The sequence below is a fragment of the Neltuma alba genome, unplaced genomic scaffold, assembly GCF_004799145.2.
Source record: "Neltuma alba isolate B1F8T4 unplaced genomic scaffold, ASM479914v2 tig00012280_pilon, whole genome shotgun sequence".
NCBI lineage: Eukaryota > Viridiplantae > Streptophyta > Magnoliopsida > Fabales > Fabaceae > Neltuma > Neltuma alba.
The window spans coordinates 3548-64495 of NW_021636801.1; the positions used below are offsets into that span (position 1 = coordinate 3548).

General features: G+C 32.8%; 2 protein-coding genes and 1 pseudogene across 4 annotated transcripts; 1 reads left to right on the forward strand and 2 right to left on the reverse strand.

Moving 5' to 3' along the window:
* Positions 1–14828: 14828 nt before the first annotated feature.
* On the reverse strand, positions 14829–19457 carry LOC114725817 (uncharacterized). Of its 2 annotated transcripts, none has more exons than XM_028912389.1 (8): positions 19118–19457; positions 18203–18296; positions 17987–18112; positions 17721–17879; positions 16829–16947; positions 16524–16715; positions 15915–16005; positions 14829–15093 (listed from the first exon to the last, which is right to left on the reverse strand). In XM_028912389.1, exons 1-8 carry the CDS (start codon positions 19270–19272, stop codon positions 15001–15003), a joined length of 1029 nt encoding a protein of 342 aa, XP_028768222.1. In that variant the 5' UTR covers positions 19273–19457; the 3' UTR covers positions 14829–15000. The 2 variants fall into 2 exon arrangements, with proteins under 2 accessions (XP_028768222.1, XP_028768220.1); XM_028912387.1 differs by lacking the exon at positions 14829–15093 and adding an exon at positions 15665–15771.
* Positions 19458–21145: 1688 nt separating this feature from the next.
* On the reverse strand, positions 21146–25078 carry LOC114725816 (programmed cell death 6-interacting protein-like). Of its 2 annotated transcripts, none has more exons than XM_028912385.1 (6): positions 24855–25074; positions 23344–23511; positions 22652–22904; positions 22401–22567; positions 22079–22228; positions 21146–21690 (listed from the first exon to the last, which is right to left on the reverse strand). In XM_028912385.1, exons 1-6 carry the CDS (start codon positions 24897–24899, stop codon positions 21337–21339), a joined length of 1137 nt encoding a protein of 378 aa, XP_028768218.1. In that variant the 5' UTR covers positions 24900–25074; the 3' UTR covers positions 21146–21336. The 2 variants fall into 2 exon arrangements, with proteins under 2 accessions (XP_028768218.1, XP_028768219.1); XM_028912386.1 differs by having other exon boundaries at positions 21449–21706; positions 24855–25078.
* A 14489-nt stretch (positions 25079–39567) lies between these two features.
* Positions 39568–59609, forward strand: LOC114725795 (uncharacterized; annotated as a pseudogene).
* Positions 59610–60948: the final 1339 nt, after the last annotated feature.

The following is a 60948-nucleotide window of genomic DNA, read 5'->3' on the forward strand; positions in this document are numbered from 1 at the left end:
AGTTTATATTTAAAACCAAAATAAAAGTCAAACAAACTTTTATATTAAGGACCGGAGATAGTATCTTTCACCAGGAATCCAAACTTTAATTTGTCACATTGCGAAAAATTAGTTTCTTCCAATAGACCCAATAACTTAATTATTAATGTATGAAACAGTTAAAATAATTTGTTTTAATCTTAAATATAAAATTTTAATTTTTTTTCCTTTTCATATTGATTTATTTTTCCCAAATTACTCCTGTTATGTATAATATTTTAGCTAGAATGCCACTGTAAATTATAACATCAAGAGTTTTTTCTTAAAAACAAAATCAACATAGATTTTTCACAAATAACTATATCAATTAATTTTTTAAATCTATATAAATTAATTATCTAATTTTATATTTATGATAGAAGAAAGTGCTTTTTCTTCTTTTTGGTCTTAGAAAAATAGTTTGAAATTTTGGCGTGTGTTTGTGGATAAATTGCGGACCTTATTTGCCGTGACTTTTCCCATATGAATCGTTCATACTAAATGCCAAATACATGTTGAGCAAAAAAAATGCGAAACATTGCTTAGAATCTTCTACATGGATTTGTTTTGAGAACGACTCAGACCGCAGGGAATGGCTCGCCTCAATTTCTGTTGTCTTTACCTGAACATCCACCGCTTCTCCACGTTTCTTAATTGTCCTCTATATTTATGCATGATGTGAAATATCCCTCCGGTACTATTTTTATTTTTAAGACAAAGAAAACAATTTTTATTTTATTTTTTATAAATTATTTATAAATTTTTGATATGAATATATTATTTGTCCTTCATTTATTATAATACGGATAGTTTTTTTTTTGAAATGTATATATATTAAATAGGAGTAAAGTTGAAAATTTATTATATTTTAATAAATAGTTAATATAGTTTAAGGTTTTTCTTGATTTGGTAAAATATATTGAAAATACTTTTATAAATAAGACTAAAGGAATATATTTTTATGATTACAAACCATATAACTTGTCTCAAATTTATTATAAATCTCATGCATACACTTTAATTTTTCACTCCTTCCGGTCTTATTATAATTTTAAACGACTAATTTACAAATAATAATTAATTAATTAAATTAGTTAAAAATAATAAATATGTTAGAAATAGTTTTTGTTTCTAAACATGCCTTTATAATAAATGAGAAAAATAATGAAAGAAAGTGTGTGAGAAAGTGTTATAAGAAAAAAATAATTAAGCGCAATATTAAAAAAATACATTAAATGTTAAGTCAAATTCAAATTGAAGCTTATAAAATGAATTACATGTTTTTTTAAATTTAAATCTTATAAATATGACTGAATGAAATATTACTATAGTAAAAGTGCAAATGTACCTGTAAAAATTCCTTCATACGCATCTTGCACTAAAAAAATTTCATGTGCGCAGTAACAATGCATATGAATGTTTTCAAATAAAGGAAAAAGATCATGTTGGTTAACATCCGTTGCTTTGATATGATAGGACCCTCAATAATTATCAGGTGAATTTACTGGTCAATGTTATTAGGCTTAACAACACGGCACTTTTACCACATTTCAGAGTGTTTATATGTAATATCACACCAATAAAAACTTTTGACTTAAGCTCTAATTTTACCTTAAAAATTTATGTCTGAAGCTGCAGATATTCAATGTTTTTATTTAACAAGCAATTTTTTTAACAAATTTGGGACGATACTGATTAATAAAAGCTTCCAGATACTCACAATTTCTAAGCCAAAATTTTTGGCCAAAATTACACAATATTAAAAATTTATAGTAGTGTTATATACGTATAAAGAAATAATTCATGATTGTTTTACATGTTAATTAACCCATTTCATTAATATAAAAGACGCCAAAGATAGAGGGTGGAGAAGTACAAGATGCACTTGCAATTGCAAAGAAGCCGTCCGAACCATATGATGCGTGAATGCGCGTACAACCCCTGCCATTCGTGGATTTGTCTGATCGTACAATGCCACTTGCAATTAAATTCTATATCATCTTAATAATCTGATAATCTCTTATCTGAGTAATGATTATATGAATGCTCAAGAGAGAATTATAATGGGATGCAAGTTAAAAAAAAAAAGTAAATTCTAATGATAAGCGAGTAGTTGTATTTTCTTACAATAAAACTTATTGTTGCAAGCTGCTTTATTATCATGAGACTTTTTAGTAATTATGTTTCTTTTTTTAAAATTTCACAGCAATTTCCCAATGCTTAATCCATATCAAAATATTCTCCAATCTTTTTTATTAGTAGCTTAATTTGCATTTGAAATTCTACTGGATTTACTCAAAAATATCGTTTTGACCAAAATAATACGAGAAAAGTTGTCTCATGAGTCGTGAAATTAGCTTTGCAACATGATTATTACCAAACAGACTCTTAAACTTTTATTTGATATAAACCAGAGATGGCCCGGTACTTTATTTTGTAATTTAATTAATAATTATTCTATTCATGGTTTGTATAATTGTGATCAGTTAACTTGACTAAGAGGTATATGCAATTTTTATTTTTTATTTACTTAAAAAGTAAGAAAAAGGATAAGATCGAATGGAAAATACATATATAAATATCTAGCTCTTTTAAGACTTTAATGATTGTATAAAAATGAAAGTAATGAGTACATGCAACAATTACGGAAACATTTTAAAGAAATTTGTAATTCGATTTGCGCGTATCATTTTATTTATTTATTTATTTTCTTTGCTTACATATGTTTACTTCTCATCACTTATGAATTTTACAGACTTGTTTGGAATGTTTAATAAGTAACTTATAAGCAATTTTCAATCATAATTTACGAACTATAAAATAAGTACATGAAAGGAGTTTTGTAAACGTACTTAGTGTTCCTGAATCCAAACAAGCCTGGCAATTTCTTATCGAGTTAACAAAATAGATTTTTATTTTCAATATTTAAAAAGACTTTTCTTATAGAGTTGCACTTGTATCTTGTCTTCCTTTCCAATTCACGAAGACTGGGTTAATTAGTTTTCAAAGTAAACGATGTGGATAAATTCTCTTGGTTAATCAATAGATTCGCTTTTGAAAATTTCTGCTAATAATTTTCAAAGTGACAATTATTTTTTAAATAGAGAGATCAAAATTTAAATTTATAGGAAAAGTACGATATTAATTACAATGTGGTTCAATACATCTAGACTTGATGCATTGTACAAGATGCCACTTGTTATAATATTCTACTCATAGCTGAAAATGTTTATTGTGGAAGGTTATGCTCATAAGCTATCAGACCTTATGGTCTAAATAACAATAAACACTTTTTTTTTTGGGGCTTTCTTAAATAAATAGTTATGAGTTTAAATCCTTTGTAAAAGGTATAACAAGTATATGAGTTAAAAAAAAAAATTATGAACATGAATTAGGAAAGCCGTCAAGCACACGTTTGGATAGCCCAAAATCTTAATTAATTCTAAAATTCTAAAAATATGGTTTACTAAAAATTTATCTAAACGCCTTGCTTTGATTAAATTAATTATCAAGCCCTTAATTAAACAAACACCCATATTGTGATTAAATCAATAACATAATTAGAGCCCCAATCATGTCACCCTTTAACCTTCATAAATTAATTATTTAACTCTTATATTTACACGTGAAAGGAGTATTTTCATGTCAACTCTACCCAAAATCATGCTTGCAAAGTAATTTTATTCAAATTCTATTTTATCTAATAAATAATTTTGATTTTTTTGGCAGACACAATAAGTAATTTAGTTTTACAAGAAAATTATAATAATATTTAACTAATAATGGAATAATGCTTATGGTAAGCGGTACCCGTGGCAAACTCCAAAGAAAGAAATTTATTCATTAGACTGCGTGTAAAATACTCACAAGTTAGGTACTACAAAAATTTTCAACGACAACCATAAATTCACACTTGAAATTTAGGTGAAATTCCATTAATTGATTATCAACTACTTGAGCCTTTTCTTGTGATTCCTTGCATCTGATTCTTTTTTCTTTTATCATTATTACCCAGAATTAAAAAAAAACTTATATACTCATTATATTCATCACAAATTCATAATCTCGTATTGAAAAAAAAAATTAATGGAGGTATTTAATATTATTAGGTCAGAAAGCTCGGATCCTTAATTTTTTTTTTTCCAACCCTTCAAACGTATTAAAACAAAGTTCTCTAATAACCAAACTGTCCTCCTGCACAAGAAATCTTCATGGACCTGACCATCTATTTTCAACCAATATGGTCAAAACTTTCAATTACCAAATCTCTTAAATTATATATTGCGTGTTAGGTAGAGCTACTTTCTATTTTAATAACAATATATTATTATTCCTTCTCGTCTCCCATCCATGCATTTCATATATAAATTATTACTCCTTATCTTATCTTAATTTACGGAGAAAATTACATTCACCAATGATTTAGATCATGCATGTACATTTTAGGTTAAAATATCTTAGAATCCACGATTCACAGTCATAATTCGTAATTATTTATAATAATCCGATTTTTGCTAAGGTTAAATGTACAAGATACACTGTTATGCATGTCTCAATGAAGTTATCACTTAATTATACAGAAGTTATTATCGAAACATCAAAAAACTATTATTTCCTTGAAGATGATAATGATCCTTTCCCTATTAGATGTAATTAAATATTTAAATATATAGATAAACAAATTAAACCAACAGGAAACCATCGTACAATCATCGATCGTGAAATGATAAATTAATTTTCACTAGATTCTATTCTCATATGATTGTTTTTGATTGACTAATTACATAACGCAATTTTTTAAGTCCATCATAGTATTTTATTTAACTATTCTTCACTTTCAATTGGAAGATAACAAAAAATGTCGACACTCACAGCTGTCTGAGGATAATATTCTCTCTAATCACATGGATAAACCATGCATATCCTCTCTAATTAATTTATTATTTCAATTTTTTATAATTTAACAGATTAATGTCAACTTCAAGCCATAAAAAAAAGTGATATTATCCGAAAACGTGATCTAAAGTCTTCACCATGTATTCTTTAATTTCCTAGTGGATCACTTTAATTGTCCCTAGCTCTATTCCATTTTACAAACAATATTGTATTCTTATTCATAGTGATTGTGTAAACTAGGGGAAAAATATTTGCATATAATATTTTTAGAGAATGAACCCAAGAGAGAATTAAATATATAAGGACAACAATTTTCAAAAATATAGATTAAAGAAACGTTAAAATTAAAATTGTGTTAAGAAATAGACTTTCTATCATGCTTAAGAGAATTTATTATTGAATTTCAATAAACTTATATCATTAAATTTTACGAAAGATGTTGATGTTACATGATGGTAACTAGAGGAATAAAACTTTGTCGATACAAATTGGAAAAAGAGAGAAATAAAAAAAACAAAAAGAACAAACGATTGTGAAGTAAATTGGAATGACTTATATACAAACAGTTTTTCAATCATAATTTATAAAATATGATGTAAGTATATTATGAGAGTTTTGTTTTGATTCACATAAAACGGTTTTAGGCAGGTTTAGGATGCCTAAGTAAGGCCTACTAATGTGCAAGATCCTTGACTTGTAGTACTTGAAGTAATAATTAATTTTTTTTATAGGTGTTTTACCCAAAAAAATAATTTTTTATAGGCGATCATGTGAAGTTTAATTTCTTTGATCCTGTCAGGTGAATTGAACTCCTGGGTTACAAACGGACCCTGTGATCTTCCGCTTACAAGAAAATATTCATACTATTAGGTTATAAGATTTTTTTAAACCATACGTCTTATATATGTAAAAACTTGGGCTGGTTCAATAATTTTTGGATTTGGTTTGATTTTGCTCCCTCTAAATTAATCAAAGTTCATATTAAGACAGAATTCACCGGTGCCACACCTCATGCCATCTACAAATTTCATTATTTTATATATTGACATAAATTAAAATGCAAGTCCTGTACTTTCTACAAAATTAGAAATAAGTAGTAGTATTCATGAGTTACAAGCAGTATGACCCTATATAATCTTTCCTATATTATGTATAAATTTCTGAATTATAATATATATATTAATACGAAATTTATAATAAATTATCCTATTTACAAAAGGTTCATTTCTTATATTGAACAAGGGAATAAGGTTGAAGGTTTAAATTTTTTAGATGAAGAATTAAAGATTCATCATCATCTAGGTTCAACAATATTCAAATATAACTCTTTGGTATTGAATATCAGGTTATAGTGGATAAAAAAAAAAATGGAACATACTTTTTACTTAAAAACCATGCCTGCTTAATTTAATTATAAAATGAAAAAGGGCAAAAATTATAAAATACTCCCTTCACTTATCAGAGATAATTTTTAGATGCGGCTTGTTCCTCTTTATAAAAGCGGCTTAGCGATTGTCTCCATTTTTTTAATTTCCTATTTACCCTCATTAAATTGCTCATATATTAATGTCATTGCAACGGTAAATTCTTTTTTTTTGGTGCTCTCTGTCCTCATAAATAAGAATATTTTCAGGAAAAAATTACATTGTTTTTACATATAAATTATTTTTAATTACTACATCTACTCTTTAATATAAAAACTAAATAACTAATTATAAAAATATTAAAAAAATTGGTTATGTCATTTATTTATAATAAATTTATGTTAATTTTTCTAAACTACCATATTCAATCGCATGCATTGTAACCACCCTTTGGTTAGAATTCTTTACGATTAATAAAAATATTTTTAAAAAATATAAATTTAAGAGATAAAATGAATTGAGACCTCATATTTAAATTAATCTAATTTTTAGATAACTCTTGTATTAAAGTTTCAAAGTAGTAATTTTAATCGAATTTTTTTATTGACGTGATTTAGATAAACTCTCTCTCTCTCTCTGTTTTTTGTGTGGAGATATTATAATTAAATACACGCAATAGAATAAAGGTAAAAGTAATTGTGGGGAAAAGTAAATGGCTAGTTTTGGAAGGAGGGTATTAATCTCATGATGATTGGTGTTCGTCGAGATGAAAGCCAAAGCGGAGAATCCAAGGCTCCCCACCAAACTTATCAACAATGCTGATCTGTCATCAATAAATAGCAAATTTCAAACGCGTCACGACAAAAAACTGCCCACTGTTGTCAATTTCAAATATAAATAAATAAAAAGTTTTTATTTTTTTAAAAAAATTGATCTTCACGAAACAATGTTGTCATATTTTAAGAATCGTACATATGGCATTGTTTGGTCCGCTTGAGAATATTCCAGGCCTAACCAAGCATTATACTCTCTCTTGCTCTCCTCAATTTTCATTTTCATTTATGTGCTGAAGGTTCTGGTATATTCTCTTTTGTTTACATTATCTTCTTTAGGCGATGAACCAACTTTCATGTCATCTTTTCTTTCCCACCTCCATTTAAGATTCCGTATATTAAATTATTAATATCAACTTCCACTAATTAATTTTAGGGGGTGGTTGTTTCAGCATTTGTGACAGTGGGGACCAGTTTAACTACTCTCTTATCCTATTTACACGATATTTTTAACATACTCCTCCGATCCTTAATATATAACTCAATTCTTGAGTTTGTTTTGGTTCTAAATAGAAGACCCATTTATCATATTTATCAATTTTCTCTAAATTACCTTTATGGATACTCCCTCAACCATAATCAAGTAGAAGAGGGAGATGGGGTATTAAGAAAAATGATTATGGTGTTTTAGTAAAAATGTGTCATTTTTCTTATAATTAACTAACTTACCTAACTTCCTTAATCTAATCAAATTAGTTAAATGGGTCTTATATTAAGGACTGGAGGAGTATTTTATTATCAGAATCAAGATAAACATTAAACTTTATTAATTGCGTCCTAAAGTTGAGTAATTTTTTCAAACTCGTACAATTATTCCTAGCTACTTAATATATATTTTAAAGAAAATAAAAAATAATAGCATGTAAAACAATAAATTAAAAATGATTTACGTTGATATAATAAATTCAAGAGGTTATTTATATTAAAATAACAAAAGTACTCTCTTTTTATCCAATTAATGGGACCAAAGTGTGCATCATTGCTAAAATCGCTCCGGGGGGTAAATGTCATGGCAATTAAAACTCAGCTTACCAGCTAACATTGGCTAGGTCGATGAATACAAATATTTAAATAAAGTTTTGAGTTTAGATCTTGCAATCTAAGGGCAAAAATTGTATACTACCTCATATATTTAATATGAGCTGTAGCTAAATAAATTAGTTAAATATATCTATGTTTATCGAAAAATTAGTTAAAATCAGTTTAAAATAATAAATAGTTTGTGCCAGGGAAAAAGCTACATATATAAGCCATAAATATAGTTGGAATTAGCCACAATTCTGGTGAATCACGGCCATATGAAAACAATTATTAAAATTGTACCCAAACAAAATAAATTTTTTTCCCAACCCAAACAAAATAAAATTGCGGCAACAAAAATGGCATTTTTGTAGCGTACAAAGTTGATGCTTTGTGATCAAATGTTGATTAAGAATGTTGTTCATATTTTATAATGATATACATTCGAATCTCATTAATGGATAATTTGTAATTATTTTGATTAGCGTTCTCTGAAAACGTTTTATTTAAAAAAAAAATTGTGTTCCTTTTCACCGGATCAATATAAGTTAATTTCCTCTCACAGTATGGTTCAGATATGAACCAACACAATCGTTTGATCCAAATGATGACAATAATAATAAAAACAATAATAGTAATAATAATATGTATATATGCATGGTTAATGATTCTGTTAAAATTAAAATTTACATAAGATATTTACATAATTACATTATGAGTCCTGAAGAATCTTTTCAAGTGGATGAATGAAGCATATAATAGAAATTAACCAAACCATATTTTATACATGTGTGTGATGATAAATGAGCCATGTGTATCAATAATGCCATAGGAATTAAGCACTGTGTTTTGATAAGCTTCCATATAGTAAATACTACCTCCGGTCTTAATTATAAGAGCCAGTTGACTAATTTGAGAAGATTAAGAAAGTAAGTTGAGTTAGTTATTTGTTCTAAATAGGTGTTGTCTTTCTTAAAACATTCTTGCTAATCAAGTGTATTGATTAGAACTATCTTGAAAAAAATTGAGTAAATATGAGAGACAAAGTAGATTGAGGTCTTATATTTATGATCAAAATAAAAATCAAACAGGATCTTATATTAAAGACCGGAAGTAGTATTATTCCATGTCAGATGGCATGACTCGATCCTTATTAGAAGATCGACTAGGACTAATGATTCTTTTTTGTTTTTGTTTTGGCACGTGTTTGTAGAGACAAAAGAGATATTAATACATATATATGGCTTTTCGGGGAATAGAAGGCCAAGTGACTCTTTAGGGTTTCTTAAAGATATAAATAGAGGAATGCGCAAAATAGAGGAAACAATTGATATTGTAACAAAGTACTAATTAGGGTTTATGAATTATAAATGCATGTGCCACATATATGTATGTGGGTGGGAGGACGATAAGGAATATTCTTTCCCAAAATATTAAAAAAGAACTCAAAACCAAAACGATAATTAATATTTAATATTACCACATATTTTCCAGGTCAGAGACACGTGTGTATACATATGCGTGGATATAGTACATCGGTATACAACGTGAATTTTACGAGAATCTTGCACTGATCTTGTCTCTTCCATATACCTTGCTTAATTGTTATATAAATATATATATATAAACACATTCTTTCTTTTCTAGTCGTATTCATGTAATTATAAATATATAACATAATTTCCTATTATTCTGACTTGGTTTCACTCTCTCATCTGATTCCTTTATAAGAATCTATATATATAATCCTTACTAATGAAGTAATCCCTTCACATTACACTATATAAATTCGATGTGTGTGTGAGATTGTGAATATTCCGTGACTTGTTGTGAAAGAAAGATAAGATCAGAGATAATGACTAATTAACTATGTTTGAATAGAAATTAATAATAATAATAAGAATAATAATAATAATAATAATAATAATAATAATAATAATAATAATAATAATAATAATAATAATAATAATAATAATAATCATTTCGCAGTCATAAAATATCTAGAAACTAAAGATATTCAACTGTGATCTTTTGGCTATCCAAAATATTTTAAGTGTCGGATCCAAAGAGAGAAGAAGTCAATCATTTTCCCAATTATCAACTTCAAGGTTTAACTAAATACAAAATTAACGAGTGATTAAAGTAAGCACATATCAACCAATGAGTTGTCATATTAATACAATACTAATGAGCTGACTGAGGTACGTGTTTGGTTGCCTAAATTTACATCAAGATTCAGTTTACTTTTTTAAGTTTAAAAATTGTATTTTCAGTAGTTTAATTTTATAAAAATGAATATGTTAAAAAATTAAAATTTAAAGAATGTTTAGTCAGCTTGAACTACAGAGTCACAATGTAAATTTGTTAAGTCTAACATTTTTTAAGTGAGACTAATGATACAAAGATTTAAGGAATAAAAACACACCTTATAAACTCAAATTAATAGCTAAATTGAAATAAGAGATAAACTTAGAAGACCAAGCATATTCTTCGGCCAAATTATGACATAAATTATAATAAAATTTATCAATGCTCTATTAATGCTATATATAGTGGATTATAATGTTAACGAAACGAAAAATAATAAAAAATATAATTAATTTTTTTCAAAAAAATTAAAGTGAAAAATATTTTGAAAAATTGTAAAAAACTTCGAAGTGCATGCATGTCCCGCGTGCATTTACACATATAAAATTGAGCTAGTGCTTATAATGATTAAATAATTAATATGATTAAAAAGTGGATTCAATTTAGTGAAATATAGTTTAAAATAATTACTTTTACTTAAATATTTAAAAATACATATAAAATTAAAAACCTAGCGCAGTTAAATATGTAATAAATAAATAGATTGACTAACATTAATATACTTTTTTTTTTTCTCAATGAAATCTTAGCTAAATCGGGCTAAAAATGTAAAGAAAAATTCCTGAACAGAAGGGAAGCCTCCCATTGGTGTTCATTAATATATGAAAGCCTGGGAGGTTGAGGTTTCGTTGTCATTCTTGACGAAGACATAACAATAAATGATATACAGAGAGAGCACTATATAGAAGCATCTAGATTTGCATAACACTAACAAAAATTAAAAAAAAGTAATGGATACAAGATTTCGAGCCTCCAAAGGACTCCAACCTAGATGCATATTTTATTTATAATTATTTAGAGAGCACCATATATTTTATTGCCAAATTAAAGCTGCATGCAAACAAAAAGCAAAGCACCCTGAGGAGTAGTTGAAAGGTGAAACCTACCACCACGATCACCACATTTAATGGAAACAACCTCTTGTAGATACTGTTTCGGTTCTAAATATAAAAATCAATTAGAGACTTAATTTAACTTTAAATATAAAATTATAATTTACTTTGTCTCTTGTATTGATTTATTTATTTTTTAAATAGTCTTCATAATAATTGCACTTGTTAAAATGTTTATACTATGTTGGTCTAGAGTACTTCGGAAGATCTATATTTTATCAGACTGTATAGAGGCTATTAATATTGTGACTAGAGGATGTGATGATAGCTACCCTTTAAAGATTTAGTTGATATGATATTAGGTTAATTATAAGCAGGGATTGGAAGCTTGTGTTTTGTCATGTTGAAACGGAGGTGATGCTAATTTTTACATTTTTGATCAACTTCCTCCTCTTGTTTTTGAGGCGAATGGTGATGAAGGAGAATAGGGTTTGTTAAGTTGGTTTGTACTTTTGTTTTTGAATTTTGTTTTTCAATTATCATTTAAAAAAGGTTTCTATTATAATTCACATACCATATTGATTTTATTCATTATTTATTTGTAAATGATTTAAAATTTAAGGAGTTTATTTGTACAATACTCAAAGTTTGAAAAGGTTATATGGACACAAAAGTAAAGTTTACGGGGTGCAAATTTAACAGTTTAGGGTTATTTGCATAGATTTGAAAGTTCAGGAGAGTTTATTATTGAGTTTTAGAAGTTAAAGAGATTATTTGTACTTAGTTTATTTAAATTCTTGAAAATTTTATTTAATTTAACCTTCTTTTTATTGAAAAAAAAAGTTTCCGTTAATAAAACTTATCTTTCCAAATTATAGAATTCAAATTCCCCTCCCAGACAAAAAATGGAAAGAAAGAAAGAAACACACACCCACACACAGAATTGATGCTTGTCTGCCAATTCTATGGGAATATGCCTGTGAATGGTACCATTTCGCTAACTTGTTCAAGTATTTTTTTTTAAAATTGATTTAAGAATGCCAACCTAATAAGAATTAGCAAAAGGAATTGAAATTTGTAAATTGAACTGGAAAAAAAAATTATATTCTATTTTTGAATCATAGTGCACTTCATGGAATAATAATATTATATATTTTTCCATGCATGCCCTTTTATTTTGGGGAACTCTCACCCTCCCCCCAACTTTTGAATCATAAATAGTTTGGATTTTGAAGGAGTGATCCTATCACATGGGTTGTTATGAATTATGATTTGTCCCCGCAAACAATGAGCACAGTCATTTATATCCTTCGATATATTGATAAATTTAAATTTGAATAATCCATTATTTAATTCTTTAAGATATCCATGCCCCATCAATTTCTTTTTCATAATCCACATGTTCATTATATTTTTGATACTTTCTATTAATAGTTCGGACTCACAACATCACGCTTAAAATTCTTTTTTAAGGAAGGTGATTTGTGTCAATTGATTTAATTTGCAAGTCCTAATAATCATGCCCCATCAATTTAATCAGAAACCATCTTGTGAATTTTGTTAACATGAATATAATTTATCATCATTTCATAGCCAGTGGATGGAATTTTTTTTTTTTTTGACAAAAATGCTTTTTTGGAAGTCAGCATATGGTAGTCTCTTAAAGACTAGACTCATATAATCATATCAAAGTGTGATTTGCTCTTTAAACTTCAGGACCAATTTAGGAAGCCTTGACTGGACCAAAACAAAAGGAAGCCTTGACCATTATTAAGCTGTCCAGTTTTTTTTTTGACAGTACCAACTTTTCTTTTTGGCACAAGTACTAACTTTATTATACCGTATGTAACAGCCACCTTACATCTTGGCATGAGTTGGGCCTATTGGCTTTTTATGTGACCCTTTCGCTCATCCCCGTTTTCACTGGGCTTATCACTCTCCGTGGCCCAATACCATTGAGTAACCCTTTTATTGGGGAAAAAAAATCGAAGTTCTCTTTTTCTGCACATCGAACGCTGCCCAATTGTTACTCGTAAAAGCCACTTATGTAAAACCAAAAAGGGAACCAACAAGGGTTGTTTTTTAGTAGAAAAGTCTAGTTCTTCATAACGTAACGAATTAAGATTCAAGTCCATGCTAATAGAGGTATCCATATTTATTACCTGACAATACCTCAAATAGGATTATCTCTAATAATAGGATACCTATTCTTTAGCCAAAAACAAAAAAAACTCAAAATAGAAGTGTGCAATAAGCATGTAGTGCCTTCATGGTGAGTTGCAAAATGTACCCCCTCTTCCATGTTCAAATGCTAGTATCAGCCAAAAGAAAGAGATTGGTTCTAGCCAAAAAAAAATAATCTCTCACAAAATGAGGAGTTAAAGTTTGAATACTTGGTGAGAGATGTACCTAATGCCCAACAAAAACAAATATTTGGTATATGATGTTCTAGGATCATGTATTGTGGAGCTCCATTTTCTTATCATAATTTTCTTAATTACAAAGTTTCGACTGCTTATCTTATATACAGAAAATCAAGTTCATTCCACCGATCCGATCACATAGTCAATTAGTATAACTCGCCATTCTGGTTAAAAAACTTCTGTCCAAAATAAATTGGGTTAAAAAGCTCAAATTTATTTATGTTTTTTTGAATAATATTGGAAAGCTTCATTCAATTAAACAGAAGAAAGTACACCAAAGGAAACAAAACAAGAGCGTTCTCCACCTCCATTGGGGGATAATGTTCAGAATAACAAAAATTGGACTCAGTATTCTAGGCTAGTCGAGCAAGAGCACAATCATAAAATTTCTAACAAGCTGGCTACTGTCATATGAAAGACTAATTCATTCCAGAAACTTCAAAGGTCACAGCAAGCATTTGATCGAGTTTATCTACATTTCTGATTATTATTTCTCACTGATACCAAGTCATGTCAGATCAATACATCATGAAGGTTTGTTGTTCATGTGAATACTAATTAATTAAACTTTGCCTTGAAACATCTGAAATCTAAACTACCAAGAGTTTAAGCCTAGGCTGAATGCAATCTCTCTCAAGCAGTCAGCATTACTCATAAGGAATAATATTGTGCTCAAGCTGATTAAGGAAATTTAGCTAAAACATGTTAATTAGAGGTGTGAAACAAAATAAAACTACGTAGTTGACTAAATGAGGATACACCTTTAAGTGAAGTTATAAAGGATTTGCCATCATGTTATCTAGGAGAATTGCGTGGATGACTGGCACTACAAAGAATGGAATAGACTGAAATTCGGGAACGAAAAAGGTAATTCTTAAAATGAAAAAGTAATTTTTACCCTTGACAGAAGAATAATAAAAACAACATATGATGAATAACAAGTCTCGATCCTTATAGTGCCAGTCATGTCCATGCCTCGGTCCTTGTGCAATGGAATCCTTTGTCATGTCCACTGAAGTATCCAAATGGTGCCTGAGTTGTCAAGACAATATATGTGTGTGTAGCATTGTTTTCTTTTATGGAGAACCAATGGCTTTTCAGTTATAGATAGAACAGAAACCCAAGAAGTTTTAATACCGAACATTTTATTTTAATTACATAATATATAATGTCTTTGTTACATCATGTTTGACCATCAGCTAGCTATAATCATCCTGAAGTTACAGGTTTGGGCAAGAGGAAAACATTACTGTAGGCTTGAATTTGCTGAAATTTCTAGCGGCACTCCAGGGGTGGGCTCTAAAACCTTTGCTGCTGGCAACTCTTTTGATAAGAGCTCCTGCATAATATTTAACCATTTTCAAAAATAGATGGCTATTTTTGAGAAAGCAATAACTGCATCTAAATGACAAAGCTTAAAGCTGTTTTCCAACTACACTAGTGGACGGTGCAAGAACTACCACTGACCAAACGACGAATTGAAAGTTAATTGCGTCCTTGTTCTTGTGGGAATGAAAATCAATATCATCCAAAATGTGAGAGAACTTAATTATTGTAATTCATAAATGTGCAATGGAAGCATCGAATAAATACCCTAGAATATGCTATAATTTAATTATACAAAACTTGGTACACGCAAGGAGGGTTAGGTTCAAATGGCAAAATATAGCCAAGTTCAAAAAAGATTGAAGGTAGGTACATAGAAATTTGAGTTTAAGCTAAAGTTAATTGGAAACTCTCAGCTCTATGCTAAGAAGACCAGAATTTAGAACGGATTTGAAAGAAACTGTAGACAAGTAATCAAATTTGACATTTTAAGCACACGTAGGGGCAAAAAATCTCCTTGAAAATTTAATAAAATCTGAACAAGCATAGGAAGGTCAATTATTGTAAACCTTTCTTTCTTTCTCTTTTGTCAAACTTTTTGCCAATGAATTCTAGTGAACTTTTTAAATGGCTTTGTCACAAACTTGAGCAACTTCTTATTCCCACGGCACAAGTACCTTTTAATATCTTTCTGAAAGGAAACAATGTTTTAACAAGTTACAGCCAAGTTAATTTCTAGCTTATCCCAAATCATAGCATGGAGCCAGTTTTACACAAATATTCTATTTTGCGTGAACAAAAGAAAATATAAAGTGTTAGCAAAATAACTCAAACCTTGAATGATTCCACAGTTCCTTCTGCCCGAACTAGGCTTGCAAGAAGCCCTTTGCTATCTAGGTCTCCATTTTTCATTGGCACGATGAACCTATAACACAAAGAAAAAATGGTCTCACACACACACACACAGAGACACACTGAGAGAAGAGAGAGCTAAGAGATAAAGTCACGCCCCTGATATAAAATTAATAGTTGATCAGAATCACCTATTTCAACTGAAGATCAAATCTATGTGATACTTCAAGTATTTCAGGCCTAAAAAGACCTAAAAATTTCCATTCAACCAAATATCCTCAATGTTATGGTTTAATGGAATGTAAAGAAACAATGCTGATGAATGATTTAGTATTGTTAGTGCATGAATTAAAAAGACCAACAGTTTGGTCGAGTGGAAGAGACCTGACGCACCATTAGCAAGGTCTTAAGATTTGGTTATTTTGAATATGAAAATTCACATTGTGACAACTCCTCCTATTTGGGTTTCAAAGTAGCTCAAGTCCAGATTGATAGTACTAAATACTGGAAAATTCTCACAAAAGAAGAAGAAGAAGACACATTTGCACTTAAAAGAACAGTTGGATGGTCGTCTTTTAAAGAAAAAATTACTTGGCTTGAAGCAACTTTGCTAGTTTCACAGCATCTTCCTGTCCAGAAACCAAAGTGAATTTAGGCAAAAGTTGCTTTATAACTGGTGTGATCACAATATCTACTTGTTCCTTCTCAATGAAACCCTGATTGTATACACAATGGGGTTCATAGTAAAGAGTCAATTGACCTTGTGGGGATTCAACAATATACCTGCAGCACATGGAGCACATAATCACTTTAATGAATACCATTCAAGAGGAAATATAAAGAAATTAGATCTATACATAAATTTGGAAGAGCAAAAAAGTTCTGAAAAGCTTCACCCATTCTCAGGGCGTTGCCAAGGAGGTCCAAGAACTGGCCCTGCAGTAGCCTTAACTCTGATCCTAGAACCATTACTTGCTTCAATATCAGAGGTCTGTCCAGGTTCTAAATATGTTACCTGAAAAACTAAGTGCAAATGTAAGTGTGATAAAGAGGGATTTTGCAAAAAAATCCAGTAAATCATATATAATTAGTTAAGAGATAGATGAAAGCATGCTAAAATATAAAGGTAAATAGTAACAGGCAGAACAAAAAACCCAGAAAAAAGAGATGGGGGAATGAAGAAACAACACGTGATCAGAGGAAAAAAGAACCGAGAAACATGTGCAGTGATGCACAGATAGAAAGCAAGTAGCACAAGACAATTGTATGTTCTTGGAGGAAACTTATCCATGAAGTGCTGTTGTTCATATATAATAAACTGATGACAGAAAGAAGAGGACTGAATTAAGCCGAGAAAATTGTCATGTTCAGAATCACATAAGACAATCAAATCAACAATATCGAGGTTCAGAGGCAATGAGGCACCCAGTCTCCCTTTAACTACTTTTCTGGACAGACGAAAAAAAATGCTTTGCCAGGTAGGGAAGTAAAGAATAATTATGGCTTCTGAATAATGCAGATCTTCATTGAGTCTTAATGATATAAATTTAAAAACTGTTAATCCCACTAACATGCGTGCGTTCAAGGAATCTAGATAATTGAAGTTCAAAACTAGTTCATTGATAAGCACTTTCTCTAACCATAGAAATATTGAACACAAAACTCTACAAGGAATAACATGATTAATGTAGCTGGCAAAGTAAGCTACAAGTTCCATTCCTAGAACATATGTACTTGTGTTTTCAGCACCACAAGAAATAAAATGTTTGATGAATATAGTACACTTACATTTTTGAAAAGAGGATCCAGCAATTCCTTGGCATTGGGAGTTGCTATGATTTTAAGGTTAGGAGATTTTTCTGAGAGGGGTCTTAAGGTCTTCAAATGGCAGTGATCATCAAGGCTTTGTGTGATGAGTAAATAATTAATTTCAGGAAGATCACTAAGCTGCAGTATAGCAGTAATTCAGTTAGAATAAGCTCAGCCATTAACAGGAGGACAGAAACTTTAACAAAGAAGCCGTTAGTAACCATCTAGCATTTATCAAAACATACCTGGAATTTTTTGAGAAGCTTCTTAGCAGCATCATATAGCCAGGGAATTCCAAAATCCAAATTGCCCACCAAAATTGGATCAACCAAAATATTTGCACCGCCTACATTCCACAACCAACTATTTCCCTAAGATAAATACTGCACCCATGTCAAATAAAACTCCAAGTAGTTAAATCCATGATGTATTTAGAACAAGATCAAGAACCAGTAATCCACCTCTAAGTATGTCAATTTGAAGACATCAGTATCAGAGAAACTCGATCCAACTGCATTTTCTTCAGATACAACAGCAGAAAGAACCCTATTCCGCCTGTTCACAAGCTACCTGGTTATAAATTTCAAAGGTGCCTAACTTTGTTATGTGAAAGACTTGGCTAGTTTTTATGTCATGATGAGAATTATCCAAATATTTGGCTGTCATAGAGCACAATGGTATTGTGAAATTCATGCCATAACCAGCCCCACCTAATAAGATAAAACTTGTGGTTGTTGGTGATGCTGAGAATAACGTCCATGACCAAGATCTCAGCATGAGCAGTTAGACTCGTTTAGTTTCCATCCCAAGAATCAGCGAGTATACTATTTCTACACATTTAACCCTGAAAAATAACAAGCCTATCTGGGAATCTTATCTAGAAGATTAACATGCTATCTAAAATTGAATTAGCCTAACATTTCAGAAAACTAAATTCTTAAGTTTACTTATTAAACCAATCAAATAGACTCAAAGACTCGATGAAGCATTATAGCTTTTGAATGAAATTTTCGGGATATCAACGCAGATATCAGAAGAGTAAATGTTTTTTTTTTTTTTTTTAAAATACAAATTGGACGGAACTTGAATTTGGATATTGAAAAAACTGACCAGTACTACATCCCGCTACTATTCCTAGTTTTCATGAATGATTAGACTTATTCAGTTCTAATCTCCAATAACTGATAAATGCACGAGTTGAACTTTAACGAACTAGTTATATGCAAGTCCTTTCTACGTCTCTAATTATAAAATCACTGATGAGCAGTAAAGAGCATTTCCTAGTTTCCGACACGTTTGAATTAGTTTAACAAGTCAAGAACTCAAATTACTAGTTGACTCTAACTCAAAGGAATCAGAAAGAAACACAGACTAACCTGGAAGTCGATGTCTTTAAAGCCTTCGAATTTGCACAAACCGAATTGCTAAGACTTGCGACCAAAGGTTTCGATGAGGAAAAGGTGGTCAAGGGTCTTGTGGTGTGAGATGGTCTGCTCAAACGAAGCGAATTGCAGTGTATAGTGGAGGCCATAGCTGCGTGCCAGCGAAGTCAAAGAGCCGTGGGAACGATTAAGCACCACCCTCAATGAACTCCGCCTTCAATTCGCTCCGTCGATGATTGATATCTGACTATGAATGAGCCACTTGTGTCATGCAGACCCGCTATTTTCCTGAGCCTCAGCGTTTTGTTGGCTCTCAGTCTCCTACTGACACGGAGTTCTCCCTGCTTCAGGACGTGTCTGGACTAACTAACCTTATACTACCTCCTATTTTTAAACTCGTTTGATTTTTAATTTAGTCCTAATTATAAAACTCCAATCTATTTTATCTTTCATATTTATGTATTTTTTTTAAGATAGTTCTTTTAATAATAATAGTTCTAGCCAATATATTTAATTAGCAAGGATATTTTAGGAATGACAATACTTATTTATTACAAATAACTAACTTAACTTACTTTCTTAATTTCCTCAAATTAGTTAACTAGGTCTTATAATTAGGACCGAAGGTAGTATATTTGAATTTTCGTTAAAAAAATTACCCATAAGTTTTACAAAATTAAATATAGACAGATTTCTGTCACCCCCCAATTTCATTTTATACGGTTACTATACAGAGAAGTGGGACTAATTTGGATTACTCTTTTATTTTACCTTTTCTCTTTATCAAAATTTTGTAATTTCACTTCTTCAATTTTATATTTTAGGGGTATTTGGATGGAATCAAAATCATGATTTTAAAAGTGCCTTTACGGTGTATGAAGTAAATATATAGAGGAGTTTGTTTTGTTTTGCGGAAGAAGTACTTTTGAGTGCTTCTAAACACCCCCTAACTCGTTAAAAAATTTTCTCCCTCTATTTTCCTTCAATTCCCTCGTACCAAATACGGGGTTAAAGAATAAATTATAAAATTTAAAAATAAAATAGATTAAGATTTTAGATTTAAAACCAAACTCAATCTATAATCAACTTTTATATTAAGGAGCAGAGATAGTAATGCTTAAAAAGCATAATATTTGTAAGTATAGTTTCAACTTGTAAATATACAGGTTTGACTTGCAATTATAGTTTCAACTTATTAATACTAATCTGTAAATTTGGCTTATAAATAATGGAGTTTGACTTGTAAATACAAAAAATATTTAACTTGTAAATATTAAATCTCTTAAGTATTAGTATTAAATGGAATTAAATTTTTTTACCCAGAGCCAATTGATAATTTTTCCCAAAAAAGAAAAAACAAAAGACTTGTCTGGACTAATGTCCTTCATTGTTTCCTTTAACTTCGGATTAGCCCTTTTTGATGATTACAAAGGGCGGGAAAAAAAAGGTGTTCTACTCCCTCTGTTTTATTTACATAACAAAATTATCTAACTCTTACATATCAATTAATGGATAATATTTAATATCTTTGTGGTGCTCAAACTTCTTCTGCATTGATTTTTTAATACAATTTTTTGCCACGATTGTTTTTTAAAAGATTTATTCCAAAAATTGTTATACATTATGAATTCTTTTAAAAAAATTGAACTTTTAAATAATTTTAACAGTGACTTCTTTTAAATTGTACGTAAATTCTCATACATTTTATTCAAAAGAAAGATAGAGCCCATATGAGTTTTTTTTTTTTTTTTTTAAAAAAAAAGCATATTTCACAATGGAACCAAAAAAAACGTTTTGAAATCTCATACACCTACCATCAACTGCTTCGCCGCAAATAGACTTGTTTTTCTTTTTTTTTTTTGGGATTAAAAGTCAATTTTTATTCAGAGACCAGTAAAACGAGTCAAAACACGTTCCGCAAGCTAACTTGTTTTGTCAAAAGAGGTGAGTTTGGGACTAACAAATTCTTCCCTTTTACATGATTGTCCTCCTCAAATTAGAACACACATATTGCAAGGAATATAGGGAACTTCGCCCTTCTAAATTCAAGGAGCCAATCGCATGTTGTAATTTACACAAATTTTCTCATAGAACTTTATCCAGTCAAAAGTTTTAACCCACCAAATTTATGAGAAAACATTGTAAGAAACATCATTTCTTGATGAGACGTGTTTGGCAAAGACAGACAAAGCTATAACTTGTATAACCTTCCTCTACTTCATCACCTTAAAAGAAAGGTGTCTCTCCCATCTTTTGGGACTATAAGGTATCAAATTGACAATTTTGTTACCATGGGGCAGTGGTAACTCATTTTCTGAGGGGATTTTCTCATGCCAGACAAAATCGTTCTCGCGTACAAATTTTTGGAGGATCTCAGAAGCATCAAGAATTTCCTCCTCAATCACAGATTTCCATTTTGCTTCACCTCGTATTTTCTTTTTGATCTTGCTCAATTCAGATTGAAGAACCCCGATCGCAGCCCCTATTTGACCAGAAGCCTTCAGACTTTCTGCATGGTATCTCTGACCTCTCAACGTATGTAGGGCTTTGCAGCATTGGATAAATTCCTGCGTAAGAGAAATCCTACCAGTGAGAAAAAAGAACAAAATATTATCATGAACATAACATGAATGAAAAAAATTTATGTTATCCAATTTCCTTCAGTGGCCTCTCCTTAATTAAAATTCAAGAAAATGAAAAAATAAATGTGATGTTATTATATATAAGAGTGACGTAGTTTGAAAGGCTAGGGCATACAGGGTGCTCTCTGGAAGAATTACACACATGGGTCCATCAGCCCTTACCAATTGAGCAAGCTCATTAGGATAAGGACTAAAACTTCAGTTTTAGCGCAAGTAAAATATATGCAGTGAAGTAAATTGAGATAGCGACACAGATTTGTACCAATACGGAAAAAGAGAGGTAAATTCTAACAGAGAAAATATGTAACAATACCGTTAAGTTTGGTGCGATGTCTTTGCCATCTCTGACAGAAGTCTCTAAAACTCCACTTGCTTCTTCAAGAAACTCTGTAACACCATGATGCAACTTTGCTAAAAGACTTGAAGAATTGCCGTTCCCTTCAGCCCTCCTTGTTGTTACTGCCTATATTAGATATCTATCACGTTATCAGCTATTACAATTAAAAATTTTCCACCATCAAATGGGAAAATTAACAATAAAGTACTGTAGAAATAATATAACTAAGCAAGTTTCAAGATATGACTGAGCAACTTATAATGTAGAAACAACAAAAAGTAGCAGCAATGACACCAACCTGTGCTTCAGCCAAACAAATGAGGCTCATAGCAGTGGAGACAGAAGTAAGAGCTTCTGGTGGAACTTCTGATGCCCCTGCAGCCTTTAAGCGGGGAAGAACATTAAGTGCCAGGTGATGATAAATGCCAGCAGCTTCTCTAAATGTGGTGGCAGATTGAACCAAATCTATAACAAAACAAACACAGTATAAATAAATGTAATCAATAGAACAAGTAAGGTCATCATGGAGAATAGAATCTTAATGCATACCTGTTGATAGAACTTCTAAAGCCCTCTCCCTTAGGATTGCACCATAAAGAAAAAGGATCATACCAAGCTCGAATTGCAAATGGTCAATCTGGAAAAACTTTGTACTCCTAAAGAAGTAAGATGGACTAAGAGCACTACTCCACCGTATCTTAGGAGAGGCATCCCATTGATAGGTTTTGTAATTGCTGATTTGTTCATTATGTAAAACTAGATTTTCCAATAACGGGAGATACTGTGTTATTCTGTGAAGATCCTGAAACAGACCAAAATAAAATGAATAAATGGCATTCACACAGAATGGGGAAAATCCATCAATATCCTTCGAAATTCAAAATTTTGGCACATACTAGTCATTCCAATTTTGTCAAAAGTCTCAACATTTCTGATCGGGTAAACGATCTCATACTGTGCAATTGCCAGAAAAACATACAAATACATAAGTTCCAATTCCATAAGGTCATTCCTTAAGTTATTATTCATAAATAATTATATTTAAAGGCATTCGTACCACAAAACAATAAAAAAATTTACAGAACTATTCACCACAAATGTTTATGTAAAATTTCATTTTGAGGAGAGTGTAATTTGCAAGTATGATAACTAAAAATAAATTGAAATCAAGGATTCAAGATTATAGGCATTTTTGAACTGTGCTAAGCACAAGATTCCTTACAGAAAGGACATGAAGTTACCTGTTCAAGACGAGATACCAACCCTCCAGACATTTCCCTTGCTATAGCTTCTGTAATATAGCTGCTCTCATTAATAGATTCTTCAATTGCTCTTCGTCTTGAGCTTAACTCCTTAAGTTGCTCAAGTGTGGCAGAATCACATGCAGCATATACATCCTCAAACGCAATCTGTCAACATGAAAAATCTGTAGTGAGTGCCACTGTGCCAGAAATTATCATGAAGATGCCAATTATATTACCAAGAAAGATTATGCATATTGATAGGTAAACAACAAATCACTTCCATAGGAACAGAATATATAGACTATAGAACTCCTGCAAGTAAACACTTCAAACCTTCAATATCAAGCATTAAAAACAGTGCCGTATATTTGTAACTTCAGTAATAGGTCAGTCTTTTCATCAGCAATAGTTGTTTAGGTTAACAGAAGTCAAAATATGACAAAAGAGAGTATAATTAATTTTTAAGCATATCAAGTTGTCAATTATTCTTTAAAATTGGGAGTTTAATCTAAAGCTTCTTTCCTTCCCCCCCAAAAAAAAAAAAAAATCTAAAGCTTTTTTGAAGGCAGTCATTTGTCAGGGCTGCAGCTCCTTATAGGATTATAGCATAATAATAAGGATTATTATAGGTTCTAAAGCCCAAAACAGCTATTTGCCCGATATACGTGTCATTCTAATGAATAGTTCAGAAACATTTCCACATCCTTTTCAAATTCCAGCAGCTGCCGTTTTGCAGAATAAACAGTTTGGTGTATATGGAGAACATAGGCTGCGTCCTTGATCTTTGGAAGGCTTTCTTACTGCAAGGTTTACAGGTTTATGAAGGAAAACAGTAGTACTGCGGTAATGTGCAAGTTTCCCAATACCAAGGTGCATTTAGTCAGGAAGGAACTTTTGAATCTTTTTGGAGGTTTCCGTGAGTATGGAAATGTTATAGGAAAGGAATTAAAGGATAGTGTTCATTTCTTCAGTTTGGCGTTCTGCTAACCTTTTTTTTCCCTTTAACAGATTTGATTCGATGTTCTCTTAATTCACTGTGCTCCTCTGTTTTGGGATTTTCATTGGAGGATATCTTGTCCCCTATTTTGTAACTCTTTTCTTACCTTCTATTCTTTCTTCTCCCAGGAAAAAAAAAAAAAAAACTAGAAGACATACAAAGTTTCGAATTTGAAAAACCAAAGCAAAAAAGGGAAACTATAATGTATCATAAACTCATTCTATTACTACAGGTGCACTCTGTGAGACCATGCATATTCTGAAACTTCTTTTTCTTTGTATTTTTTGGATATACATAGATTATTATAGTCAATCCCACTAAAAGACACTGGCAAGTAAAGACCGAAGCTATGAAAGCTTGAAAGTGAGAATTGTTTTCCTCTTTATCAATAACACGATAGTGCCCAGAAAAGAGTATGCTTTTTCGTTTTGGCCAAAGAAAAAGACAAAAATTACTAGATGCATGTGAAAATTTAACAACAGACGAAAACGGTCAAAACCCCGAGTAGTACCTTCTTAGTCTTCAGCTTAGCCGGCTGTCCAAAATGCAGCATCATCTTTAACACGTTCAGTTCCTCGCACCAACAATACCCACTCTGTCAAGAAAAAGTAAGGGAAAAGAATCCCAAAGGACAAAGCACTTGAATTCAGTTTGCTCTCGGGAATACTAAGAACATCCAAATTCGTAAAGGCCCTCAAATTCCCAATTCACAACTCGCTACATAACTAATTTTCAGACCACAAATTCTATGAGATTCGAAACTCTGGTCCGAGTCCTACTGAAATATCAGGCTTTGGATTGATCGCCTGAATATAGCAGAAGAGTGTGTAGAAATCATTGGGGATGTGGGACTCTGGTTCTGGACTTCCGCAATCGCTATCATTGTCATTATTATTTTCTGAGATAAATAATTTTTAAGGAATTTCGATAAGCCTTCTTCGTTTCCTTCGCCAACAAGGTTACCAGAAGGCGCGGGACAACATCGTCGCGGGCCACTCGCGTGGGCCCCACACGTGTTTTGGGCGCCTGACTGGTTCCTTCACACGGTAAGGTGATCTGATACTGATATTCGTCTTTTTAGGATTATTTAATTTTAAATTTAAATAAAATGATTAAACTTATACTTTATCAAAAATTAAATATTATAACTTATATTTTATTAAAAATTAAATATTATCTTAAAGTTGCTGTTGATCTCCCAAGATGATAACTAAATTCGGATAATAGGAAGAACCAAAATTGCTTATATAGTATTTGAATAATTTGAATCTTATTTTATTTTTAACCAAGTTTACAATTTTTAATTTTCAAATAAATTCGATACAAAAATTAAAAATAAATTAGATAACCAAATGGTTTTATAAATTGTGAAATTAATAAAATTCAAATATTATCACAAAGATGAACACAATTATAATATTTAATAACTAAAAATAAATTGTAATACTTTACAATATGTCCTTATTTCTCCCCTATCTCCAAACTCTTAAAATAAATAAAGAAAAAAAATTAGGAAAAGGTCTCCTATTAAAGAATTTATTGATGAGAATGACTTAAATTATAGTAGATAATTTAAGAAATGGGTGTATAAAATTTGCAGTACCGATACTTTCTATGTATAAAATATAAGTCACTTTCATTAATAAAATTTTCAAATAGGATTCGCCTCCAATTTTTCTAATAATAAATAAATTATTCCCATCTCATTAATTAATAAGTTCAAATATTTTATGGCTTTGACTTTTGTTTTGGAACAAAAGGGCTTTGACTTAGATCGATCAAAAAATAAATAAAGGCTATTTCATAGCTATTGTGGTTTATTTGACCCCCCAGAAAAAAAGAATGGCAATTGTGGTGGTCAAGAGTAGTTAAATTAATTTTTAGTCCTCTCGTGCAAACATGTTAATAAATGCATGGAACAGGACACATACGATATACCCTTTCATCTGTTTTTGGGGGGGGGGGGGTGATTAATTTTTAATTTTGAAATTAATTAAGGGACAGATTATGCTAATCGCTATAAACTTTTATTCCACAGCCTCTTCAGCATCCTTTCGCGGGCTAATTAAATTTTTCAAAGATTAAAGTTTCTAGGTGATTCTTGCCTTTTTTAATGTACGCACGGAAATAGGGGAATTTATAAATATTCTTGAGGGAAGAAGAGATGAATGTCTTGATGAATGCTTGGTAAAAACATTATATGTTCTTCTGATCTTATTTATAAGATATTTTACTGACCAATAAAAATCTTAAATTGTATGAACTTTTTTCTTAAAATATAACAGCTTTTCAACTTTACTTATATTTAATATATACTCATATGGTCCTATTTATAGGACAAAAAAAAGTTTTTTTTGGCTATATTTATAAGTTGCTTCATTAAATTTTTAGCATGAATTTACTATTTTGCCATTCATTTGTTATAGTATAGATAGTTATTTTTTTTAAAAGTGCATATATTAAATAAAGGTAAAGTTAAAAAGTTGTTATATTTTAACAGAGAGCTAATATAGTTTAAAATTGTCTTAGTTTGTGTGAAACATGTTAAAAGTACTTTATAAATAGAATCAGAGAAATACACTATTTTAAAAAATAATTATTTATATCATAATAAATGAAGGTCAAAATAGTATATTGGTGTTAAAAATTAAATAAGGTGAAGCTAAGAAAAATCTATTTGAAATTATAAAAATAATTAGAACGAACTTCTTTAGGTAATGAGAATGAAAAAGAAATAGCGTAAAAAACGAAATAATGCTTTAATATCTAATGGCTTTTTAAAATGTTAAAATTTCTATTATTATAAAATCTTACAAGATGCCTTCTCCTAGGATAAGATAGGCAACTCCTGCTTAATTAGATTTAATGTGCCATCCATTGAATTCAATACTTTCTTATTGCTCTCAATTGCTCTTATTCTTACTCTAAGGTACTCTTATAAAAGCAATTTTTAGTCTTAAGCATAAGTGATTGACTAACTCATTAATGGTTACCTTCCAATTTTTTCATTATTATCAATTGAGGTTTATGTTAACAAGCTCAATGAACTTTGTGTTTTTTAAATTACATCATTTAAGTTGGAGGTAGACTTGAAAAAGATTAATTTATAACAGATTTAATGCTTTAACAGTTTGATATGTAAGAATTAGTTGAGAAGCCTTTTAATAAAAATTGATAATAGAAGTTATGTAACTTTTAAATTAATTGTTTTTCCCCCTCTTTAAAGAATTAAAGGTGAGCTACAGATAAAAATTTAAAATTTAAACACGGATTTGTTTTTCTGCTGATATAGCTTTGTAGGTTTTAATTTCTTTCTTCCAGTATCAATTGACAACTATTGAGTGTATTTTTTTTTTTTGAAAATTAATAAAATTTCTACTAAAAAAAATTAATAAACTTCATTGGTTTTGTTAATTGAAAATAAAACCAAGAGTTGATGTTCCCTTGATTGCCCTAATTAAAAAGTTAAAATAAATATTATTTAATACATATAAAATATATTAAAAGGCACCTTGTATATAAAATCCAATGTTTTTTAGTCAAAATATATAAAAGTCAATGTTTGGACATCAATTTGCCATAATCCCCTCCAATTCAATGAACCTGCTATTAAGGCTTATAAATAAAATCTCCAAGAGATTACAGCTACAATGCGGGGATGAACAAAAACATCTGTACTAACTGTTATTCTTGCTTTTTATTACACAACCGGGAAAAAAAAAAAGAAAAAAGAAAACAACTAGTCTGCACCAAGAAATGCCAGCCTTCGAAGTTCGAAGCCCAAGCCTAAATCATTGTTCTACTTGAGCAATAATTATTCATGAAACCCTAAAACAATATAATAATAAAACTAGAGATGTGAATAATTGCTAGGAATTAAATAAAGTTGAAAACAAAGAAGACATAATTAAGTCAACCGCCAATACATGCATGCATGCTGGCTCCCTTAACAGAAAAGGAACTCCATCAGATCTTCTCAGTCACCACTTTGGATACTCAAATCCTTGTATTGCCATAAGCTTATGTTAGTAGTAGCACGTCAATGGGTTCTAAGGATATATCTTGGTGTATTATCTATACAAAGAATTAGTGATTTCACCCCTCATATAACAACAACAAGCCTTTATCTCTCTGAGTGGATTTGACTATATCAATTGCATGACATGCTATTATACTGGGCTTTATCAATAATTAAATTTTGAGTAAACTATTGATGACCTAAAGGATTGGATCAGATAATACTTCACCCCATCATATTTCACAAAAACGTGGGTCTGAGTCTGGTCTATGAATATTTTTTTATAAACACCTATTGTGTCTTAATACCTGTTCTATGAAGAAGCTTCGCGTCGAGGCCTCGGATCGGAGACGCGGCGCCGGTGGGGGAATGAATCTGGTGGACGAAGTTTTCCACGGTGGGACGATGGAAGGCCCATGAATAGAGGATACTCATGAAACAACATCGACACAAGTAGATGAAGCAGAAACCTATGATGAAAGAGGACGCCGAGCGTGAAAGCTATGATCACCGGCGAGGTGGTGTACGGCGTCGCCGGCGATGAAGAGGAGGAATAAAAGCCAAGGCCTATTGTAGAATGAGACGTTGCCTTCCGATGATGGAGGCAATAATTAAATCTCAAAGGTTAATTGAATACTATTTTCTGTTACGAGACGTTGCCTTTGGAATTAGTTTATATTATTTTGCGAATGTTAAAAAGATTAGTAAATTCAATTTTGAAGTTAAGTTCATTTAATAAAAAATCAATTTTAGATTTTACATAGTATTAATGGAATATCACTATTTATTTAAATTACTCTATTTCATATTCTTGGGCTTGCCCTTCCTGAACATCGCACGCACATACTTTGTTGATTATAAATTTGTAATGTGATACCACCTATAATATTTGAATAAGATAATTTACATCTATGTAGAGATTAATAATTCTTCTGATAACAAGAGGATGCACAGGTCTTCCTCTTCTTTTTCTTTTTTACTGCATATCTCATAGGATTAGCCTATCCAGGTTCATTTTTATTATCTTATTCTTCTCACCAGTAAGGTGTATCACATTCACAGTCACTGGTACATGATCCCAATTCCCATAGAAACTGTCCATTTATATGAGACACATAATAAGGTCTAGCATTATGATCTTCCTAAGCAATCGAAGGATCTTGCTTGGATGGAATATAGGCTGGAGTAATTGACAAAATGTGTCTAGAAGGATCTGAAGGTCCTTCTTGGCTTGGTCTGGTGAAAACAGATTTGACTGTACCATCTGAGAGTCTTCTCAAAGATGGAGGTGTAGAGGTATATACATCTCTTTAAACACCATGAAACTGGCTCTCATAATTAGTGATACACTTAAGTAGCATCAATTGAGCAAGTTCCTCTTTGGGTATTTGTCTAGGGATTTAAATGATAGAAGTATCATTAGCCCTTCCAGACACTACACAGAGAATGTCTTTTATAGAATTAGAAAAATGAAGATCAAGAGCATGATGTTGGAGTCTGTAGACGATCTGATGATGTGAAGTTGCTGCAATAGCTCTGGAATCTTGATCTGTCCCAAATATTTGAATTTGGACTTTCGATCTATTAGTCAACTTAAATAATATCAGCGCCAATTAAATCAACAAACCAAAATAAATTTGAAATTAATACAACACTAATTAAATATGTAAATACACTATTAAAAAATTAATTAATACATGAACTTACATTCGCACCTGGGCAGCTGGGACTAGATCTAGAGATACAATGGAATTTTAGAAAAAAAGCTGGTAGAACATCGCTACTCAAACGCGCAAAAAGTGAAAAAAATAAGAGGAGGCAGTGCTTATATAGATGTCGGTATTTGTAGCGGTTTCAAGAAAACAATTACAAATGTACAGATTTGTGTGCAACTTTGTAGCTGTTGTTAATAAACCACTACAATATGCCAACATGTGTTATTTCTGTGATGAATAATGTAACACTTTGTTGCGGTTGTTCAAGAAACTGCAACAATATTACAAACTTTGTAGCTGTTTACTCTACAATTGTGACAAATATACGCAGAAATTGCAACCTTTTGTAGTGGTTTATTAATAACCACTACAAATTTTAACTTTTGTGTGATGGTTTTGTTTTACAAAACACTACAAGTCAACCACCACAAATGTGATGCCAAGTTCCCTACACAAAATAGCAACTAAAAATCCGTTAATGGCACTACATTTGTAGCAGTTATTCGAGCATAAAACCGCTACAACGTGTGACGCAAAATGTTTCCTCACTAAATCAATATAGATTTGTAGCGGTTGAGCTCAAAACTGCTACAATTTTGGTATTTTGAGTAGGTTTTTGCAATCGTTGCAAAAATGAGTTTTGATTTTCTGTAGTATGGATTGGGCATTATTGTTCAATAATACTAGGCATTTTTATCATTAGCATTAAAATAGGAACATACACGTGTTCTCGAGGTATTGTTTAAGGTAGCAAAAGAGAAGAATCTTATTTAATGAAACAATTACAAAATAGACTTGATTTCAAATTGGCGAACAATATTCCACATGATTAATGATAATTAAATTAAACAGGTTTTGATTGCCATAACTTGATCAAAACCCCTACTTGGTCATAATTCAACCATATAAACTTTGTCATGCCATTAGTTTCTTTAAACAAGAATCCTCCTCTTTGCCACCCCAATCAATAGGTTAGTGACATCTGCTTGTTCCTGTTTAACCCCACAATGATCTAAATACTTAAGATTAATGAACTCAGCACCCAACCCAAGAGTAGTGACATTTTAACCGTAGCAATGCTTGCTAAAGGAATTGGACATCTCAGTCCACATACTTCCAACACATAAAAATCACATAAGCCCTCTTAAGCTAGGGAGAGAGTAACCAAACAAAACAAACTTAGAAAAAAAACAAAATATGACATAAGTTAACAACTAGCTAGTATTCTAGAATTTTTGAATTGGTTAGTAACAAACAACAATAAACACAAAAAGAAGAGGCCAGAAATAAATAGCAAACCTAGACAAACTACAAGCACATAGGGCTTAGGGTGAGCTTTATGCATAAAGGAATGAGCTACCTAAGTCAAGGGAGTGCATTGCATGGTCAACAATGAAAACCCATCGATGTTGACGAAGACAATGAAGATCTCACATAGAAAGAATAGGGGTATTGAGGCCCATTGCAAGTAGCTCAAGGGAGAAATAAAATGGTAATGACAAACATACTTGTGACAAGAATAGAATAGCAACAAAAATGGCGAGGGAAGGGGATATTATGAGCACTACCATCCTACAATACTAGTTCAAGAGGAGAGAGCATGAAACTGAATGTGTGAGAGGTTATATATATTTAGGGTGGACTTTTGACACTGATTAAACCTAGAAACTAGTTTATATATAACATGTTGCACTGCATATCAAACAATCAATGTAGGTATTGATTAATACATCTCAGGTGACCACACCCAATGTAAATTTTAAACCAATGAAAAAACCTAAAAGACCTAGATCATAGTCATATGTTCTTTAAACTAGTGTGCATTTCTAGCTTTAGGGTTTGATATATATTAAAGGATAAGGAGAAAAATAAGAGAATAAAAGAAAAAATGCACAAAGATTATCAGAGAAACATAAAAATATTTATTTCATATTTATATTTGATAGGGGGCTCGAAGGCCGTTACAAAATATTAAAAAAAGATTATATATATTATGAAAAAAAATTCTATTCTTTATTAACTAGAGGAATAGGAGGAGGGGGCTTCTTCTTCTTCATAGAAGGAGGAGGCGGAAGAGTCATCCAGCTCATCATACTCGATGTCTCAATCATCAAGTAAGAGGTTAACTCTATTATTGAGGGCATGAAAGTAATCAGTGATATAGCAAAGGGCACATTCAATGGTAGTTACTATAATGAATAGTTAGTTGAATGGGATAGAAGAGGTGGTGGGGAAGTTGGGTGTGGAGGAGGAGGGAAGGGAGGACGCATGGGTAGCATTCTCTTGTGCTTCACCATTTTGAGGTTGCCGATAGTAGAAGAAAACTTTGTTAGAGAATAATAGTTGGGTTTTGAGCTTAAATAGATGATCATAAGACATGATGACTTTTGAAATCTAGATATGTTACTTTAGGGAATGAAAACAAAAGAGATAGGCTTGTCCCTTCATTTTGCCAATTTTCCTAACTTTAACACCCGTTCTTTGCCATGACTAACGTATATCACTTACTTTTACATTAGTTTACTAAATGTCCGCTGGATAGAGTAAATATTACATTGGATGCATACACAATAGGTGTAAACATTATATCATTATTTACAAAGATATTACTGTCTCATTTATTACATGGGTGGCACAATAACTAGTGTAAATGATGGGGTGTAAAAAAAAAGTTTTCTAGTAATGAAGATGAGGGTCCTGTAAATAAAATAAAATAATATCAGGGTGTTGGATTCATATGAAAAAAAAAACATTAGAGTGTCAGATACTACTTTATCCTAAAATTTATTATAATTCATGCTTAAAAACAACATTATTTATGGATCTCCATATGCACTAGTAGAAAATAGCTCAGACCATCCTTTCTTGACTAATGATGGAGCATATACAAGGGTTAGAAAGTATGATGAATGATAACTTTTGTAAATATTGATAGCTTTAATAGACTAATATGCATACATAAGGCCTAAAACATATTTTTTAAGACCGGTTATCTATATGACAAGTTTAAAATGCAATAAACAATAATGAAAAATAATATTTTAAATATATTTTAAAATCAATTCCTAAAATGGTAGGTCTAAAATATATATATATATATATTTTAGTTGGAATGTTTATATAACTGGTCTAGAAACTATTAAAAATAATTTTTCAAAAAATAATATTTACAAACGTATAAATGCAAAAGATAATTCAAAATCTAAAAATTTAATCTGACTTCATTCATAACCGCCTTTTTAAAACCAAATTTCATTATCTCCCCTTAAGCTTACTTTTGATCTCCTCCCCGGCTACTTCAAGCGCCATGAATTCTCCACCTTTATTTGCTAGCTACATCAATGTTGGCCTTCTTCTCTACACTTGTCGTCTCCTCCATGATATAGGTAAATAAAAATGAAGGAAAAATTAGGGCAGGTTGGAAGGCCAACTCGGCAACTTATTTTTGACGGATTTAGGTTGGCAAAATGAGAGCTCTCTTTGAAGCAAGCTTTTTCATGTTGGCTTGTAATGAATGGGCTGGGCTTAAAAAGATGCATATATATCCACGTTGAAAGGTATTGACCCGTCTATTCATTTCCAACAAAAGAAAAAGGGAAAATTTCAGTAAGGTTTAAATAGAAAAAAGTCTGTTAAAATCATAAAATTATTTTGAAATCTTAAGGGATTTCATTGCAAGAGATTTTATTTATTTAATTATCAAATTGCCTTTATTTTTCTTTTTAAATATGTATTGACAACTAAAATAGCAGTCATTAACAATTTAAGGTGTAATGATTAATATCTATTGTGCAAGTTATTAACAACACATTTTCTCAGGCATCACAAAATGTAATACATGAGTTGTTAATATCTGTTCTGATAGTTGTTAATCCTTACACTTTAAGTTTTTAACGATTGCGCTTTTAGTTGTCAATACATATTTAAAAAAAAAGAAGGTAATTTGGTAATTAAACAAACAAGATCTCTTATAATGAGGTCCCTGAGGACTTTAGATAATTTCAACGGGCTTTTTTCTATTTTATTCTCTTGAGTGGGACCTTATTGCGATTTTCTCCAAAGAAAAAGGCTTCCCTCATTTTACCATTTGCTTGCTTGAGAAACCCTACCCCCAACAGAAAAACCTTTTCTCTATGTTTTCTTGATAGGAGCTCGTAAAATGGGCTAGTAGTACAGATACGGACTACTCCACAATGGTACGGGTTGAAGTAGTCCATACCTTGTTGCTAGCCCATCTATAAATATTTATCATATAATTATATTTTTTACTTCATTTAATTCTATTTAATTAAAACAATGTTACCTTGATTTTATAGTTACCTTTTACATATTTTCTTCTTCCCCCATGAAGTTAGGAGTTAATAAAAATAAAAATAAAACTATAAATTACAAGTATTTAATACCCAAAGAAAAAGAAAAAGACATCATTTATAAACTAGTTGAAAATAAAAGATCAAATTTCAGAAGGTATTATGACTTGGAAAGAAGTTAAGTTAGTTTTCTTCTTCTTCTTTTTTACTTGGAAAGAAGTTAAATTAGTTTAAACTATGCAAGAATATCATTGATCTAGTTTTGTATAAATCACTATTTAAACTTATTCCCAAAAAGAAAAAAGAAATAGTGCAGTGCCTTACAAGCAGCAGGCCAGCCTCTACTCTTCATTCTTGGTCAAAGAACCAAGAAGGTCCTCTAACAATGGATCATATAAACACTTGAATTTGAACACCTATCTTTCACCCTGACCTTCTGTCATTAAAGACGATGACGAAGCAAGAGGCTAGCAAGGGCAAAATATTTTAGTTTTTTTAAATTTTATGATTAAAATTTTATTATTTAACACTATTGTTGGTGCGGGGTGAGGTGGGTTGGGCTTTAGCATGAAATGCTACAGTGGAACATTGGGTGAATCATCAATGTATCATTACAAACTCTTCACCAAGCCAATTCTTAAAACAGTTTACTAATGGCTTAAGACATATATCACTGTTTACAAACCAATTTGATTAAAATAATATAAGTATTGGGCTTCCATTTAGCTAACTTCCTTTAATGTATGCATGTGGCTTTGTGTATTGCTTAGGTGTTTGGTGATCTCAAAAATATTTTTAAAAAGCATTTTTTCATAAAACGACGTAAACTTCTCTATAAATTTATTTTGTAAATTGTAAAAGCACTTTTGAAACCATAGTTTGGTTTCTATCTAAACACTTCTTTAGTTTGAGACTTTCAAAATTTAAATTTTAAACCTCCCGTCACGTATGTTTGTCTTGGAAGATTTTCCAGCCGTGCAAGTAAGATTATGCTTCTTATGCTTCTTCTTTTCTCTTCTCTGACATCTTTTCCCCTGTCATACATCACAATCTCCTTTTCTCCTTGCTTGGATTGAGAGAAAATTAGGGAGGAGAGAAAACTAAAGAGAAAAACATGAGGAGAAACAAGTTTTCTCTTGCTTGGATAGGAGAGAAAATGTAGGAGGAAAGAAAAGTAGAAGAGAAAATCAGGTGGGCTCCATGCCTCATTTTCTCTCTAAATTTTCTCTCCATATATAGAGAGATTTGGGAAGGAAAATAAGACTTCCATGACTGCCCCTCCTCTCTCTTCCTCTCCATATTTATTTTCTTTTATTATATTTAAAAAGTTATTCACTTTTTTTTTTATCTTAAAACAATATTTTTATTAAATAATTTGGTTTGAAAATATAATAATATGAAAATATATACAAACCAGATAACTTGATTTTAAATTATTTGATGATGTTAATGTTAGTATAATTTTTCTATTGTAATATTTAATTTAATTTAATTGTAAATATGATATATTTTGATAAGGACATTTTAGTCATTTAGATATATGCTAATTTTCTTTCCTCTCTATTTTCTCTTATCCATCCAAGCAAGAGAGATGATTACAACTTCCCTCCAGTTTTTTCTTTTCTCTAGTTTCTCTCATCCTATTTTTTTTCCTCTCAACTTTTCTTCCCATCCAAGCATAGCATTTGTCTCCCTCTTACTCAACTCTGATTCAAAATCTCTCTGGCCAAGTATTAGAAGGTGATGTAAATTGGTTGCTTGGTGCCCCAGAAGTGTGTGGATAGCGTAGAGATACGCCGTCCATGGTGGTAGTGAGAAAGCAATGGAATGACAAGGTAAACCAACCCGCATCCCAGGCGTTTCTGTTCCTTTTCAATTTTTTTGCATAAAAATTTAGTTTTCTACCTTTCATTATCAGTTCTTCATTTTTTCCTTCCTCGCATCGCCGCCGCTAATCATGTCTCACTCTCTCCAAGTCACCGTCGCTTTTGTTTCTGGGTCCCACAATGTAAAAAAGGTTGTAATATTCTGGGGTACTTCCTTTCCTTCCTACCCTCTCCTCTTATTTATTTTCCTTATGTTTTCATTTTGGAACTGCATTTCAAAGAACACATTTCAGCGATTTTTTGAGTTCAACCATTGTTAGTGATGGGCTGGGAACTTTTACCCGATTACTATTTCAACCTAAAGAAAGCCTCTGATATTGCTTGTGGTCTGGGGATACACTAGGAGTGGGGTTTCATGGGTTACTGAGAGGGAGAGCTCAAATCATATGAAAAGGTGTGAGAAAAACAACCCATAGAGTTGGAAACAGAGAGCAAGACATAGGCTCAGGCAAATCACACAGGAAAGTCCATTGCTTTCTACTTCACCAAGAAAATGAATGGTGGTTCATCTGTTTTAGTGTGAACTATCTCTCTCCAACCCAATAATCATTTGGGTGCGCTTATTGGAAGTATTTTCTCTCAGATTCATGAATCAAATACTTAATCCTAAATATATCCCATCAGTTTGTTACAGCTAATGCTCCCATCACAAGAACTTTCATTATCACCTCGGTGCTTTTTACTATCTTCTTTGAGATCAAAGGTCGTTATCACAGACTGAGATTGCATTATGAGGTGATCTTCCTAATTTAATTGATCTATTTTTATTTTCTCTGATTAAGTGCATGGTGTCAAATAAATTCATTAATAGATATCAATGCAATTGACGATCAAATTGATATTTTTCATCTTCATTATATTATATTATTAAACTGGACTGGCTGTTGGGCATTTCAATATAAAAATTACGTCCGACGCCTGAGGATATTATTATTAATCCCTGAATGTGCAGTTTTTCGTTTTCTTTTAAAATGGGTCACTAGTACTTTTTGCGTGAAAGTCGTCAATTTTTTATGCTAAGGTTGGGACTGATATAATTTTCATTTGGTATAAATCAGAGCTTCATTATAGACTTTGTTTTCCTTGTAAGTTGTTTTTATAAAAAGAATCATCTGACTGATGTTGATTTCCATTAAAAATGCAAAGAGTAAAAGACATGTGTATCTCATACAATTTCTGCTTCCCCTTACCCTATATTGCTCCCTCTCTCTAGAGACATATTTGGAAAGCTTTGCCTATGAAAATTGATTATGTCCACATTTGCTTTTTCAGCAACTCCAGAGTTAATCTTTGGTTTCCTCTGGAGGTTTGGCTGTGGCTTCAAGCAATAGCAGTAGCAACAGTATAAGAGAACCTGATCAGACACCAACATGGGCTGTTGTAGCTGTCTACACTGTTTTCATCTTAATTTCATTAACCTTAGAAAAGAGTCTTCACAGAGTAGGATCGGTACGTCAAGACTGTCAATGAAACCATTGTACTTAGTACTAAGGTTTTGCTTTTGCTTTTTTCCGATGTTTTAACTGTTTCACCTCCAACAATTTTTATTACTTGCTTCGACCTGCTAAGGAAGCGTTGTGGCTTCATATGTTCGTGTCTTGGAAAGGAGGTCCTTTTATCATCATCATTATCAACACTCCCTTTTCCTCCCATCAATTCTGTCCCAAAATTGACTCTGTTTTCTTTTCCTCTTGATGAAGCCGCGAATTAGGTGATACAAGGCAAGTTGTTGACTCTGTGTTTGATACATCATTGCCCTGGAATGTTCAGTTTAATAGATTCAACCCTCTTCAAATTGCAACGCATTTTCTATTAACGTGGTTGTCATGTCTTAATAAAATTGAACCTTTTTGGCTGTTAGCCATAGTGGAACTTTTTGAGAACATTTTATAGTACTATTTTATTTCTAAATATAAGACTTATTTTGTAGTGTAATTTAGGATTGGAGGAATACTATACCTCTGGTCCTAATTATAAAACCTTGTTTGTTATAAATGAGATCTTATAATTAGGACAGGAGGTAATAATGTATAACTTTGGATCAAAGTCATTAGAATGTCAGTGTCTTCAAATTGTTCAGATTCCTGGACAGCACTGGAAATAATAGTAATACACATAGCAGGAGAGTCGGTCCTCATAAGTTACTGATACAGATCTTGATACCATTTACATATTGTATTACTTCCGGTGTTTTACGTAAGAGTTTTTTTGATTTTTATTTTTATCCTAAATATAAGATCCAAATTTATTTTGTCTTTTACATTGATCTATTTTTTCTAAGATGATCCTTATAATAATGATAGTTATAACTAATACATTTGATTATTATTGATATTTTAGAAAAGACAATATCTATTTATTACAAATAACTAGCTTAACTAATTTTTTTAATCTACTCAAATTAGTTAACTAACTCTCATATTAAGGAGTGGTAGTAGTATATAATAATAAACCTATGCTCTAGTACCATGTTAACAAGATGTAAAAAGGAAATAATAACATAATCTTTAGAGGGAGCAACCAAGGCAACACGATGAGGATTATGATCATCACACCAATGGAGGTATAAGGTAAGAACCAAGCTAACTTTCCTTTAGGTGAGAATCAACCGCCGTACACAATTAAATTGTATTACATTTGATCTTTCATATAAAAGGTAGTTGACTTATTTGAATAGATTAAAAAAATTAGTTAAGTTAATTATTTGTAATAAATATGTGTTTTCTTTCCTAAAATACTCTTGCTAATCAAATGTATTAGTTAAAATTATCATTATTACGAGGACTATATTAAAAAGTAGATAAATATGAGAAACAAAGTGGATTAAGATTTTATATTTAAGATCAAATTAAAAATTAAACTAACTCTTATGTTAAAAATTGAAAGTAGTATATTCTAAACTCCTTTTATATTAATGTCAAGGTTATCAACTAAAAAGGTGAGTCACGCCCATAGCTAACTAATCACCTTGACTAATTCAATCTTCCAACAACTCATACAAAATGATAAATAGGGACTAAATTCCAAAAAAAAATCCCATAAAATGTAATATTCAAGCAATACAATTTTCCCAAGAACTTAACAAAGGTTCCCAAGTCAATTCCTTCTAATATTTTATTCTCGTGACACCCTTCTACTCTAATAGTCAGATATAGTATAGCAGCCATTGTTTCATTTCGTTAAGTTTCTTTAAGCCATCCCACCTATCATCTTACATGTGTATGTATATAAATATATCCCAAATTGTTTCTCCATTTCATGACTTAGAGTCAGCTATAATCATACACCCCAAAGCATGGCTTCTTCTTCCATACTCTCCTTCTTCTCCCTCCTCTTCCTTTCCTTCTCTCTCATCTCCACCCACGTTACCAACTTCGACATAGTCAACAACTGTCCTTATACAGTCTTGGCCGCTGCTAGCCCTGGTGGCAGTTGCCGCCTCAATCAGGGCCAGAGATGGAATCTCTGGGTGAATCCGGGAACCAACATTGCCCGCATCTAGGGTCGCACGGGTTGTAAATTTGACTTCAGTTGTCGCGGTCACTCTAGATCGGAGACTGCATCGGCTGGGGTGTTCCTCCGAACACACTTGCTGAATTCGCCTTAAACCAATTTGCTAACCAAGATTTCTATGACATATCTTTAGTGGATGGCTTCAATATTCCCCTGGATTTCTACCCTCTGAACGAAGGATGCCACAATATAAGGTGTTCGGCAGACATTAAAGGAAAATGTCCTAGAGAATTAAAGGCACCTGGGGGATGTAACAATTCGTGTGCAGTGTTTAAGACAAATGAATATTGTTGTACTAATGGACCAGGAACCTATGGACCAACGAAGTATTTGAGGCTCTTCAAACAAAGATATCCTGATGCTTATAGCTATCCTCAGGATGATCCACCAAGCACTTTCACTTGCCCTGCTGGTTCTAATTATAGGGTTGTTTTCTGTCCATTAGGTTCTTCTCATATTCATCTTGAACGCCTGGAAGCTCGAGCACTGAGTATTGATAACGAGTAATATACATACATACATATATGTGTGTGTATTTGTGTGTATATTCTTTAGGAAGATGAGGATTTCTATCTGCTAATGAAAGCTTTACTTTTGTGCGTCGCTTTGGAGTTTGTGGTGTGATGAAGTGAGTGTTAAGACTAAATAAATGAAAGGTTATGGATCTATTTAGTCTTTATGCGTAAGCTGAAGTTGACTTTCTTGTTAACTTTTCATCAAGATATATATATATATATAAAATATGATTGGATTGGCCAAATAAGAATTAATATAAAGGCCATATAAGATATATTGATATAAAATTTAGGGTTAATATAAATTTTGGTCCCTGAAATTTGGGCCTATTTTAGTATTGGTCCCTGAAATTTAAAATCCATGGTATTGCTCCCTCAAATTATATCTGTTTTTGGCTGTTGGTCCTTGATAGCTTCAGGTCAACAAATTCGGCTGAGTTGGCATTAACTCCGTTAACATATGATGTGGCATCTGACTTGGCAACTAAAGCTTGATGATGTGGTATGAGCATGGGAAGACTGACTTAGACAACAAGGGAAAATTAAAAATAAAACGAGTTGAGGCAAGATGCATACTAGTTGCACACACCAAATACTCTGGGTTTCAATTAGGGCACAAAGCAGGAAGACAGTCAAAGGTTCAATAGGAGTGAAGGTTGAAGCAAGTAACGAAGGCAAGAGGAGGAGTAGTTAGAGGGAGAGCAACATCGGCAAAGGCAGAGAAATTTGGGGATGGCAGTAGGAGGTTCAATAGGAGCAAAAGTTGATGCAGGTGACGTAGGCAAGAGGAAGAGCAGTTGGAGCAAGAAAAATGTTGACAAAGGTAGAGAAATTTTGCAAAGGTAAGAGGATGTCGGAGGAAGTAATTTTTTGTGCAATCTCGTCTTGTAGTAGTCACATACCAGACTTGACCTTCGAAACTCTTCTTTTGCTGTGGTGAAGTTTAATAGCTTCTAGTAGAAGCTCATCCTCACATAGCATGGGGAGAAGAGTGGGTGAAAGGAGTGGCCAAAGATGCAGATGTGGAGATGAAGTTATAGTGCTCACTTCATGGATAGAGCAAAATTATGGCAGAAGATTTCTTAATGCCCAAATTTCAAGGTTAGCAAGTGATATGTTTAATTTGAAATCTGAGTGAGTTGCCGGCCTTTTGAACTTCTCTCACGAATTTAATAGATTCAATTCATATGTTTCATATTTAGGAGAGATGGGCATGCAATTACTTTGATTGGCTTGATGAACCAATTGAAAATCCAATGTTGGATGAGTCAAAGAAAATGAAGGAAGAGAATATGGAGTCTCGAAGGAGGCTGAAGAAATTGAAATGGATAGTTTATGCTATGGTTGCTGTAAATATATTTTTGTTGTGTAAAGTGCTGATGTAGCAACAAACTTGGCTTGTTATTTTTGCTGTCTCATGAATTTATGGTTTAGAATGAATTATGATTATGATGTAGCAGGAAGTTGAAATTTCAATGGTTCTTGTAAACTTTTATTTTCCATTGTACTTCCCCACGTGAATTTGACTGCAATATATATGGAAACTCTGTTTTGTAAACTGGAGGATTGGCTATATATATATATACATATTCATGTAAACTTAGCATATCTAATGATGAAGTGAAGAAATCGATCAATTATATACATAGTTCATTGGCAAAGTTGTCCAAGGTATACAAACTTTGTCGTGGGTGGTGCAATTGATCTATGAGAATAAAGAGGGAGATTAAATGACAATCTACAGCTAACAGATGTAATAATGGATTTGAAGATTTAGCTGTAGGAAAATGGCAGGTTTAACTTTGTTGTTTTGCTACAGGAAATATTTATTTTCAATTGGGTAAGATCATATAGACAGTGCCTCTGGTATTTTGTTCCATTGCAGGAAAATGGTACGTTCAACTCCGTTATAGGAACATTAAACCCAGAAGTTTTCTCTCCCCACCAGTGGAGGATGAATTTCCTGTGATATCATTATTACATCCTGATGTATTACACAAGTTCGGAGGGCGGTCAGACATTGGAAGAGGTGAATCAATAGACCAAGGTGTGAATTTTCATGGCATTCATCAGGTAAAAACCGAGACGTAACCCTACCATCTAACTTATTATCATGATCATCGACCTCATTAACATAATAAGTTGTGAGTCCGTTAAATTCCAAAAAATACTTAAACATTAGACCCAGAAGCTGTTTTATGGGAACAAAAATGAAATTGTCCTCATGCCTTCACTTTTCCAGGTGCTATAGAAACAAATGCATTGGGGTTGGGGTAACAAAGATTAACATAGGGCACCTGTAATAGACACAAGAGATAAACTACTTGTAATGAGCACAGCTACTGAAACGCACAAAATATATCTAATGGTTTTAAATTTTCCTTATATATACAAAATACATAGCATCACCACCATGTCATAAAATACATATATGGTTGACTAAATAAGTAGCATAACCACTACAAGCAAGTCACAAAATACAAAGTGTCTTACCCTGTGACTAATAAATGATGTGGTTTTCAAAATAGGCTTCACAAAATGAATAGCATTGTTACCATAAGTAATATGGATTTTGTTCACAAAATACTTAAGTATTCAAGTCACCATGACTAATGAACCCTAAGGTTGACTACTCCCTAGAGGATTTGACACAACTGACTCTTGTGTGGAAGAAGTTTGTTTTCTTTTGATTCGAAGCTTGTCAGGTCTCCTTGGTTCCTTGCAAGTTTGTCAGTTATGTCCTTGTTTCCTATAATTAGAACATTGAAAAATATGATATTGTTGTCTCTTATTTTCACCCATGGATTGTGTCCTTGTTTCTTCATCTGGTCTCTTCTTTCTTTTCTTCGGTGGCCTGCCAAGACATTTATGATAGGCTGGAGGATCAATAGGCTGATTGTTAGCTTTCTCCCACATTGGCTCACCATCGATCGGCTTGATAATAGGAGAGTAACAAGCTACATATGATTGCAATGTCAAGTACTTGTCCACATAACCCTATGGGTCCTCCCTCTTTGCATAAATGCAAGCAACTACATGTCTATATATAAGATAAACACTGATTAGATATCAAACTACATGTATATAGCACATGTATATACCCTTGTGTATTCTATTGTCCGTATTTAATAATAGTGACTGCACATGGATCCTATTAATGTTGTTCACATGTAGTATTGTTCAGATTTAATAATATTTAGAATGTTATATAATGATGACAACACATGGATCCTAATAATGAAACCAGAAGGCAGCAACAAAACCAGAATATCATAAATGAAAATAAACATCTAAAGTAGATGGCAATAACGAATCCAACCAATTAGTATTATTTTGCAATAGTCTTCGACCCAACAATGAACACATTTATTTGCCAATTCTATAACAGAGACCAAAAGAAGCAATGAAAATTTGCCTGCATGGAATACCATTAAGTTGCCACCAGTAACAACTGCATATTTTGGTGGTGAGATCAACCTTAAACTTATGACTATTGCTTGACACCTCATATCAATTATGGCATGTATATCTAACCTCCCATTTTCAACATTCTTGAACTTCTTTATCTAATCGCTTCTGAGGCATGGGCACACAACTCCCTTGTCATGATACTTTTCAGCTTTGACACAATTTTTAGCAAAACGCGTCATCAAATATGTTCTTATCCAATCAAGCAAGCTTATGATTGGAAGTTCCCGTGCCTCTAACAAGCGTCCATTGAAAGACTTTATGATATTGTTGGTGATTATATCACATTTGCAATACTCCTCAAAATGAGATTTGGTCCAGCAACTTGGAGGGATTGCCATCAAGTGATCATGAGCTCCACTGCAAACAGCCTTTAACTCATTCATCCGGTCCCTCCATTTAGATTTCATAGTGGCCTTTGTAGCGCAAAGAACTAAATCACGAATGACAGTTCCTCCCCCATGCTTTGCCTTAATATTAGAATACAAGTGGCGAATACAAAACCGGTGTTCGGCACCTTCAAGTAACTCCTCAAATACCGGAACAAGACCCTGCAAGACACAATTGGTTAAGTATTTAACAAAAAAGTTAATTAAAAAAAATTAATACAACCAAATTGAAAATAAATATTTCTATCTTACCTTTCGCTGGTCGAACATAAATGCCTGCCACCTTTCTTACATACCACCAATGTCATCAAATAGATTATTTAGAAACCACATCCATGAGTCTCTACTTTCAGCCTCAACCACAGTCCATGCTAATGAAAAGTATTAGTCATTAGCATCTCATCCCACGGCAACAAGTAATATTCCTCCATATGGACCCTTCAAGAAACACCCATCCAATCCAATGATAGGTCTACAACCTGTTAGAAATCCTTGCTTCATAGCTCATAAGCACTCATATATTCTCTTGAATACCGGAGCATGGTCTATGTAAAGTTGATCAGTAACTAAGGCAAATGATGTTCCCAGGTTACATTTCCTAACTTCATTGTAGTAGTCTCTCAATTTATGGTACTGCTCCTTGTAATCACCATGAATAATTGCCTTGGCCCTTTTTCTAGCCATGTAGGCCTTCCACACTGATACATCAACTATGCAGTGATCTCTAAGTGACGCAAAATATCTGCTAACTTGATGGACTTGTTTCTCTTCATGATGTCAACTATCTTCTCCACAATCCACTTATAGCTAGCATTCTTGCCCTTTATAGAAACCCCATATGTATGCTTAGATGGGACTGTCTTTAACCGATAGGTCAATTCACCCCTTACTTGGCTCATAAAGATTAACCAATTACCTTCCTTTTCTACACATCTCACCCAGCACCTAACTTTATCATTCTTTAAAAATTTCACTTCATATCCGTGCAACAACGTATACTCCCAAATGGCATTCTTAAACTGACCAATCGAGCTAAACTCTATGCCTAACACAAACTTAAACTCTTTGCACATCTTCGCTGGATCATATTTAACATTATCTACTTTACCAATTGTGTCATCTTCTTCATCACTTGACCTTTCCCCTTCAATTTCCTCAGACTCATGATCAAATAACAAGCTTAATATATCTTCCTCCCTTACTTTAGTCGTGTTATTTTGCCCTATCTCATTAGGTTCTTCTCTTATACACTGTGAACTATGAACAACTTCATCTAGCATATCGCTTACTCCCACATCAATGATTTTTGATAAATAATCATCATCAACCTGCTCGTCTTCACTGTTTTTAAGGTTTGAGAAATCAAACCTTGAGTTCGTTTTACTCTCTCTCTCTCTACTACTTTCACAAATCTTACTTCTCTCTTCCTCCCCATCCATATTTAACTTGAAGAGCAAAATAATAATCTAAAACAGAACACAGAACTAGAGCAATACAATACATAAAGAATCACCGCCATTCTACTTCATTATGCACAAAAATAGAGCATACATATCAACAAAGTGAAAAACCCAACCATACTGATACACAACAACACAGTCACAGCTCGCAGCAACAGGTTAATGCCCCAAAATACAACCAAACAAAATAAAAATTCATTTAATCATCATATCGCAATCTTTCCATTCAAGCAATAAGAACAGAGCATACTTAAACAATCACCATGCAAGAACAACAACATCACACGAATAAGAACAAAGCATGCTCCAGATCAAATGCACCACACCTCTCAAATATACACCGATCAAACAAAAAATTAACAGAAGCAAACATGCAGAGCTTGACAAAACATTGTTATGCTTCAACCAACAAAACTCGTCGAAAACGTTTTGTTTTCTTACACTGCACTACTTACTACCACAATGCGTTAACAAATACAATAGATTCTCACATTTCAACTGGCAAAACTCACCCAAAATACTATTATCGTTTCTTCCCTCGGTGACCCTCGGTAAATCACGTTCCTCTGGCGACGAACACGTCACAGTTCTCCGGCAAGTGTGGGTCCGCTTTACTGTTGACCTAAACCCTTTTTCCTCTTTCTTTTCTTGTTTTGTTTGTCTTTTTTACCACAACTCATGGTGTCTGTTTGTTTAATATTCAGCATATTTATTTTTAATTTTCCCTCATTGTCTAGGTCAGCCTTCCCTTGCTTATACCACATCATCAAGCTTTAGTTGTCAAGTCAGATGCCGCATCATATGTTAACAGAATTGGTGCCAACTCAATCAAATTTGACGGCCTAAAGCTATCAAGGACCAACAGCCAGAAATGGCTATAATTTGAGGGACCAATACCATGGATTTTAAATTTCAGGGACCAAGACCAAAATGGGTCCAAATTTGAGGGACCAAAATTTATATTAACCCTAAAATTTATTAACAAATATTTCTATGTATGATACAGTGTTTTAAAACTTATTGTAAAAAATTATATATAAATATATGAAAACTAAATTACCAAAATACATACTCCTTCTTGTGCGTTTTATAAGATCTCAAAATTTGAATTAGTTTAATTCTTTTTCTAAGATCCTAGTTAGAGGTGTTTGAAGTTGGAAATTAAATACAATTTTTATCAATTTTGTTTCTGATTAATTTTCTATTCTCTCTTCTCATCTTTTTCTTATATTATATTTTCTTTTATTTTTTATCTCCTTAGTATTTCTCTCTCTCTCTCTCTCTCTCTCTCTTATTTGCTCTTTTATTGAATAAGGACATACTTAAAAAAATTTAATTTTCATCTATTCATAGTTTTTAACTAATTTTAATTTTTTCTTAAACTACTCAATTTAGTTGAAAGGATCTGACCAGAGGAAGTATGAATAAAATGTTAAGCATGACTTTTGAGTAAAGATGTTACATATAATTTATTAAATATAAAAAATTAAAAGAACTAGGTGAGCGACCCTCCATTATTCTACAGACTTTTAGAAATGTTATTATATTATTGTTTCTGAATATTATGACTGCTAATAAATTTCATATCTTATAATTTATATTGATATTCTGACCAAAATTATCAAATATGTAATATTAATATCAGTGTATAATTAATAAAATCTTAATCAACTCTTTTTTTCCCCTCAAAACAATGTCAATGTTATTTGGCAGAGGTGACAACTGAACACCCACTGTGATCAAGTCCATGTAGCCAGAATGTGTGTTCGCGCAAACTCTTGTACTATATCTATCAATACACACGCGAACGAGTTGAATATAGTGAAAAGATTTATTAATGTCCCGCAACGTCGCAAATTAATATTCACATTTTCATTCGAAGAGTCGCTTATCCTTTAAGCAATCTTATTCGAAACTATCCATTAGGCTGCCCGTTTAAGGCCTTTTAAATGAAGCACCGGTCTTGTATTTGAAGAGGTTTAAAAAAAATTGGGTTTAACAACTCTGAAATGAAAAGGTTAGCCTTTTAGGATTGAGAGCCAGTACTTTTAAACTCGCCTATTTTTTTGATTATTATTAAGATGTTTATACAATTGTGAATCAATCTTTTATGGACAAGTTTTGAACTAGAAAATTATTTAGAAGAATCAATACTTAAGTTAGATAGTTGGAAAAAAATGTGTCTTGAACTAATGAAAAACAATAAAAATCAATTTTCAGTTTTTTTCAAGAATGACATCTGATATTGTTAGCATTTCAATCATTATAGTAGGTAGAGAATATTATTTTACTATTAGTTTACATGTCTTAACAAAGTATATACATTCTCTTATTCTAACAAATACTAGGCTCTTATTTGTACTCATAACTATTGCATAGTTTTACTTTATATAAGGATGATGAAAGCAAAATTTTGATATTTTTGTCATTGAAAAAGAGTATACTTGTAGTGAAGAACAATCAAATATTATTAATCTTGATGATGATGATGAAAATAAAGATGAAGGAAAATAATCATGTTACTTTTGTTAATTCTTTTTTTTTTTTGATACACGAAGAGAGGGAAGCCCTCCAACTAAGATCCTATGTGTCGCCTCACGTCCTCATGCAGGATATTGCCGATCTCCAATATGGGTGTTTCCATTGGGTGATATCCCTAGGCAGTAGTTAGAGCCGTCTTCACGAGTATATCTGCAGACTGCAGCGGCGTTCGCGTTTCTATTGATATGGGCAACCTCAAGTTCCCATTCTTGCTTCTGTAGAGCTTTGAGTTTTGTTAGGAGCCCAACACAGGGGTGGTCGCTAATGTCGTCCAGGTTAAGTAACTACACCACCTCTAGTGCATCCGTATCTGCAATGAGTCGTCTTTCTCCTCTATCCCATGCCATTTTCAGACCAAGCAATAGGGCCCATAGTTCATGGAGACTGTTACCTCCTTCAACGTGAAACATGAAGCCTAATATGAACACACTAGTTTCGTCCCGTAGCAGTCCACCGCTGTTTGTTCCATTATTCAGTGACCAAGCCTCGTCTATGTTGAGTTTTTTCCAACCCTCAGTGGGTGCTGACCATCCTGTTTGTCGGTCATTCACTTGGTGCCCGTTGATTCTTGTGCTTGCTAGTTTCTATCGTGCTCGGGCGATGCTCTGTATTATTATCATGGCTTTGGATATTAAAGTCTCATTGCTCATATGCTTCTGTTTGAAAATTTGAAGGTTGCGCTGCTTCCACAGTAACCAGCATATCGTTGTGAACAAACTGCTCCATTCTCACTTCTATGTGGGCATTTCTTCCGAGTGTTCTCCTGAATCCAAGTTGTCAAGTTTCCATCAAAGAACTTTCTACGTATGGCTGTGGGAATTACGATACTCCACAGCTGTTTGGTCTCTCTGCAATCACGCAGCACATGAATGGTAGACTCCGAGGAGCAGTTGTACCACATGCATAGGTTGTCATTTGTCATTCCTCGGCGAGTACTCTCCTCGTTAGTCAGCATCTTGTTTTGTACGGCTAGCCAGAGGAAAGATTTGCATCTATGCATGGTGTCAATTTTCCACACTCGTTGCCAATTCACCTGTCTATCTTCTCGTTCTTTGTTAATCACGCTATAGGAACTTTGGATGGTGAAAGATCCATGTTTATCATGCTTCCAGCTAACACTGTTGGTCGAAGGGTTCAACATACAACCATCCTTAACAAAACACCATGCTGCTTTAATCCTTGACCAGGTATTCGATCCAGGGCGAGCTTGGTTTATGGTTGGAAGTAGGTTGTCTCCATACTTGTATTTGGTACGTATCACCTATACCCATCAGTCATTTGGTTTCCTTATGAGATTTCACCCGAGCTTAGCCATATAAGCCAAGTTTTGCGCCTTCATTCTTTTGAATCCCAACCCTCTGTTGCCCTTAGTCTTACAGACACTCCCATGCCACCAAGTGTGGCCGCCTTTTCTTTGTCGTGGAACCCCATAAGAAGTTTCGATTGAGTTGCTCGATCTCATTACAGGTAGTGGTTGGTAGTGAAGCAGTTTGCATGGTGTATCCTGGCATTGCTGAAGTTATAGAGTTAATTAGAGTAGCTCAGCCCGCAAGGGAGAGTGAGTTGATTTTCCAATTCCCTAAATGTTGTTTCACTTTATCCACCACCTCGCGAAAGCTTGCGGCAGACACCCTTTGATGATATAATGGTACCCCTAGATACTTTCCTAGGTCGGCAGCCATCTGGAACCCGAGTAAGGTGCTTAATTTATTTCTTCTTGTGTGATTGATGTTCTTGGAGAAAAACACCCAGGTTTTTTCCAAACTGACTTTCAGTCCCGAGCTTCGACAGAACGTGTCCAAGCAGTTTCGCACCTATATCGCTTGAGAGGCACAAGCTTTCACAAATAGCATAATATCATCAGCAAAAAAAAGGTGCAAGAGTGGGGGGCTTGACTTACAGAGCCGTATAGGCAGCCATGTACAGGATTCTACTCATTCCTGGATTAAGTGTGCCAGTTTTTCCATGCATAAGACAAAAGGGTAGGGTGAGATTGGGTCTCCTTGTCTCATGCACACCTCTGCTGGGAGTGAAGGAGCCAGCAACTTTCCCATTCCAAAGGAGTTTCATAGTAGGCGATGAGATACACCCAAGAATAACTTCTATGAGATGGCTAGGTAGATTTATCTCCCGGAGACAATTCCTCAGAAAGTGCCAATTAAGTCTATCATAGGCTTTTTCAATATCAATTTTAATGGCCATAAACCCTTTTTTTCCTGTCATATTGCGCATAGAGTGCACCACCTCTTGGGCTATCACAATATTATCTGAATTGTGCCTTCCCGAGACAAAGCTCATTGATTTGGACTGATTAACTTTGGTAGGATACCTTTTAATCTGTTTGCCAAGACCTTCGTGATCATCCTAAACACCACATTGCAGAGGCTAATGGGTTGAAGGTCCTTAACTTCCTCTGGGCACTCTTTCTTAGGGATTAGTATGATAAGAGACTCATTTATGTCTTTGGTCAAAGTTGGTTCACGCCACAGTTTTTGGATCAGGTCGCACACGGATTTTCCCATGTGGGCCCACTGGCTTTGGTAAAATAAGGCATTCAACCCATTTGGTCCTTGCGCCTTTAGTACTCCCATATGAAATATAGTATCCTTTATTTCAATATCAGAAATATCGCGACCCATCTCGCTCAAGTCTTCAGTGTCAATAGGGGGGAATACAACGCTGTACTAGAGCTGTACATGGTGGGTCTCCTCCTCTTCGTACAGAGTTGTGAAGAAGGATAACACTCGGGCCTGAATAAGCTTGGGGTCATAGAGCCAAGCATCTCAATGATATCTTAGTGCACCTATAAAATTTCATTTTCGACATCCATTGGTACATATATGGTAGTAGCGAGTATTTTTATCCCCATTTACTTGCCATTCACTTCTAGCTTTTTGTGCCCATATTAGTGACTCTAAAAGTGTTTCCTCAAGTTCCTGCCACAGCTACTGTTGGAGTTTCTCAAGTTTTGCAGTTAAGCCGTAATTCGCCACTGCTCTAGAGATGCCATTAAGCCGATTTATGAGCCTTCTTATTCGAGTCCCGGTAAAACCAAAAACCTGTTTGTTCCATTCGGTACATGCAGTGGTGAATCTTGAGATGTTCTTAGTCTAAGGGTTGTTCCCTATCCAGTTTTCTTGAACAAAATGAGGGAATCCATCATGGAGTACCTAAGCTGCAAGGAAGCAAAATGTGCAGGTACCTTTACATAGTTGCGACAAACCATCTATTTGAAAGAGCAAAGGTCAATGATCAGATTTGTACTAGGGGAGGTGAGTTACTGTGGCATTTGGGAAGTTGTGCAACCACCTATCCAACCCCAAGACTCGGTCAATACAACTTGCATTGCCTATACTTTTCCACGTGAACGGGGGTCCTATGAAGCCCAGGTCTGTGAGGCCAACCGAGTCAACGAAGCGATAGAAGTCTCGGTCAGGTTCTTTAGTCTCTCCGTCGATAGTAAGGTAGCATTGAGGTCACCTCTAATACACCAAGGCCCTTGCATTCTACCAGCTAAGTCTGTTAAGGGTTACCATAAAGCTTGTCGCTGTGAGGACCGAGGGCTTGCGTAAACACATGTCATTTCCCAGGTTCTGTGGTCTATGCTTTCAATTCGTAAATGAATGAATTGCTCTCCATATTCTAAAACTTCCACCTGCTTGAGCTTGTCTGACTAAAGGCACCAAAGGCCACCCTTGTATCCATCCGCATCCACTAGGTGCATATTTCGTAGACCCAGCTACTTGGCTATCTGCTTAGCCTTATTACCACGACATCTTGTCTCAAAGATGGCAACAAAGTCCAACTCGTGTAGAGAAACCAGTGCATGAATCAATTTTAGAAATGAGCGGGCCCCTGTCCCACATGTGTTCTAAAAGAGAGCATTCATTGGGAAACCAAATCATTAGGGGAGGCTACAGGCCTCGGGTTATCCTCAGAGTTCATAGTCGAAGCCATGTGAGCATCCAAGTGCATGGAGTTACCGTGATTTGGGGCCAAGCATGGTGTATTCTCCTCTAATGGGCCCATTGCACTTACGCAGCCTAGTTCTTGTTGCTTTTCTTCTTGGGCTTTCTGTCCGTAGCTCGTGTCTGGCTGTATGTTGATTATTTGGTCATTCATCAAGACTTCAAAGGAGTTTATAGAGGCCACGTGGGTGTCTCCATCAACCTGAGCTGATTTATTCCCCTTATGTGCTCTAATTTTAAGAGCCTGTGAATTTTCTTTGTCATGTGGGTGTCGTTTGATCGCTACCTTTCTCTTTATTCCCACTGGGGCCCATTCATCTTTATTATTGTGCACTATTTTCCCAAATCTACGCTCATCTTCTCCTCTCACATCCACTCTTTCATCCGTACGAGGTCTATCCTTGGAGATATCCCTTGGGCCACATGTCCCTACTCCTTGCTGACTGTTACTTTGAGAGTTCACTCCCTTTTTAATGCTCTGCGAGCTCGACGCCCCTCGAATCTTTGTATTAAATGGTTTCTTCCCAAAATCTCTCTTGACTAACATATGAGGTCTGTAATCTCCTCCTTTTGATCTGCCTTTATTTTCCTAGGGTTGCGGTGTTTTCCTATTGGGTTTCGCTTCTTCAATGGGTCACTCAGCTATTTGCTTCTGGTTGTCCATGGGAGTTTCTTCGTTCTGCTTCTCCGACCATCTCAACATACAATGATCCATCCGATGACCATAGGTGCCACAATGGAAGCATACTAAGTGAAGACCTTCATACTCAATGTTTCTCTCTTCACCAAAATGGTCAAAACTCAGTAACAGTGGTTGTTCCAAATCCAACTCAACACATATTCTGGCAAACCCACCCTTCTCAGAGAAAGCCATTGTCCTATCTATCTTGAGGGTCTTCCCCACTAGATTACCAAGCCTTCGAAGAGATTCCACATTGTAGAGTTCTGTTGGGAGGTCCGGGAACCGGATCCAAGCAGCAATGCGTTTTTGGTTATCTGCCTTCCAGGGGTTAAAATTTGGACGCTACCTGTGGAAAAGTAAATAGTGGTCCACAATCATCCAGTGTCCCTCTTGGAGAGCAAAATCTCTATCCTCTGGAATGGAGAAAGAAACGATAAAGTATCCATTGTTCAGGGGTGTCACCTTGATAGGATCCTTCGCCCACATCTTCTCCATCTGCCCCCTCATAAATCCCACACTAAAGGTCTTTCCTAACAGCTTCACAATCAGTGAATTAATGTAAGGTTTGCACCGCGCAGCATATTCATCAGCCGTAAACTTCAGCGAAGGAATGATGCCCTTCGTCTGCTATATGACCTTCTGTTCCTCTTCCCCTTCTTCACTCATCATCTCCTCTTCTTTTTTCTCCTCTGTCTCCTTCATACTGCATTTTTCAAAGTACCTCTTCCATCTGCTCAATGCTTCCATCGCTGCCTTATTTATTTCCAAGAATCCTGTTTTGCCCAGGCTCAGTAGTTTGTCTTTGTAGGAGATGCCACTGCTACCAGCAATCTTTGGGCCCCGTCCCTCCTGTCCCAGCTTTGTCCATGTCTTTGGTGGGGCACTGCTCTGAAACACCATCTTAGGCCAGCCTCCATCCTCTTCGTTCACTCCTTCGTTATTGCGCTCTCTTCCACCATTCTCTCATCCCTCACTCTCTCGTCTACCGCTCTCGCTCTCCATTTTTCTTTCCCTTTTTTCACTTTGTTACTTTTGTTAATTCTTAGCTGCTTGGTTTACATCTTTCTGCTTCCTTGTTTTATTTGGTTTTGGTTTTTTGGAGTTTGGACAATAGTTTATAACTATTTGATGTCTTTTTCTATACACTATTAGTTTATTTTACTAATATTTATAATTTGAAATAAAAAATCTTACAAGATTTATTGTTTTGTTTTTTATTTCAAGATAATTGAAAAAATTTTAAATTTTAAAGAATAACATAAAAAAGTTAGTCTTTTGAGGCTGAGCTTGCATCTTTGAGGATCGGACTTCATTAATAATACGACAATTTTGACGTATGTAGGTTTTAAAAGGCTAGCTTTTTTCGATCCTAACCCTTTAGGGCATGCTCGGCCTTTATTGATAGCTCTGTTCGAAATACTATCGAGTATTAAATATGGATATTTCTTCTAGTATGAATTTGAATATTGGTTTGTGACGTTATAAGGGAATAGTCCATTCTGGTAGACTTAACCCTATTGGTTGATTATATGTCTTTGTTAGGATGATACTCGTACCTTAAAAAAAAAAAGATACTCTATATATATGTCTGTATATAAGTTAATAATATATTATTACCTCATATTCTTAATATAAACTCTACTTAACTAATTTGAGAAAATTAAAAAAATTAGTTAAATTAGTTATTAATAATAAATGTGTATTGATTTTTCTAAACTATCCGTTATAATTATGTGTATTTGAATTATACAGATATTTAAGAAAAAATTATATAAATAATGTATATTTAAATTCCATCTCTAACTTTTTTTTTGTCCAGCAAAATTCCATCTCTAACCAATTCTTATATATGCATCCGGAGTAATTAACACTTCAAAAGTCGCCTATGTGGTACCGTAACAAATCAAACATTTAGGCACTTCGGCATATTGCATAAAATTTCGAAGCAGACAAAAAATTTAAACTGAGTAATTAATTAAAGGACAAAGTCTGCTCTTTTCATATAATTGGGTATGACGGCCACAAATTTGACCCAATAGACAGGCGCATCGAAGTTTGCTCTTTGCCTCAATATATAATTGGGAGAAATAGCCTACGCGATGATATATTTTATATAAAAATAATATTTTAAAATATAATTTCTGTTTTCCATAAAGAACATTTATGATGCTTTATGGATTTTTTTTAGCTTAACTCAGATAAATATCTTAATATACTTGTATGTTTATGTTGTATATTAGAATATTGGTGATAAAATAAGAAATATCATGTTTTCTTGGTTAATATAACTGTTGGTTCCTGAAATTTAGGCCCATTTTAGTTTTGATTTATCAAATTTCTAAAGAAAAATTTAAAAAAATGATTGTTGAATTTGAAAATTCCCAAATGATCATTCCAATGAGCAAAATTCTAATTTAGGTATGGCTGAAATGATTATATTGTCCTTGATTAAAAAAATCATCAAACATTCTCACCGGTCAGTTGGTCATCAAAACTTCAGTGTTGGTAGCCACCACTAAAGTTTAGGTAGGTCGTCGGTCACGAAGCTTTAGTGGTTGGCCGATTATCTCCAGTGACCAGCAAGTATTTTTTCAAAATTTTTTTCAAATCTAATAATACGATTAATAGGTTCTTTAATACTATTAACAAGTTTTGTGTCACTATTAACAATAGTTTTTTTTTTAAAGAATTCAAAACGTGGCATTTTAAAAAGTGACATTTTTACAATTTGAATAACACGATTAATAAGTTATGTAACGATATTAACAACTCTCACAATGCTATTAACTGCATGATCTGATAGCTTTTTATAATTGAGAGATCAGTCATGCCGTCATAAATTGAAACTTTTTCAAGTCCTATAATGTGGTTAACAAGTCTTTTAACGCAATTAACAAGTTTGGTATTACTGTTAACAATAGATGTTTTGAGAAATTCAAAAAATGGCATTTTTACAACTTAAATAACGTGGTAAACAGGTCATGTAATAATATTAACAACTCTCATAACAAGTCATGTAATAATATTAATAACTCCCATAAACATAGTGATTACCTAATAAATGGGGAAATTTTGTTGCACAACCTTCATAAGGAGTTGATATTAAAAACATTAATCTTTATAGTAAAATTTTGTTAATAGTGTTATGAGAATTGTTAATCTAATTACATGATTTGTCAATTGTATTACTGAAGTTGTAAAGACGCTACTTTTTAAATTTGTTGGAAGATCTATTGTTAATAGCAGTATCAAACTTGCTAATTGTATTAAAAAACTTGTTAACCACATTACAGGATTTGAAAAATTCTCCATTTATGATGACATGACTAATCTCTCAGTGTAAAAAGCTCTCAGATCACATGATTAATAGCATTATGACAGTTGTTGATACCATTACTTGTTAATCGTATCACTTATGCTATAAAAATACCACCTTTTAAATTGCTTGAAAAACTTATCATTAACAGGGACACTAAATTTGTTAATAGTATTAAAAAACTTGTTAATCGGGTTAGTGGACCTAAAAAAAAATCTCCCAAAAAATAGTTACTAGTCGTCGAAGCTTTAGTGACCAGCGGTTGACCTGAATTCCTGTGATGGAGCTCCAATGATCGATTGGCCAGTGAGGGTGCTTAATTTTTTTTTAAAAAAATAAAGGGCAGTATGATTATTTTAACTAATTAAAAAATTTTCAATTCGGTCAATTATACCTAAAATGAAATTTTGCTTATTGGGGTAACTATTTGAGAATTTTCAAATTCAACCATAATTTTTCTGAAAATTTTCCCATTTTCAAACCTATGCATGATTTTAGTCTCTAAAATTTAATTCATTTTAAAACATTAGTCCCCAAAGGAATAATGACATTAAAATATATTAAAATAAAAAAACGTTAAAATATTGATGTGAACTCATCATATAACACCTAGTTTTTTTTGCGTGGATATCAGGGGGAAAAAAGAGACAAGTTATCAAAATGTAGCATAGGAAACGCCTCATTAAACGAGCAGTGAGGAAAAAAGGGTTTAAACAATTGCATTTTGAGCTTATATTCTTTTTTTTTTTTTGCTCTTTTTATTATCCACACAATATTCAACTAGGTGTCATCTAATAAGTCCACATCATTATTTCTATACCTTGATGATATTTTGGCATATTTTAACACTGTCAACATTTTAAGATGGATTAAATTATAGGAACTAAAATCATGTGTTTCAAATTTGATGAAATAAAGCTAAAATAGACCTGAATTTTAGGGATATATAAAAAAAATTATATTAACGCTATTTTTTTTCTCGATTTATCACCATTTGATAAGAAGAGTAGTTTTAGCTTGCACGTTTAATTCAACGAACTTCTCATTTGCATTTCGTTTTTCCCATGAAAACGAAACATTTTTTGATGCGCCTCTCCTCTGTAAATGCCACGTTCAAAGAAAATCTCCATCACGCAAATATTTTATATAAATGAAAAACGACCTCATGAAACTTTTTCGAGTGTTGTTCACGTATATAAAAATAATTATTTGCTTTTGGGCCAACTATGATGACTTTATGAATTGGTTAAAATGCACATTTATTCAGAAATTTTTTACTTAGGATTACTGAGTATTTAAAAATATTTTTGGATTCAGTTTTGCGCTAAAAGTTTAAAATAGTAGTAATTTTACCCTCACCGTTAAAAAAATAATATTAACTGTTAATATTTTTAACGGTAATATAGAATTACTACGATTTTAAACTAATGGTGGAACAATGAATCCAAATTTTTTTTAAGTGTCCAATACTCATAAGTTAAAACTTTCAAAACAAATTTTGCATTTTAACCCATAATAATTTACAAGTTTTGAGTTGATGTTTTGGGTGAATCATTACGACTGAATTTTTCATGATTAATACTCCTCCGGTCCTAAATATAAGACCCTTATATTTAGGACCAGAAGAGTATTATATTGGTGTGTGTATATATTAGTATGGTTTTCATGGGATTTTTTTTTTTGAGCATATTCACGGGATTTTTTTCAAGTTCATAATTTGCAAATAATATGATTTATTATAAACTAGAATTATTGATTTATGTGGCGTGCCTAAGACAATGGGATATTAAGTCACTCTGAAATAAAAAATTTAAAACAAAAAAGATCTAGCATAAAATATGATCAAATACATATTTGACCTTTTGTTTTAAGTTAATATGATGTATAAAATACAAATACAGATACAAATACAAACGACCATAATCAAACCTAAAGCCGCCATTTTTTAATTTGATATCCGCCTAATCTTGATATGCATAATATGAACTTATAGATTACGTAACAATAAGGGCACTACATCAAATAATATGTAGTATAGAGAAACAAAAGTTCAATTTCATTGAAAATCTCAAACGAACCAGAGGCATTATTTATCAAGTACTAAGGCAATCCCTAATAATTCATATCTCCCTTATAGATGTGTTTTTGGTTCAATATGTAATATATTTTACAAAATTTTAAGAGAAAGTAATATCCTTTTATTTTGTAATATCTTTTTATTTAAAGTATCCTTAGGAGTATATTAAAATTACTTGTATCGCATTATGATATGTTTTGTAAATATGGTCCATTGCCTGTGGATTTAGAGAACAGTAAAAAAAACCCATTTTAATTTACCTAATGATTTTTCTTTATAGGTGTGCTTTTAAGTTAAAAAAAAAAAGAGAAATTTTTTGTAGTTAAAATGTGATGAATTGTTTTATCCTCGTTTTTTTAACATATAATGATTTGATTGACTCATATTTGAGTATTGTTGGTCCGATTAAAGGTAGTTTTTCTGAAAACTTTCTCTACGTTTACACTCTAATCTGATAATCAGATATTAAGGAGATGTTTGAGCAAAATCCAAACTACTATTTTAAAAATAATTTATATGTGAGAAAAATTGTCTGTGAAACAACTTTTTAAGAGTGTTGTTTTAGCTAGCAGCCACCGTTTATTACCTAAAATTTACTTTAATTTACATGCATCCCACCATGCTCATCCATTCGTTACTCAGGGCTTGAATCTTACACACTTGTACACGAAAAAATGGCTTCGTCTTCCATCCTTTCCTTCTTCTCCCTCCTCCTCTTCCCTTTCTCTCTCATCTCCACCCATGCAGCCAACTTCAAGATCGCCAACAACTGTCCTTGTACAGTCCGGGCAGCTGCCAGCCTCGGCGGTGTCCTCCTTGACTATGGCCAGAGATGGAACCTCCCAATAAATCCTGGAAGCATCCCAGGTCGCATCTGGGGTTGCACCGGTCGCAACTTAGACGCCGGTGGCCAGGGCAACTGCCTTACCGGCAACTGCACCGGCGGCCTCAATTGCACCGGCTGGGGCGTCCCTCCGAATACTCTCACCGAATTCACTTTAAACCAATTCAGCAACCTAGATTTCTACACATATCCTTAGTAGATGGCTTCAATATCCCCATGGATTTCTGCCCTCTCAACAGTGCTTGCCGGAAGGCGAGCTACATGGCGAACATTAACGGACAGTGTCCTAAGAAATTAAAGGTACCAGGAGGATGTAACAATCCATGTATAGTGTTTAAAGCAACTGAATATTGTTGTACTAGAGGGCTAGGAAGCTGTATATCTATACCTTATTCAAGGTTCTTCATTGTTAAATGTCCGGATGCTTATAGTTGTCCTCGAGATGGTCCAAAAACCACCTTCACTTGCCCTTCTGGTTCCAACTACAGAGTTGTGTTCTGTCCTTTAAGTCCTTTGTCTCAGGTCAATCTTGAGACGCCTGGAAACTCGAGAACTGAGTATTGATGAAGTGTATTGTGTGCCTCAAGAAGATGAGGTTTTCTCGTACTCTTCTGAGGGATTAATGAATAATCTTTAGATCAGTTTATGGTGTGTGGTTTTTAGGAGTAAATAAATGAAGGTTATGGATCAATTTAGTTTGTGTGTAACGCATTATCTTAGCTATGTGAACTTTTCCTTTTTTTTTGTTGTTGGTGTTTTTGGTACCGTACGAGGACTTCTTAGTTTCTTGTACAGATCAGGTTTAGATAATGTTTTAACTAATATGATCCTCTCCTGATTTAAGTAATTTTTTACTAATTTATATCAAGTAATAAAAGCAAATTAAAATTATTGATTTTTAATATTACTTCTTGTCCTTACTATAAAAGCTAGTTGACTAATTTAAGTAACTTAAGAAAATTCGTTAAGTTAGTTATTTACAATAAATGGGTATTCTCTTTCTTAAAATATCTCTGCTAATCAAGTATATTAGCTAGAATTATCATTAGTACGAAAACTACCTTAAGAAAAAATAGATAAACATAAGAGACAAGATTGATTGGGATTTGATATTTACGACGAGGACCAGATGTAGTACTTTTTATTAATTATATTAAACTTCAATATCGTTTAAATTTCTATATATTCTTTCACTACTAATATGTATATATAAAAAAAGAAAAGCATTTAATATTTCTTAAATTTATATATCGAAAGAAACAAAAACGCTTTGTAAATAATGATGGCAGGGAGTAGCATTTCAGATTCAGAGTACATTCCATGCTTATTAAAAAAAAGGAGGAAAAATTAGGAATAAATCCTTTGTTAAAAATTTAATTGGCAAATGGAACCTAGGATAATTGATTGTATGAGAGAAGATGAGTTGCACATAGAGGAAGGTAGGTTGCACAAAAGGAAGATAGTTTGCACATAACATTATTTGAATATAAGAAATTAATTTGCAAATAAAGAAAATAATTTGCACATAAGATAATTTCATTTGCACAAAGAGCAATTGAGTTGCACATTGCACAAAAGAAGATCATTGTACATAAGAGAAGATAAATTACACATAAAAAAAGTTAAGTTGTACATAATAGAAGTTAAGTTGTATCAAGTTCTTAAGTCCTATTTATCAATTAAATTTTTAATAGGATTTATCCCTAATTTTTCCTTTAAAAAAAAAGGTATAAGTGCTCATCTCTAAATCATTTATATTGACGTTCCCAGTTTATATTCAATTTATCTTTTATTTTTTAAAAATTTTTTTATTTTAAGAGATATAAATTTAAAATAAAAATAATTTTATAACTGGCACTCTTCACAAAAAAAATTATCATTAAAAAATTGCAAATTGAAAGGT

What these genes read in the sequence shown, in the direction of transcription:
- LOC114725817 (XM_028912387.1), bottom strand. Translation starts at nt 19,272, where the DNA reads ATGGCCTCCACTATACACTGCAATTCGCTTCGTTTGAGCAGACCATCT. An exon ending in TGGCAACGCCCTGAGAATGG is followed by an intron (nt 16,716 to 16,828) that starts GTGAAGCTTTTC and finishes CATGTGCTGCAG; the next exon opens with GTATATTGTTGAATCCCCAC. An exon ending in GAACTGTGGAATCATTCAAG is followed by an intron (nt 15,772 to 15,914) that starts GTTTGAGTTATT and finishes GTTTCCTTTCAG; the next exon opens with AAAGATATTAAAAGGTACTT.
- LOC114725816 (XM_028912385.1), bottom strand. Translation starts at nt 24,899, where the DNA reads ATGATGCTGCATTTTGGACAGCCGGCTAAGCTGAAGACTAAGAAG. An exon ending in CTAAGCTGAAGACTAAGAAG is followed by an intron (nt 23,512 to 24,854) that starts GTACTACTCGGG and finishes TCATGTTGACAG; the next exon opens with ATTGCGTTTGAGGATGTATA. An exon ending in ACATCGCACCAAACTTAACG is followed by an intron (nt 21,691 to 22,078) that starts GTATTGTTACAT and finishes TCTCTTACGCAG; the next exon opens with GAATTTATCCAATGCTGCAA.